Raw genomic sequence first — 72,089 nt, 5'->3', positions numbered from 1 at the left:
TGCTCCACCTTCCCAACTCTGGGACAATCAGCTGAGGTTGCAGGGAAGGCTAATGTCCACGCCCAGTTTTGTGGTGTGTGCCTGTTATTTGAAGCACTTCCGTCACACTGGGTTGTCTGGGGCAGCTCTGGGCTATGGGGCTGGCGATGGGCAGGAGTGTTTCGTGTCCACCAGGATGATGGCTATGAGCGCACACCCCCCTTTTCTTGGGAAGTTGTGGTGTTTAGTGAATTTTCTCAGCCACTGGATTATTGCCTTTTGTCTCAGAGCTCTCTTAGTTCTGCTCTTGTCTTGACCTGCCCAAATTTCAAGTCTTTGAAGCTTTCTGTATTGGGCTTCTTAGAGTAATTGTTTTAGAAAAAGAAAAAAGGATTAAAAAAAAAAAAAAAGGGCCCTCCTCACAGATCTAATGGGTTATTGAAATGCTAAGAGACAAAGCAATTAGGGCCTTTAAGGAGAGGTCCACAGGGCAGAGAGATCAGCTTTTCTTCGGGATTTGCATATGAGCCTCAGGGCCTGAGCTCGGCCCTTCCCCTTTCTATGTTCACCAGAATTCCAAAAATCCTCCGCTTTTATTTTGGAGTTTTTCGTGCTGTTTCTTTTCTATGCCTGTCTCCTCTCTGCTGGGCTGGCTGCTCTCAGATTCTCTGGTTTCTGGTCTCAGTCTATCTGGAGTTTGTATCAGTAGAATGAGTTTCTGATAAGAGCTGCCACTGCAGTTCTCCCTTCTCCTTCCCGGAGCTGACAGCCCCTCCTCCCACGGGACTGAGCCTGGCAGGGAGGGGTGCGGGTCCCCTGGCCACAAAAACTTACAGATTTCGCTGATCTCAGCAGTTCCACATTTTCATGAGTGTTGTATGAAGTATGCCCAAAGTCAGATTGCTCTGTGGTGTCCAGTCCACACAGTTCCTGGCTTTCTACCTACTTTCCTGGAGGAGTAACTAAAACATACAGCTCACCAGTCCGCCATCTTGCCCCGCCTCCCTATTACATGTATTTTAATCATACTTTATCCAGTAAAAAAACATTGTTGATCCATATACATAAACAACACAAATCCACATGCAAACACATAGAAGTAAATCAAGGTAAACAATGTCAATAGCTTAAGAACTTTATACGAACACTTGAGATAATAAAGTTTCAAATCCAAATTTAGAACTCACCAATGTGGAAGCTGACCAAGGACATCATTATTGGTCAGAAGATAGAGAAGACATGTCATCAAAAAATTATTGGGATATTAATTGTTCAAAATTATATAATAGCTAGGAGAAAGCAAATTCCTAAATGGTCTGTGAGATCTAAGAATATGAACTTCAGAATCAAATTGTTTTTGCCATTGATACCCATAAAACTTCTTATTCCTGGGCCAATGGATCCATCACAGGTTAAGAGGCTGCTCTGCTAAGGATTCTTCCCAAAGCCCCCTTCATATCCTTGTTCCTCAGGCTGTATATGAAGGGGTTCAGCATGGGAGTAACCACGGAGTACATTACTGAGGCTATTGAGACTTTCTTGGGGGAATGAGTCACTGCAGAAGTGAAATAGACTCCAACACCTGTCCCATAAAATAAAGAAACAACTGAGAGATGAGACCCACAGGTAGAAAATGCCTTTTGCTTTCCACTAGATGAGGACATCTTCCTTATGGACAAAACAATCTGTGAGTAAGAGAAAAGGATACCAGTGAGGGGAAAAACACCCAGCACAGCTGTCATAAAATATATCAGTGTGCTATTCAGGAAGGTATCAGAGCAGGCCAACTTGAGAATCTGTGTCAGTTCACAGAAGAAATATGGAATTACAAGAGCTTTACAGAAGATCAGCTCTATCATCAGAGAAATATGGAGGAGGGATATCATGACACCAATAAACCAGGTAATAAAAACCAAGAGGCCACAGAGGTGGGGGTTCATGATGACCATGTAGTGTAAGGGGTGACAGATGGCCACAAACCGGTCAAAGGCCATCACAGTGAGAAGTAGAGTATCCAGGATAGGAAAACACATAGAGAAATATACCTGAGTGAGGCAGTCCATGTAAGGGATGACTTTGTTCCCTGTCTGGATGTTATTTAGCATCTGGGGGACTATAGTGGTACTGAAACAGATGTCAACCAAGGACAGGTTGGAGAGAAAGAAATACATGGGGGTATGGAGGTGGGTGTCAGAGCTGATGGCCATGATGATGAGCAGATTTCCCAGAATGGTGACCAGGTACATAGATAGAAACAGTCCAAATATGAGTGGCTGAAATTCTGTATCATCAGAGAGCCCAAGGAGGATAAACTCTAAAACTCTTGTTTGGTTTCCTGTTTCCATGTAGCTGATATATCTATGAAGAAAGAAACAAGAAAAATATCAATTAACAGCAAAGGGGCATCCTCTATAAATTGAAAGGCCAACCATGATTTCCACTCAAGTTATTTATGGTGTCAGTCATTTTGTCTAAGAGTCAGATCTCCCTTCACTCATAAATTTGGTGAAATACTAGAATATGGAGTCTAATCCAAGCTGCCTATCTTAACCACCCATTTTATAACAGCACTGTCAGAGAGTCATGGAGCTACAATAATGAGGCAGAAAGATGGTGGATTAGGAGAGACAGAGCAAAATTCTCCTCCATGAAAAACACTAGATAAAAGACAGAAAGTTCTCCAGAATAGTAGTTCCAGGGTTCCACAAGCTGGGAAGGAACTTCTATATCCACAGTGACTGTGCACTTAAGAGAAACAGAGAGACTGCATTTGGAGTCATGTTGAGCATTTCATCTGGAGAGTTGCTGGAGAAACAGCAGCTGGAGTCATGCTGTGGTGGGAGAAAGTGAGAGACTGTGTTCAGATGTGGGTTCAAGTAAGACCCAGAAAGTGGCTGGGGAGTCAGCAACAGAAGCCTCAGTTGAACATGGAGGGAAGTGCCTTCTATGAACCAGGCACCTGCCTCAGTTTCTGGTGTGGGTAGTAGCCCTTTGCACACTGGCAGCTAAGAGTCTCTGGGCCAAGAACAAGCCACTGCAGCAGGTGGATGATCACATAAGTGGGTAGTTTCTACATCCCATGCAGCCATCTTTGCAGTGTACTGGGAGACATCCCTTCACAGCACTGTGGCAGAGAGCTTCCTCAAGGGAACCTGTGATTCAGCTGGATTGTGACAGCACAACTACTCTGCAGAGGCCTGTGGGGTGCACAGCCTAGAGGCAGGGGTGCCACACAGTAGTGCCAGAGGCCATACATCAACCCTAAGGACTTGTGGGCCCATGGGAGAAAGGAACTGTAGGGAATCTGAGCTGAAGGGTTAGATGCATGCTGCAGCCCCAAGGCATTCAAGTGGCAGCACCAGGAATGGCTAGGAGTACTGGGTCTTAAAGCCATCTTCCCTACCAAACTGCACCGTGCACAACCCCCACCCACAGGGCTGGCAGTCCCCACTGTACATGGAAGATTGCTGTACTGATTGGACATCCAAATGGTTTAGACACCCACTCACTGCATAAATGAATTTGGGGAGAACTGGATCATGGGTAAGAGGTGGCCTGTGAGCACCATCTGCTGGTAGGTCAGGGAAATTACACTGCATAAAGCTGTAGTTCTGCCAAATTATACATAATTGTTTAAATAAGCCTGCATATCCTAAAAGAACCCTATCAAGATAAGCAAATACCAAGAGGCCAAAAACAACGGAAATTATAAAGCATATTAAGAAACCAGAAGATATGGATAACCCAAATGCCCAAATTTAAAAAAGAGAGGAGGCACAGAACTTGGAGCAATTAATCAAAGAAGTAATCACAAACAACAATACCATGGCTCAGGATATAAAGGACATCAACAAGACCCTAGAAGGGCATAAAGAATAATTTAAAAGAGGAAATTAAAAAATAGAGGATCTTATGGAAATGAAAGAAATTTTGATCAAATTAAAAAGATTCTTGAAACACATAGCAGCAGATTATATGAAGTAGAGGAATGAAAAAGCAAACTTGAAGAAAGTGTTTTGGAAAGTGAAAGCACAAAAGAACAAATGGTGAAAAAAATAAAAAAAATTGAAATGGATCTCAGGGATATGATCAACAACATGAAGTGCACAAATATAAATATCATTGGTGCCCGGAAGGGGAAGAGAAGAGTAAAGGACTAGGAAGAGTATACAAAGACATTGTTGGAGAAAACTTCCCAACCCTTCTAAATGACATAAATATGCAAATCATAGATGCCCAACAAACTCCAAACTGAAAAAATCCAAATAAACCAACTCTGAGACATATTCTGATCAGATTGTCAAATGCTGAAGAGAAGGGGCAAGTTTTGAAAGCAGTAAGAGAGAAGAAATACATACAAGGGAAATAAGACTAAGCAGTGACTACTCAGCTGCCATGATGGAGGTAAGAAGGCAGTGGCATGACATATTTAAAATTCTGAAAGAGAATAATTGACAACCAAGAATTCTTTATCCAGAAAAGCTCTCCTTCAAATTTGAAGGAGAGCTTAAAATTTTCACAGACAAACAGAGGCTGAGAGAATTTGCTATAAAATAGTCCTGCCATACAGGAAACACTAAAGGGAGGCCTACTGGCTGAGAAAAAAAAGAAATGAGAGAGAGGTCTGGAGAAGGGCACAGAACTGAAGAATTTTAGTAAGCGTACATTAAAGGAAATAGAGAGAGAGAAAAAAAATATATCTGACAAATAAAAAGCAAAGGATATGATGGCTGATTCAAGAACTGCTGTTACACTAATAACATTGAATGTGAATAGATTAAACTCCCCAATAAAAGACATAGATTGACAGAATGGATTAAAAATATGAACCATCAATATGTTGCCTACAAGAGACCCATCTTAGATCCAGAGATACAAAGAAATTGAAAGTGAAACGATGGAGAAAAATATTCCATGCCAGCTCCAGCCAAAAAAAGCAGGAGTAGCAATATTAATCTCAGATAAAATAGACTTTAAATGCAATCATGTCATAAGAGAGAAAGGACACTATATCCTAATAAAAGGGACAATTCAACAAGAAGAAATAACAATCATAAATGTCTATGCACCCAATCAAGGCGCCACAAAGAACATGAGACAAGCATGGGCAAAACTGAAGGAAGCAATAGATGTTTCCACAGTAATTGTGGGAGACTTCCATGCATCACTCTCTCCTATAGATAGAACAGCCAGACAGAAGACCAATAAAGAAACTGAAAACCTAAACAATGTGATAAATGAATTTGACTTAACAGACATATACAGAACATTACATACCAAATCACCAGGATACACCTTTTTCTCTAGTGTCCACAGAAATTTCTCCAGAATAGATCATATGCTGGGCCATAAAACAAGCCTTGATAAATTTAAAAAGATCAAAATTATTCAAAGCATATTCTCTGATCACAATGGAATACAACTAGAAGTCAATAACCACCAATAATTTAGAACATTCACAAATATCAGGAGATTAAACAACACACTCTTAAACTATCAGTGGGTTAAAGAAATAATAGCAAGAGAAATAGCTAAATATCTAGAGATAAATGAAAATGAGAGCACAACATATGGGCTATAGTGAAGGCAGTATTGGGGAAATTTATAGCTCTAAACGCATACATTAAAAAGGAAGAAAGAGCTAAAACCAAAGAATTAATGGAACAACTGAAGAGGCTAGAATATGAACAGTGAACTAATCCTAAACCAAGTAGAGGAAAAGAAGTAACAAGGATTGAAGCAGAAATAAGTGACATAGAGAAAAAAAAAGAGTAGAGAGAATAAATAAAACCAAAAGTTGGCTCTTTGAGAAGATCAACAAGATTGATAAGACCTTAGGTTGACTGACAAAGTAAAAAAGAGAAGACCACAAATAAACAAAATAATAAATAAATAAGAGAGGGAACATTACTGTGGATCCCAAAGAAACTTAAAAAATCATAAGAGGATACTATGGACAACTGTATGCCAACAAACTAGAAAATGAAGAGGAAATAGACAAATCCTTAGAAACACATGAACAATATAGACTGTCCAGAGAATAAATACAAGACCTCAACAAACAAATAACAAGCAAAGAGATCCAATCAGTCATCAAAAATATTCCCACAAATATATGCCCAGGACCATGTGGTTTCACAGGGGAATTCTACCAAAATTTCCAGAAAGAACTGACACAAATCTTACTTGAACTTGTTAAAAAATTGAAGAAAATGGAACATAACCTTACTCATTTTATGACGCTAACATCACTCTAATACCAAAACCAGGTAAAAAATGCTACATGAAAGGAAAACTACAGGCCAATCTCCCTCATGAATACAGATGCAAAAATTCTCAACAAAATACATACAAATTGAATCCAGAGACATATTTAAAAAATCACACACCATGACCAAGTGGGGTTCATTCCAGGCATGCAAGGAGGGTTCAACATAAGAAAGTCAGTCAGTGTAATACAACACATAAACAACTCAAAAGGGAAAAATCAAATGATCAACTCAATAGATGCTGAAAAAGCATTCAACAAAATCCAGCATCCTTTTTTGATAAAAACACTTTAAAAGGTCATAATTGAAGGAAACCCTCAATATGATAAAGGGCATATTTGAGAAACCCACAGCCAGCTTAGTACTCAGTGGTGAGAGACTGAAAGCCTTCCCTCTAAGATGAGGAATGTGAAGAGGATGCACTGTCATCACTGTTATTCACCATTGTACTAGAAGTGTTTGCCAGAGCAATCTGGCAAGACAAAGAAATAAAAGGCATCCAAATTGGAAAGGAAGAAGTAAAACTGTCATTATTTGCAGATGATATGATCTTATATTTGGAAAACCCTGAGAAATTGATGACACAGTTACTTGAGGAAACAAATTTAGCAAAGTAGTGGGATACAAGATTAATGCAGATAAGTCAGTAATGTTCCTATATACTAGAAATGACCTAACTGAAGAGACACTCAAGAAAAGATTCTATTCTTAATAGCAACAAGAAAAATCAAGCACTTAGGAATAAACTTATCCAAGGATGTAAAAGACATATACATAGAAAATTACATAACTTTACTAAAAGAAAGAGAAGGGGACCTAAAAAGTTGGAAAAATATTCCATGTTCATTGACAGGAAGGCTAAATGTCATTAAGATGCCAATTCTTACTCAAGCTGATCTACAGATTGAATGCAATTCCAATCAAAATTCCAACAACCTACTTTGCAAACTTGGAAAAGCTAGTTATCAAATTTATATGGAAAGGAAAGATGATTTGAATTGCTAAAAACATCCTAAAAAAGAAAATGAAGTGGGAGGATTTACACTTCCTGAATTTGAAGCTTACTATAAAGCCACATTAGTCAAAACAGCATGGTACTGGCACAAAGATAGACATACTGATCAATGGAATCAAATTGAGAATTCAGAGATAGACCCCAAGATCTCTGGCTGACAGATTTTTGATAAGGCCCCCAAAACAACTGAACTGAGGCATAACAGTCTATTCAACAAATGGGGCTGGGAGAGCTGGATACATATCCAAAAGAATAAATGAGAACCCCTACCTCACACCCTACACAAAAATTAACTCAAAATGGATCAAAGACCTCAATATAAGAGACAGCACCATAAAAATCCTAGAAGACAATATAGGGAAATAACTTCAAGACCTTGTATTAGGAAGTCACTCCTCAGGCCTTACATTCAAAGCACAAGCAATGAAAGAAAAATGGATAAATGGGACATTCTGAAAATTAAAAGCTTCTGTACCTCAAAGAAGTTTGTCAAAAAGGTGAAGAGGCAGCCAACTCAATGGGAAAAATATTTGGAAACCATGTATCTGACAAAAGACCGATATCTTGCATATATAACAAAATCCTAAAACTCAACAGTAGTACAACAGCCCAGTTATAAAATGAGCAAAAGATATGTAAAAGACATTTCTCTGAAGAGGAAATACATATGACTAAAAAACACATGAAAAAATGTTCATCTTCACTAGCTATTAGGGAGATGTAAATTAAGACCACAATAAGACATCATCTCACACCAATTAGAATGGCTGCCATTAACAAACAGGAAACTACAAATTCTGGAGATCATGTGGAGAAATTAGAACTCTTAATCACTGTTGGTGGGACTGTATAATGGTACAGCCATTCTAGAGGACAGTCTGGCAGTTCTTGAGAAAAGTAGATATAGAGTCACCCTTTGATCCAGTAATTTCAGTTCCCAGTATATACTCAGAAGATCTCAAAGCAGTGACATGAACAGATATTTTCACACCAATGTTCATAGCAGCACTATTAACAATTGCCAAGAAATAGAAACAACCTAAATGTCCTTCAACAGATGAATGGATAAACATGTGGTATATACATACAATGGAATACTACATGGCAGTAAGAAAGAACAAGGTGGTGAAACATGACAACATGGAGGAAACTTGAAGACATAATAATTCTGAGTTAAATAAGCCAGATAGAAAAAGAGAGATATTGTATTTTACCACTAATGTAAACTCTGTGGAAAATGTAAAAAAAAAAAAATGTATAAAAATGTTTTATATTGTAGAATGTAGGGGACCTAGACATAGCAACTAATGAAAGGGAAATGATAATCTAATAATAGCAGATAAGTTATTGAGGGTAATCTTAATGTTCTGGGAATGCTCAGGAATGATTATGGTTTGTGAATTTTCTTGGGTATGGTAGGAACATGTTGGAAGCAATGTAGTTATTAAAGTTATTTGTTATTCTTATTCCTTTGTTTTGTTATGGTTTGTTAATTTTCCTGGGGTTGGGTAGGGACATGTTGGAAGCAGTGCAGTTACATTAGGTCATTTGTTTTATTTATTCCCTATTTTGTTTAAATTTTTAATTTTTTGATAAAGTAAAAAAATAATTTTAAAATAGTATAAAAAATGAGGCAAATCCACATCTTCTCCTACTTATAATATGCACTGAAAAGGACACATCACTTTTGTGGAAGTTCTGCTCAAAATGCATGACCTCAATCTGAAGATTAGGGAACATCAGATGAACCCAAATTGATGGATATTTTACACAATATCTGACCTAAGCCTTTCAAAAAATGTTAATGCCATAAAAGATAAAGAAAGCCAAGGAAATTTTCCAGATCAAAGAAGGCTAAAGAGATTTGTTAATCAAATGTAATGTATAACTGGGATTTGTTCCCCATAAATGACATTATTGGGATAATTGTCGAAATGTGAATGAACTTTGTACATTTGATAACAGCAGTATCAGGGTTAATTTCCTTAATTTGTTAATTATACTATGGTTATATAATACAGTATCCTTTTAAGGAAGTATTTAAAATTTAGAGGTAAAGGGGAACTGTATCTGCAATGCAATGCAGTTTCAAATTGTTCAAAAAATTATACACAAAAACACACACATGAATGAGCACATGAGAGTGCATAAGAGAATGGGGGTGGAGAAGAAAAAGAAGGAGGAAGAAGAGGAGAAGGACAGGGAAGAGGAAGGAGAATGGTGGTTAAGGAAAGAAAAGTAAATGTAAAATGTCAGCATTAGGGAATCCCAGTGAAGGATAAACATAGAAATTCTTTGTACTGTTTTTGCAACTTTTCTATCTATCTGAGGTTATGTCAAAATAAAAAGTTAAGAAGCAGCATTTTCACAGAATGCCAAACAGTATAGGATAGAAAAAAAGTGAAGGAGAAAAGAGTCAGACTTCAAAGACTGCAGTGAGGTGACAATTCTCAGATTTGGAAGCTGTGCAGAAGAGTTAAAATAGCAGGCCTGAGACTGCTACCCTCAGAAAATCCTGCTTGCAAGATCGGTCCCTGGGAGGCATCCAGAAATTTGGATTTCAGGAGTGTTCCCACCTCCCTGTGTAAGAGTGGCTCACTGTGTCTAAACTGCAAACAACGTGGTTTATGCTGAATACTTGCTTTCCTTCTGGGAGTCTGGGAGTTTGGTAAATGCAAGGCAGAGAGTGCCTATGTGACCAGCCTGGGCACTGAGCCTCTGATAAGCTTCCATGGACATATTTCATGTGCATTGTCACTGCTCATTACTGGAGAAATTAAGAGCATCCCATGTGACTTCACTGGGAGACAACTCTTTTTGAAGCTTGTGCCTGGTTTCTTCTGGACTTTGCTCCATGCCCCTTTCCTCTTTGCTGATTTTACTTTGTATACCTTCCTGTAATAAATCAGAATGCTGAATACAATGATATACTGACGCTATGAGTTCTCCTAGCAAATCATTGAATCCGGGTGGTCATGGAGACCCTTAACACAAAGTCACACTAACCTACAAACCTCAGACAGGGTAGAAGCAAACACAAATGTGCCCTGGTAGGTGCATAAATGAAGAATTTTTGCCTCCATGTTTATAAGGGAGATTCATCTGTGATTTTTTCTTTTAATACAAGATTTGGTACTGAGGTTAATGCCAGTCTTATAAAATGTGTTGGGAATTTCTATATTATCTGCATGGTGTTGTATATGTTTGGTGTTATTTTTCATTAAATCTTTGGAATCAGTCATAGGGAAGACACTAGACCTGAAGTGCACTTCATAATGTTTTTAATTAGGGATTCAACTTTTAAAATAGATGCAGTTTATACAAATTTTCTATTCACTTGGGCCAGTTTTTTAAACTGTGCTTTTCTAGGCATTTGTTCAAGTAAATTTCCAAAATTATTGGTACAAAGATGTTCATATTCTCATTGATATTTTTAAATGCTTTTGTGATCTTTTCACCAAGAATTTATCAAATTCATTAATCTTTCAAAATAACTATCTTTTTCTTTAATGATCCTCCCCTTTGCATTTTTTTTCTTTTTTTTTTTCTCCCCTTTGCATTTTGTTTTTTATTTCATTAATCTCTGCTATAAGGTGATTATTTTTCTTTTGCTTTCTTCAGGTCTAATATGCTATACTTTTTCTCACTTCTTGAGATGGATGTATAGCTCATTGATTTTCAATCTTTCCTATTTTCTAAAAAATGCATTTAAGGATGTTAAATTTCCTCTTTGCATTTTTACTTTACTAAACAGAGTTTTAAAAATAATTTATTTACTGTAAAAATGTAAATTTGACATAGGAAAATAAATATTTTCAGTCTACTTACAGAGTGTCTTAATTGTAAACAGTGAATACACCAATCAAAAAGAGCAACATAGAAAATGTAGGGAAGCATCTTTAGGATCTCATGTTAGGCAATGATTTCTTAGACTTTACACTCAAAGCACAAGCAATGAAAGAAGTAGCACACATTCATTGCTGGTCAGGATGTAAAAGGTGTTGCTGCTGTAGAAAACAGTTTGGCAGTTCTTCATGAAGAAAAACAGAATTGTCATATGACCTGGCAATCCTGGTAGTAGGTATATACCCAGAATTGAAAGCAGGGACTCAGATTATGCACACTGATGTCATAGCAGCATTATTCACAATTACAAAAAGATAGAAGCAACCCAAATGTCCACCAACCAAAGAAAGGATAAATAAAATGGGATAGATCCCCAATGGAATATTATTCAGCTGTATAAAGGAACGAATTCCTGATGCATATAACATAAATGAATCTGAAGGACATCATACTGACTGAAATAAGCCAGTCACAAAAGGACAAATATTGTGTGATTTCACTGACATGAACTAATTATAATAAGCAAGCTCGCAGAGTTAGAATCTAGGATGTAGGTTACCAGGGGTTAGATTGCAGGTAGAAATTGGAGAGCTGATGCTTAATTTTACAGAAATTCTATTTAGGTTGATTGTAAAGGTTGAAAATGGGTAGTGGTGATGGTAGCTCACTATTGTGAGTGTAATAGTGCTGAATTATGTATATGAATGTGTTTGAAAGGGGAAGTTTTGGGTCATGTATGTTACTAGAATGAAAGGAAGGAGATAAAATATGGGACTATATGACACAGCAGACTATCTACCACAGTGTGGATGATGGAATGGGGTTCATATACAAGTATAAGAATGTTCCTTCATGAATTACAACAAATGTATGACACTAATACAAGGTGTTAATAATAAGGTGGTATGTGGGGAAAAATACACCTAATGTATTTTTCATTAAAAAAAAAGAGCAACATAGGCTTAAAAGAGACATAGAAATGGTCAGATAACTTTGACAAATTGTTAACCCTTACTCATAATCATAGAAATAGAAAGTAAGTCAACACAAATATGTCATTTTCAACTCTTACAAATAGAAATTATACTTAAAAAATTCCTAGTTTTGACAAGGGAAAATTGAAATATTGACCCCATATGCTGTTGAAGACAAGGAGAACTAAAAAAGATAAATTATAAATTAATTAAACATAAAAACAAAGAGAATTGAGCCATAAAGGCAAGAGCATATGTCTGGAATTAAGGCCAATGAAACACACAGACACACACAAACCACAAATATACTCATAGAATATGAGAAAAGAAACTTCATGGCACATAAAGAAATGTCATAAATTAGTGGAGACTGTTATGAATATTAAAATGTGAAAGTAATGGGAAATGGACATTTTTTACAAGGAAACTGTATTTCTAGATCAAGAGGAAGAGAATATACTAATAACAAGGGTAGAAATCATGTTGACAAAGAATTATCACCAACATCAGCAATATCACCCAGCTTAAACCACTAGTTAAAAGGCTTTCTCTCCACTGTCAGGATAAAGAATACTACTTACCCACAAAGGCCTGTACATGCTGGTTCCAGCCAACCTCCCTGGCCTTATCAAGCACCATATCAGCCTCTCACTTTCTGAACTCTAACACTTTTGCCTTATGTAAACAAGAAGACATTGATTCTTCCCCCCAGCTATGCCTGTGCAAGTACTGCCCTCTCTGCTGCAGTATTTCTCAGGTCTTTGTTTTCCCATGGTAATTCTTGTCTTTAGCTCTCAGATCAAGCATCACTTCCTCAGAGAAGACTTCCCTAACCCCTCCTGCCTTCCAATGTGGTCCCCTTTGTCTGTGTTTCCATATAACTCTGTATTTTTTTCTTTATTGCATGAATCATAGTTATTTTTGCATTCACTTACAGAATTATTTGATTAATGTCTGTCTCCTTCACCATTGAATCATAAGCCATGTAAGTTCAAAGATCATATTTAAGATTTTTTACTTATCCTGGTATTCTCAGTGCTTTGTATTCAAAGAGCATGGGAAATTAAATGAAGGTTGAGACTAAAAATTATCTCATATAATACAAAATGAGAAATCTACAGGATAATCTCACATTGACTATGAATGAAAAACCCGAAAAAAAAGAGTTAAAGCAGAAAGGGAACTTTGCCTGCTGTTGTCATAATTATTTAATATTATTTCCAATAATGCAAAAAAAAAAAAATACTAAAAGACAAGAAAAATAAATGAGAAAGAATATTAGAAAATCAAAAACAAAACTGTCACTATCAACTGCTGATATGACTGCCTGCTTAGAACACCAAGGAAATTAAACTTAAAGAAATTAGACCTAATTAGTGTTAACAGATTTATAAATCTGCAAACAGCCATTAGGAAAGAAAAGAGAAATGTCCATTTGCAATTGCAATGATAATACAGGTAACAGTTGGCACAGAGTGAATATGTCATACATATTTGTTGAATAAAAGAATGTACATATGCAATCTAGTAGAAACTAATTCTTGATGGAGGGGGATGGAGTACCAGGTACCTTGCTGGATCAGAGATTCTTAAACTAGTGTGCATCAGAACCACCGAAAGGGCTTGTTAAAACAGGTTGCTGGGCTCCATGCCCAACGTCTGTCGGCAGGTGGAGCCTTATAACAAGTTCCCAGGTGATACTGGTGCTGCAGCTCTGAGGACCCCACTTTAAGGACTTCTATACTAGAAAGGAAAGGAAGGCTTTAGAATCTTAAGAAAAGACAGCACTTGAGGGAATGCCAATTTCTACTGACACTGAGAAGAACACTAGCTTCCAGAATGAGGGACCATGAGAGCTGGAGGAGACAAATGACTAGAGAAATAAAATCCAGAAAATTTTTTACAAAATTGTTGGGGACATTACCATGTTACCTCTTTCTCTGCTCCTTCCCTCACCACTTTTTAAAATTCTCTTTTTCATACAGCACTGACTAGGACATTGTGGCTTGCTCAGCTCTTATCACTTAAGGAAATGTTTGTACAACCTCTTTTTCCTCTGGATGTTGGATGCAGAACACAGCCTATGCCACCAGGATGACAGGGAGATAGAGCCTATCATGAAGTCAACCCCAACTTATGTCTCTGAGAGTCACAAGTACATTCTCCTCATCAGACATCAGTAAACTATAGGTGCTAGGGATATATATGTGGTGTCTCAAGTCTCAGGAAATTTTTTCATCACTCCTCATTAAATAAATTGTTCTTATGTTCTACTCTCCAAGTGATTCAGCTCCCTTGGGATAAAGAGCAAGTGACAGAATGGAAACATGTTTGCTAATTCTGTTTCCAGGAAGGTGTCTTTGGAGCCAGGTTCTCTTTGCCTCCATAGGGCCTCTTCCTTCCTGGAGGAGCTTGCAACACTCTTGATGTGTGTCCTAGTTTGCTAATGCTGTGTAATGCAAAACAGCAGAGATGGATTGGCTTTTATAAAAAGGGGGTTTATTTGGCTAAACAGTTACAGTCTTAAGGCTATGAAGTGTCCAAGGTAACACATCAGTAATCAGGTACCTTCACTGGAGGATGGCAAATGGCGTCCAGAAAACCTCTGTTAGCTGGGAAGGCATGTGGCTGGCGGCTGCTCCAAAGGTCTGGTTTCAAAACGGCTTTCTCCCAGGATGCTCCTCTCTAGCAAGCTTGCTCCTCTTCAAAACGTCACTCACAGCTGCACTGAGTTCCATCTCTGAGTCAGCATATTTATATGGCTCCACTGATCAAGGCCCACCCTGAATGTGTGGGGCCACACCTCCATGGGAGTATCCCACCAGAGTCACCACCCACAGCTGGGTGGGGCACATTCCAAGCAAATCTAACCAGCACCAAAACATCTGTCCCACAAGACCACAAAGATAATGGCATCTGGGGGACACAATACATTCAAACTGGCACAATGTGGCTTTGAGGTGAAGACAAATGTGCTTCTGTGACAAAGACTCATCTCACTGTAGCTACAGTATTTAGTGTCTCAAAGTAACACAGAATAAATCTGCTATGCCTCTAGTGCAACTTGGTGCTGAAGTTGCTATGAGCTAGAAAAATATCCTGTTTCAAGAGAGGGAGAGCCAACCACATAAAATGATGCTACAAATCAAGTAAAATAAAGGCTGAATAAATGCTGAACAAGATTCCTTAGATTTAGTGACATGGAACATAAGCAATTTTGGTAGAGTGTTGGGGAGGAGTCAATTTGTAGTGGGTTTGGGAGTGATTTGGCAGTGAGGAAATTCAACTTCTGTGTATAGAACACTGTTTAAAAGTTTGGTTGTAAAGAGGACAGAAAGGGTATGGTACTATAAGACTTTTTTTAAGACATGAGAAAATATTTAGATGTCAAAGGAAATTCTCCAGTTGATTGTAAGAAAGTGCACAGTTGCAGAATTATAGAATTTGAGGTTCTAAAAGATGTTTTAAAATTGAGTCTCATTATTTAAATACTTCAGTTAAAGTCATAATCCAATAGAATGTACCATCTTTGTATTCACTGATTAAATTAGAAGTAGAGCAGTGGAATGAAAATCAGATATATTTTTGAGTGAGTAAAAGCAATTTCCAATGATCAAGTATAACTGTTAAATGAATGGTTTTCTACCATATGTATCCAATGACAAACATTTGCAATCTCTATTGTATAATTCAGTAGTCATTGAACCTATGGATACAAGTTTTTAAATGCTATACAGGAATTTTTTTTGATTCCTTTTAGTAGATAGTCTTAGAAAGCAACAACTCCATTGTTGCAAGATTCAAAAATATCTACAGTGTAAGGTTAAGTTTTAGACTGTGAATTTACCAAGTTTCTTTGTAAATTTGGAAATAATTTTGTGATACAATGTATCAAAAATACTGAGTCTTTTATAATGCAAGTCTCAACTAAAGAAAAGTACTTGCATTTTTTTCAAATTTTGTATCAATTGGTCTTTCATATTATAAAGGTCTTTATTCTATTCATAATTCTTCAGCAGATTAACTGAAGCTCTTTTATATATATATTTAAACATATATAATTTTCTTTTCCTCATAATTTTCCAACAAAATTTCCATAACTGAAATAATTTATCAACTTCCACTGAAAATTCCATTTTATAATCAAAGACACTTAACAGATGGACTATGGTGTTTTATATTCCAGAAAATAATCTTCTTAAAGCTAACCTATTCTTGTGGGTGTAAACCTACCGTAAGTAGGATCTTTTCATTAGGTTACTTCTGTTAAGGCATTGCCCAAGGTGGGTTTTAGTTCTCTTACTTGAGACCTTTGTAGATGGATTTATATATGTATATATGAATATATAATACATACACACACACACACACACACACACACACACACACACACATACATACATGGGGGGGGAGAGAGAGAGAGAGAGAGAGAGAGAGAGAGAAAACAGCAAGGAAACCCAGAAGAGGAGAGACCAGTAGATGCTGCCATGTGCCTTGCCGTGTGACAAAGGAGTCCAAGATCACTGTCAGCTGGTTTTCAAGAAGAAAGTATTGTCTTGATGATGCCTTGATTTAGACATTTTCAGGGCCTCAAAACTGTAAGCTTGTAATATAATAAATTCCCATTGTTAAAATCCAACCCATTTCTGGTATACTGCTTTCAGCAGCCTAGCAGACTAAAACACTGACTAAAGTTACAAGCTCATATACTGTTAAAAATGGTTTAATTTTTTGTTTGACATTTCATTCTGATTCCAGGTGATTAAGTTAATCAGTTCTGTTCTTTCTTTAATGCAATTTTATTGAGATATACTCACACACTATATAATCCATCCAAAGCACACAGTGGCTTACAGTATCATCACATAGTTGTTCATTCATCACCATGATCAATTTTCAAACATTTTCATTACTCCAAAATAAAGAAAATAATAAAATAAGATAAACAAATAAATAAAAAATAACACCCAAACCATCCCATACCCTTTATCCCACTTGTATTATTCATATATTTCTATCATTATTTTATTACTCAGCTGCCCATACACTGGTTAAAGGGAGTGTCAGTCACCAGGCTTTCACTATCACACAGTCACATGATAAAAGCAATATAGTTATACAATTACCACCAAAAATCAAGTATTCTGGATTACCATTCAACAAATTCAGGTATTTACTTTTATCCATTCTAATACACTAGAAACTAAAAAGGAATCTCTATATAATGCATAAGAATAACTCCAGATTGACCTCTCAACTATATCTGAGATATCTCAGCCACTGAAAATTTATTTCATTTCATTTCTTTTCCTCTTTTTAGTCAAGACAGCATTCTCTATCCTATGATGCCAGGGCCAGGCTCATCACTGAGATGTCTATGAAGACAGGGAGACTTACACCCCTGGCAGTCATGTACCACATACAGGAGAAGGCAGTGATTTTATTTGCAGAGTTGGCTGAGAGAAAGAGGTCACATCTGAGAAACAAAAGAGGTTCTCTAGGGGTGACTCTCAGGCATAATTATCAGTAGGCTTAGTTTCTCCTTTGCAGGAATAAGTTTCATAAGCACAAGCCCCCAAATCAAGGGCTTGACTTATTAAATTGGGATTTCCTAATGCATGCATGGATACCAGGAATTCCCCAGGTGATGAAGTTTAACATTTCCACATTTTCCCCCAGTTCCTCAAGGGGACTTTGCAAATAATTCATTATTTTCTGTCCAGAGTACTCTGGGGTGCATTGGATAATCATGTTAACCTGTACAGAATAACAAGGTCTCATTCCCCATTCTTTGTTCCATGTAACCAGTTTGTTTAAATACACTGACCATATAGGATATATTCAGAATTTACTGAATTCTGTACCAAATAAAAATCTCTTAATTAACAGTCAAAACTCAGGAATAGATGTGACTACAGTTAAGTGCTTACAATCTATGAACCTTTACCACAAGCCCCATTGAACACTCAGCACTCCTGCATCATTGATTTCCCAATCTCTGTCCTCATTGTATCCCCTGGTACATATGCATTTGAATTTAATTCTCATCATTGCTCATTATAGTAATTCTATATTAGTAAGGCCTTATGATATTTGTCATTTCATTTCTGGCTTATTTCACTCAACATAACGTGCTTAAGGCTCATTCACCTAGTTGCATGCCTTGTGACTTCATTCCCTCTTGCAGCTATTCAATATTCCATTGTATGCATAAACCACTGTTCATCCTGCAATTCACCCATCGATGCAAACAGTGAATCCTGCCACCATAAGCACCAGTGTTTAAATGTCTATTTGTGTCTCTGCTTTCAGTCCTTCCAAGCATATACCAAATAAAAGGGTTGCAGGATCATATGGCAACCCTATATTTAGCCTCTTGTGGAACCACCATACTGCCCACCACATTCTACTTACCTAACAACAGTGAATAGGTATATCTCTCTCTCCACATCTTTTCCAGCACTAGTATCTTTGTTTATTTCTAAACAGTTTTTTCACACATCATGCAATCCATCCTGAGTGACCAAAAATAGCTCCAAGTATAATCACATAATTATGCCTTCACCACCACAATCTACATGAGAATAATTCCATTTCTTCCACAGGAAAAGAAAAAGAAAAATAAAGAAAAAAGAATAAAATAAATTTAAATTAAAAAGGAGAAACAACAACAACAGGAATCCTATACCCCTCCCTTATATCCCCCTCTGTTGATATTAGCTTTGGTGTATTGCCTTTGTTACAATTAATGGAAGAATATTACAACATTACTGTTAACTATGTACCCTAGTTTTCATTGATTGTATTTTTTCCCATATACCATCTGTTCCAGTTTTCTAAAGCTGTTATTATGCAAAATACCAGAAATGGATTGACTTTTATAGAGGACATTTATTAGTTTACAAATTTACAGATTTATGGCCATAAAAGTGTGTAAAATAAGGCAATAACAAGAGGATACCTTTACTGAAGAAAGGCCAATTGTGTCCAGAACACCTCTGTCAGCTGGGAAGGCATGTGGCTGGCATCTGTTGGTCCTTTGCTCTTGGGTTGCGTTTCAAAATGCCTTTCTCCAAAATGTCTCTGGGCTTTTGTCTCTCTTAGCTTCTGTCTCTCAGCTCTCTCTTGGTTCTCCTGGGGCATCTCTCCAAGCATCTTGGAGTCCTCTCAGCTTCTCTGAGGCAAACTCTGGGCTTCATCTTACCTTCTCTCCAAAATGTCTCTCTCAGCTTCTCTGAGCTCCTTCTCTTCATGACCTCTCTTAAAGGAGTCCAGTGACCCAATTAAGACCCCTCCTGAATGGGTGGGTTCACACCTCCATAGAGATAATATAATCAGAGTCCCCACCCACAGTTGGGCAGGTCACATCTCCATGGAAACAACCTAATCAAAAGGTTTCATGAAACAAGTTTGGATTAAAAGATCATGGCTCTTCCATGGTCCATAACAGCTTCAAACCAGCACACCATCCCATTTTCAACATCTTGCAATGTTGACATTCACTTGTTCTCCATCATGTAGACTTTCTTCTATTTCTACACATAATCACCACCATTGTCCACTCTAGTTTTTCCTAAGTTATACAGTCCCTGTTTTATCCTCTATCTTTCCTTCTGATGTCATATATGCCCCTCACCTTCCTCTTTCAACAATACTCACACTCAACTTTGTTCATTACACTTACAATATTGTGCTATCATCATATAGTATTGTGGTATCCATTTCTGGATCTTTACAATCAATCCTGTTGAACATGCTGTACTCCTTTCAGCATCAGATGTCCAATCTCTACCGTCATTCTACCTCCTGATAACTTGTGTTCTTAATTTGAACTTTCAGAATTTGCTCATTATAGTTAGTTCATATTAGTGAGATGATACAGTATTTGTCCTTTTGTTTCTGGTTAATTTCACTCAACATAATGTCCTCAAGGTTCACCCATGTTGACATTGTGTATCAGGACTTTATTTTACTTACTACTGGCATAATATTCCATGTTATGTATATACCATAATTTGTTTATCCACTTTGTCAGGAGAGGAATAAGGAGCAGCCTATGGACATTTGGATTGTTTCTATCTCTTGGAAGTTATGAATAATGCTGCCATAAATATCAGTTTCTTTGTAGTCAAAGAAATAAATGTTCTTTTCAATGGATTAGTATTTGCAAATATTTATGAAGTAAAAGCTGTGGCTGAAAATTCTATAATGTTGGCAGTCTTTTATCTTTTCATACAACTCTAAATACAATTATGATGATTAGGTTAAACCAGAAAATGACTTTGAATGTTAACTGAAAAATGTACAACCCAAGATGATAAGTCATAATTCTTACAGACTGTTAACATCTATGTTCACAACAATAATGAACAGAAAATAGATAAACAAACAGAAAACTTGGAAGTCTAAGAAAGAGATCTGTAATTTTCCTTTCTTGTCTGGCTTTGGTATTAGGGTCATGGCTTCATAAAATGAGTTAGGTAGCTTTCCCTCCTCTTCAATTTTTTGAAGAGTTTGAACAGGATTGTTACTAATTCTTCCTTCAGTGTTTGGAAGAATTTACATGTGAAGCCATCTGGTCCTGTACTTTTCCTTTTTTGGGAGTTCTTTGATGACTGCTTCAATCTCTTTACTTGTGATTGATTGTTTGAGATCTATTTTTTCTCAAATCAATATTGGTTGTTCATGCTTTTCTAGGAAGGTGTCCATTTTGTCTAAGTTGTCTTGCTTGTTCATACTATCTTCTCATTATCTCCTTTATTTCTATAGTCTCAGGGGTTATGTCTCTCCATCCCATATCTGATTTTATTTATTTGCATCCTCTCTCTTTTTATCTTTGTCAGACTGGCTAATGTTCCATCTATTTTACTGATTTTCTCAAAGTCCCAACTCCTGTTTTTGTTGATTCTCTCTATTGTTTTCAAGTTCTCAATTTCATTAATTTCTGCTCAATTTTTTAAAATTTCCTTCCTTCTGTTTGCCTTGGGGTTAGTTTGCTGTTCTTTCTCAAGTTCCTCTAGTTTTTTTGTTTTTTTTTTTAACTATGTCCTCAGTTTTTGCTCTTTCTTCTTTTTGAATATAGGCATTTAGGGTGATAAATTTCCATCTCAGAACTGCCCTTGCTGCATCTCATAAGTTTTGATATGTTGTGTTCTCATTTTCATTTGCCTTGAGATATTTACTGATTTCTCATAATTCCTTCCTTGAACCAAGGGTTGTTGAAAAGTATATGGTTTAACCTCCATATATTTGTGAATTTTCTGCTTTTGCACCTGTTATTGATTTATAATGTCATTCCATTATGATTTGAGAGAGTGTTTTCTATAATTTCAATCTTTTTAATTTATTGAGCCTTGCTTTGTGAAGCAATATGTTGTCTATCCTGGAGAGTGATTCATGAGCACTTGAGAAAAAATTTATCTCCTGCTGTTGTTGAGTGAAATATTCTGTAAATGTCTGTCTAGTTCTTTTATCACTTTATTCAATATCTCTGTTTCCTTACTGATTTTCTGTCTAGATGTTCTATACACTGATGAGAGTGATGTATTAAAGTATCCAACTACTACTGTAGAAGCATCTTCTCCATTCAGTTTTGACAGTGTTTGCCCCATGTATTTTGGGGCACTCTGGCTCAGTGCACAGATATTTATGATTGTTATGTCTTGATGGATTGTCCCTTTTATTAACACATCATGTCCTTCTTGGTCTCTTTTAATTGTTTTACATCTGAAGCCTACTGTGTCTGATATAACTACCACTACTCTTTTCTGGTTGTTGGCTTGAAACATCATTTTCCAACCTTTCCCTTTCAACCTGTTTTTGTCCTTGGGTCTTAAGCGTGTCTCTCATGAAAAGCATATAGATGGATCCTTTATTTAATCCAGTCTGCCAATCTATGTCTTTTGGAGTGTTTAATCCATTAATATTTAATGTGATTATTGTAAAAGCATTACTTTCTTCAACCATTTTTTTCCTTTTGGATTTATATATCATAGATACTTTTTTCTTTTTATCCTTTTTTTACCCTTACAGTTAATCTTCATTTCTACACTCTTCTCCAAATCTATTTCTCCTGTCTTTTCCTATCTATCTGTAGCACTCCCTTTAGTGTTTCCTGTACAGATCTCCTGTTTATGAACTCTTTGTCTGTTTTCTGAAAATATTATAAACTCTCCCTCATTTTTGAAAGACAGTTTTGCTGGATATAAGATTCCTGGTTGGCATTTTTTTGCTGTCAGTATCTTGAATATATCATACCACATGTTTCTCACCTCCATGGTTTTGCTAAGAGATCTGCACTTGGTCTTATCAAGTTTCCCTTCTATGTGATGGGTCACTTTTCTCTTGATGCTTTCCAAATTCTCTTTGTCTTTGACATTTGATGATAGGATTAGTAACTGTCTTGGAATAGGTATATTTGGATCAATTCTGTTTGGAGTATGCTGTGCTTCTTGGACCTGTAATTTTATGTCTTTCATAAGAGTTGGGAAATTTTCATTGGTTATGATTCTTTTTGTCCCCTTTGCTTCTCTTCTCCTTTTGGGACACCTATAACATGCATATTTGTGTGCTTCATGTTGTTATTTAGTTCCCTGAGACCCTGCTCATATTTTTCCATTCTTTTCTCTGTTCTTTTGTGTGTAGGATTTCAGATGTGCTGTCCTCTAGTTCACTAATCCTCTTTTGTCTCTTCAAGCCTGCTGTTGTATGTCTCCATTTATTTAATCTCTCCTATTGTGCATCCCATTCCCATAAGTTCTGTCATGATTTTTCAAGCTTTCAAGTTCTTGTATGGACATCCTGTGTCTTCCTTAAATCCTTCATCTTTTTTATACTTTTTCTTTTAACTCATTAATTTGATTTAGAATATTTGTTTGAACATCTTTAATTACTTGTTTAAAATCCTGAATCTCAGTCAGTTGTTAGTTTGTTTCTTTGACTGTGCCATATCTTCATGTTTCCTGTCTTTGCTGTCTTTGCATCTAATTTTCTTGATTTGTTGATTCTGGAGTTCATTTTCTCAATTTTGCCTATGATTTTCTTGTTGGTTATCTTTGATCTCTATGTGTTCTTTGTTTCTCTCACCAGTCATTTGTCAGGTCATCTCTGCCCCAAAGTCTTCCCCCAAAATCAGGTGCCCACTGTGGACTGTCACAGGGATTGGAGTAGGGACTCTGCACCCCAGCAAGTTCACTGTGTGTAGTAAAACATACATTTTGGTTTCAAGTGGTGCTCTGCTTTTCACAATCCAGCAAAACCTGGGTTTGTTTTAGAGCCCTGCTTTAACAGTTGGGTCATCCATGTATCTTCACCACAACAGGGCCAAGTTTCTTTGTGGGTTGTATAGACCAGCTCCTGCGGTCCTAACAGTCTGGAAGTGTTTCAATTCCCTCACACCTTCCAGACTGTCCAGCAGTTGGCAGTTGTCAATAACTTAATTATTCTCAAAAGATGCTTTGCCTCTGAGCACAGTCTGCATCTGCATAAGTTAGCTGTAAATATGGGATTCCTATGCCCCCATTTGTTGGCCAACATCTGGTTTAATGTGGGGCTTCATGTGTAGCAGAGGACTCCCCTAGCTGACCCAGTCCACCTGCCATCCCCCAGGCAAGGAAATAGCTATCTGCTCTGCCTCCTTCAAAGGTGGGGGAAGGGCTTTCAGACCCTGGGCTGGAAATACAATCTCTGTCCATGTTTTCTTAGACTCTTTGTTCCTCATAACCTTCACCTTGAAATGTTTTCCTTTGTCCCCTGGGCCTTCAAATGATTGGGGTATGTTTCACTGTTGTGAGAGACTTTATGGTCTCTGTCACTGGTGGGAGAGGACCCATCTGCTGTTTCTCTACCTTTCCTACACTGATACTAAGGAGGAGGGGAGAGGACTGGCTGATCCAGGACTGAAGATTCTTACATGATATTTCTTTCAACTCAGAATTTGCAGGTTCCTTCTCCAGTCTATATCCTCCTCCAGAGTTTTGCACAATTCAAAATTGTCCTTTTTTATTGATCTCTGGAGGGAAGATTTCAGCAGCTGTTTACATCATTATGTTGATGACATCACCTACATCATTTCTGTTTTGATTGAGAGGAAACATATCAAATTCACTATGTATTTGCTGAAAATATCTATTTCTCTCCAGTTTGTTTTCTTTGAGAAAAATTTACACAACAAATAGATTTCTGTTTTGCTTTGTCACAGCAAATTGGAATTGAAATGCAAGTGACATTTTCTTCCAGATTATTTTTTTTTCTTTACTATTCCAAGTGTAATACTAGTTCCTGAATCTCCACTCAATTACGCATCAGCAGTATGTCTTTGATATTTAAATACCTGTCCAAACTTATTTTTAAATAGAAAAATGACCATTTCATAATTTAAATCCATATTGCAATATGATTACCAGTACAATATACATAGTAACTTGTGCTTTATAGTCATATAGGGACATTATAATGTTACATCAATGCATAGAAAAAATAATTTGAACTGAATGAATCTGTTGTACTAGTTAGATCCTGTGCAACATGCCCAATAAAATAAACACATAATGAAATGGTGAAAGTGAAAATGATAAAGTTGTATTTGACAGAAAATTGTTTTACACTGCTTAGGTTTTAAATTTAAATTTAAATTATTAAAGGTAAATAAAATTAATTTTTTTTCCTCATGCACACTAGTCACATTGAAATGTGGCCAGTGGCTCTGGTATTGTACAGCTCAACTTTGAACAAAGATGTTTTGCAAACACAAATTTTAACTTCCACAGATACTAATATTTTCTGGGTTCCTTCTTTAAAAAATAAATAAATAAAATAAAATGAAACTGTGGCCTATTGTTTCAACTTAAATTTCAATCAAGTGTGAATCAAATTTTTATATATATAGTTCTAAAATTCCTAAGAAGTCAGGAAGGAGTTGGATCTGAAGCATAAAAGGAGAGATAGTAGAGATTGAAATCAATGAAGAATGCACAAAAATTATTTAGTTGCAATTGTGATAGGCACTGTTATGAGAAGAGACCATGTCTAAGGAGAGTGTTACAACAGGATTACAACAGGGTTCTTCTGGGTGAGGTAATATGGAGGGCCAAAGAGCACTTCCCAGAAGGATGACAATTAAATCAAGATCTGAAAGAAGAGTAGGTGCTAACACCTATATTATCCTGCCTCCATTAATCCCTCTTCCATAAGAAGGAACTTCTCCATGAGCAGCCCATGAACAACTCTCACTCATTTAAATATCTACTAAACATAATTGCTTCGGTGTATAGAAGACACATTGATTCAAACTATCCAAATCCAAGTCCTAACAATAGTTTTCTTCTAACAATGATTTTCCTTTCTTGGTTTCCCCAATCTCAATGAAAGGGACCTTGGCATTATTGATATCTCCTGGGAGCTTTCTTGTTAGAAATGCAGAATCTGGGCCCCACCACAGAACTGCTGAATCATAATCTTCATTTTAAGATCACCAGATGGTATATATGCACAAATGAGCTTGAGATGCATTAATCTAGTCCATTGGTTCTCAAACTTGACTGCACATTTGTGGCAGCCAAGGGGTTGGCACCCACACCCTCCTAATGGAAGAAGGTGGAGCCTTGAGTATGCAGTGGCCCACATGACCAGAGCACAGTTATTGAAGGTTATTAAGCCTAAATTACTGTTGGCAATGAACTTTCACGAGACTCGCTGAGGTTTCTATGTAACCAACTCTCAAGAGGCTGTTGAAACTAACTTTCACAAGACTTGGCTAAGGTTTCTTTGTAACCAAATCTCATGAGTCTCTGCTGCAATTAACTTTCAAGAGACTCAGCTGAGGTTTATTTGTGACCAAATCTAGTAAGGCTCTGCTGAACTACATAAGGCACTCCTCTTCCTCTTGTTTGCATGGATCATTGATTTCCATTTTCCAACTCACTGCCATGGTGAAAGATCCCCCTGTAAGTCCCTAATTAAAAGTCATGGGGAACTTTTTGCCTGGCAAGTTGTTTGTTCTTGAGGTTGAGTTAGACTGGAGCATTTGGATGGCCAGCCAAGAAGCCAGAGAACCACGGGATGCAGAAGGCATGAATACTGGGAAGGGAGGATTTCTGAGGGAAATCCTGGGATTGCCTGCAATGTCCATGTGGGGAGAGGTGGCTATTCTCCTAGACAAATGGGAACTGAGGGAGTATGGAGATGCTTTTAACTCCCCAACTTGACTAATGGCCCTCCTGCTTTAGACCATAGGACAAGTGGGATTTCATAAGAAAGGAAAGCCAATGGGCTGCAACAGATGTAGCCTGACCACTTTTGGAGGCCCTTCAATTAGTTGTGGAAGAGACCTTGATGGCCAAAGCAGCAGTTTGCTGCCTAAAAGAGGAATTTAAGTTAGAGAGGGATATAAGGATAGTTCAAGTAGAGTTTAAAGATGCTTTAAATGAGAGACTAAGCCAAGTAGATGAAAATTTTGAATTATTAGCATGTCATTATGCTAGGAGTAGGGGTAGGAAGTTACCTAAGTTACAAGTATACTTCTGATTGGGGTCCCAAAGTTTTGTACCCAGTGGATTTTCCATCAGGTGATGAGGATTCCAGTCTGACTGGGAGAAAGAGGATGAAGGGTGTAAATTTGTTCACCTTCTGGTCCAACATAAGATTAAATCAGAGCATACCCCAATCCAAATGGGCCCCCAGGTGGATGGGGATGGATGCTGCTAATGCAGCTGCAGCCCCATCCACACCCATTGAGTAAAAATGTTACAATGCAAGATTTTACTGCTTCTGAATTATGAGAAACTGGGACTCAGTATAGGCAAAAACCTGAAGAACTTTTATCTAATTGGCTACTGTGATTGTTGGATACCAGTGCAGATGGTGTACTCTTGGGGCATGAGATGAATAAATTGTCCTCTCTCATCCTATCCTTCTCTGTGTCAACACTTATATTTGTTAGCCCCTAAAATGGAAACAAATTCACTACTTAACTGGGTTATACTCCAGTGTAAGGAGGTGTGGTCCCATGAGGGAGATTTGCCTCATCAAAACCCTTATTGGATTACCACTGACAAACTACAAAATGTATTGAGTGGGCTAGGGATGGAGCATGAGGTTTATACATCAGGTGCCATTGGACCAGTGTAATATACCACAGAAATTAATGAGATAATTCTACATCATGCTCCAAATCAGTGGTATTGGACTTTGGTGCCCATTCTCAGCCCACTTTTAGGACAGCCCATCTCATAGGCTGCCCAAATGATTGCAAACCTGGGAGAGACAAACTACCTATGGTGAAAGGGAGCTAGAATCAGAGCTATGGGTCACATCCTGAGGGGACGTTATGGTCCAAACTGGGTGTTGCATAGACAAATGTGGAGAAATAGAATAGATGCTGGACTAAAATTGAGGATATTGATGGGCAGCCAAATGCAGTATTAGTTAAACTGTGGAGTAAGCTGCCCAGGGACCAGAGGTTTATTAAGTTTGAAACCAGGTCTCTAGAAGAGGCTGTGGTTTCTGACCAAAAGACACAGCTGATAGCATGTAAAAAGCCCCCTTCCCCCCAACCCCCACCAGCCAAGGAGGTCTAGGAGGCTTCCTTCCCCTCCAGCATATGAGGTAGGTCAAGATCCCCAAATAAGAACAATATATGCAGACAGTCGGGATCAGAGGCCACATATGGGAAATGGCTGTTAACTAGAAGTCCTACACCAACCATTGCCAGATATGGGGGCAAAAGTATTAAAGCAATGCAACAATACCTACTAATGCAGATCGGCTGGTTACCACCTGAAAAGTATCCAGTGTACAAATCTACTATTCCAGAATATATATTGGAGATTGATAATTTGCAGAATATCAATTTGCAAGCTAACTGTGGATGAATTCTGTCTCCAGTGCTAGATTGTGAAAACCATCCAAGGAGGACATGATAAGTGGTCACCAGTAAAGGTACCCTCCCCCAGATGCATGGTGGCAGTTCATCAAAATAAATTACCAAAGGGCCATCAAGAAATTACTACCACCATTAAAGAATTGGAAAAATTTGGCAGTATAACCCCTGCCCACAGCCCATTCAATAACCCAGTCTGGCCAGTAAGAAAACCTGATGGAACCTGGTGAATGACTACTGATTACAGAGAGCTTAATAAAGTAACTCTTCCTTTGTTTGCAGCTGTACCAAATATAGCTACTTTGATATAGGACATAAGTATGCAATTAGGCCAGTTTCACTTTGTGTTAGACCTTACTAATGCTATTTTTATTATTTCCTTAGACCCTCCAGCCAGTACATATTCACCTTCATGTGGGAAGGACAACAATGGACATTTACTGTGCTACCACAAGGATATCTCCATAGTCCCACTATTTGCCATGATCTAGTAGCCAAAGATTTTAAAATGTGGAAACCTCCAGCAGAAGCCACTCTTTTTCATTATATTGAGATGTTATGTTAACAAGTAATTTTCTTGCAGAATTGGAGACTGCTGCGAATGCTATACTGGCCCACCTTGAAAGCTGAGGTTGGACACTGAACCAGGACAAATTGCAAGGGCCACAGTACTGTCAAATTCATGGCTGTTTGGTCAGGAAAGACTACGACTATGCCCTCTGCTGTTGTTGATAAAGTACAAAATTATCCCACTCCACATATTCCTAAACAGCTAATGGCTTCCCTTGGTTTGTTGGGTTATTGGAGAATTTTTATACCCCATTTAGCACAAATCCTAAAACTACCCAAAAATGCCATTGTGCACTGCCATCCCCATACAGGGGTAGATAAAAGACACAACAACTAAACCACATTCATGAGAGCTCATCTGAGTACTCTGACAAAATGGAAAGCCTATTTGCTGCAAATGCAGTGTCTGTAACAACAGCCCCTTAAGCAAAAAATGCATATTCTAGGACCAGTTTCCCATGTGGAAGAACATTTGCCCCTCCCTACTGATGCCCCCAAGGTGGCTGTTTCTGTACCCACTGTCGATAGATGTGCAGTATACCAGAGTCTGCCTTTTATACTGATGGATCAGCACATGGGCAGCCCACCACCAGGATGGCAGTAGCCATGCAACCTAGTATGGACTCTATATGGCAGGAAACTGGGACTATGCAAAGCAGCCAATGGACTGAATTAAGGGCTGTATGGATGGTCATTGTTCATGAACCAGGAGATGCAATATTTGTACTGTTAACTGAGCAGCATACTGGGGCTTAACAGTGTGGCTAGCCACATGGAAGCAAGAGCAATGAACCACTGCTGGCTGCCCCTTATGGGTAAAATAAATATGGGAAGACATCTGGGCTGCCTGCCACAAGTGCAAGTTAACTGTTTGATGTTTCTGCCCATAACACTGACTCTTTATCTCACAGTATTGAAACAAATGTTTTGGCAAAAGTTTGCAGCCTGAAGCCAATATCACACGAGGCTGCTGAGTGGCTAAATAGGAAAACAGGATACCAAGGATACCAGAATCTGTAGAGGCTGGTACAGCAATTCCAGTTGCCCATTATGAAGCAACAGCTGAAAGACATAGTGAATGCCTGCCCTGCCTTCTCACTGCAATGTCTAAGAATTCTACCTCACCAACTTCGTCTCATTGGCCACAAGCAGATTCCAGTCACTAGATGGCAAGTAGACTACATTGGACCTCTTCCCTTATCTGAGGGTGCAAAATATGCCTTTACAGCCACAGACATGGCCACAGGGCTGTTACTGCCTTCCTAGTAGGAAAACCTAATTAGAGGGCTACAATATGTAGCCTAGAGAAATTAAATGCTTTCTTTGGGATCCACACACGTGTGGACAGTGATAGAGGGACACCCTTTACTGGACAATTTGCCCAAGCCTGGGCTATGAAACATGGCATCTTATGGACATTTCATTTGCCATACAGCCCCACAGCAGCAGGGTTAATTGAAAGAATGAAAGGGCTTTTGAAAGAGCAGCTAAAAGATGACAGTGGACCTGTTGGTTATATCCAACACTCACCAGCCTCAAATCATGACTTCCAGCAGCCAACCTTGTCCCCATTGGGTTGGTACCTGCTACAACCACAATGAGGTAATAAAAATAATTTGCTTTTGCCTGTGCCACAGGCATTAGAAAATGGGGAAAGTAAGGTTGATTGGTCATGGTCCTCGCTGATGCAGCCACACTGGTTGGTAATCCTAAGCCTATGGGGTACTGGGGTCACCCAAAATTTAAGCATTAAACCACAGTTTATACAAAAATATGTCACAGATTATTTATATCATTAATCCAGAATTTCCAATACCCCTGGGAGCTATATGCATGACTTTATGGACACCCATTATGCCTAGATTATCAATGGATGTAACCCCAGAAACCTCCCTGCAAATCCAGGGAGAAAAAACTATGGAATTTGAAATCCCCTCATAATACCCCTTTTCCAGGAAGTTCTGTCTACTAATGGAAATTTAGCTTGTATTCCATTAGATCAACAGGAGTTGCTTCTTATAGTTCTCCCAAAACATCTTTCTTTTCACTCTTAATGTCATAGCAAACACCTTTCTGCAATAGGCTTCTGCAGTAATCTACATGCACAATAAATCTCAATGCTAAACTACCATCTTCAAGTGCCACTGGCCTGCCTTGGACTGTGACCCCTGCAAATTGGACTGTGTGGAATATCCTGTTGACACAATTCAACATATCAGAAAACCGGGAAGAGAAAATAGAAACCAGGTCTTATCAATTATCAGTAGAATGGTATAATTCCATTTCTTGGCCATGATGGCAACTCTTTGTGAAGTTGTTATCTCTGTGTGAGGGCTGCTAATTTTCTGTTATCTCTTATACTGTTGATGTGGGATATAGATTCAAAATTTGTCCTATGGTCAATGCAAACTGCATGGGGGTGGACTGTGGCAGCCCAGGGGTGAGCACCCACCCCCTCCCTTAGGGAAAAGGGTGAAGCCTTGAGTATGTAGTGGCCCATGTGACCAGAGCACAGATAATGAAGATCATTAAATGTAAATCACTGTTGGTAATCAACTTTCACAAGACTCAACTGAGGTTTCTTTGTAACCAAATCTTGTAAGGGTCTGCTGAAATCAAGTGTCTTGAGACTCAGCTGAGACTTCTTTGTAACCAAATCTAGCGAGGCTCTGCTGAGCTATATAAGGCACTCCTCTTCCTCTTGTTTGTGCAGACCATTGACTTCCATTTCCCAACCAGCCACCATTGAGAAAGACCCTCCTGTAAGTAAGTCTGTAATTAAAATTCGTGGGGACCTTTTTGCCTAGTGTGTTCTTTGGTCTTGTGGTTGAGTCAGGCTGGAGCACATTGGAGTCACCTGGGGAGTTTGAAAAGCAAATTACTGATGTCCAGGCTCTACCGCAAATCTCAGATATAATTGGTATGGGGTGAGGCTTGGGTATCAGGATTTTTAAATCCTCTCCAGAAAATTTTATTGTTCAGCAAAGTTGCTATAGTCATGGACAATCATGGACCATCATCAATATCTAAAATAGCTGTCCATATTTGGTCTCTAGTCCCTCACCTGCTTTATTTATCCATAAAACTTACCCATCCTGAAAATATGTTATTTAGATGCTCATTATTTTCTCCCCTACTATACCATAATCTCCATGAGATCAGAGACTGTGGTATTCCCAGTGTCTAGAACTTTAACTGGCATTTAACAGGTGTTCAAATATTCTGACAGACTTCTATTTTCTGGACTTCATGTTATGAAAATTAGGGAAATTGAAAAGAACTCACAATTAAAAGTCAATATTTCTCAGAATATAAGGATTGGTATTTAGTAGAGAAAATCTAAAACAGTCTTTGAGGGAAAGTAAGAGGGAGAATTAATCTAAGAGACACCAATATTGCTGTTTTTGACAAAAGCCAGCTGAATTTAAAAACTGCATATTTTTAATGGCACCAAATTATGTGGTTGTGGAATGTTTCACCATGAGTCTTCTCACTCTTGTGGAGTCCACACACCCACCCAGAGCCCCAAATATACTAGGCTATTTTCTAATTACTTAATTGAATAAATTGTTTGCCTCATATTCTAGCTGCAGGGGGTACAATGGTAAACAAAAGGGACAAGATTATACTGAGGTGCAGAGTAAACAACTAATAAAAAAGTAAGCAAACAACAAAAAGTAAAAGGAGTGAGAAGTGCTACAAGGAAAACAAAATATAGTGATGTGATGAAGTGACTAAAGGCACAGGTGTAGAATCAATGGATATTAAACTTAATCCACACTGGTACAAAATGTGGAAAATAAGTGATAATAGCATTACATCCTGCCATCAGAAAAATTCATTTTCCCACCATTTCTATTCTCCAGAAAGTTAATAAAGCAATTTATTTAATGAGGAGGGAGACAGCCCCCAAATAATTCCCTCATGACTTTGCCTCTGGATCACCTATCCCAGGCCAGTAGGAGATGCCCTTGGGCCATGCTAGACATCTGTTCCTGTGCTTGGCTCTTTCTCACTATCCCTTTGGGTGCATGGCTTCTGTCCTTATTTGCCCTTCACTGGGAAAAGCAAATATAATAGGTTCCAAACCTTCAGAGATTCCATTGTGATGTTCTAGCCTTGCTTAGAAAGTACTGTGGTAAAGAGGTAAGGTTGTGGGGTGAGGGGTTGTTGGCAGACAAATCTTTTACTTGCATGCTTTCCTGATGCATGGGCTATAGAGGGAGGAAAAGTCTGCCCAAATCAAGTGAAAGTCCCTGGCTCTGGACAAGGATCTCCAAGCCCCACTGCACCTTATATTCTCTTACCTCCAGGTCTGCTCTCCTTTCACTTGCCTCTTAAATCTTGGGCTTCCCCAAATAACCCTTTCTCCACACACTTGACAATTTCTTTTTTATTCTATGATGGGACTTACAGGAGTGAACACTTCTACTATACATAACAATGAATGAGGCCTTGTGTATAAAGATAATTATAATATGTTGCCTTCCTGGGAGAACAAAATACACATGCAACGTGGTAGCTGTTCCCTGTGTACTCCATTTCTATACAAGGTACAGTAGGGACCCAAAAGGGGGTGGTCAGTGCTGCCTGGGAAATGAAGATTCTAGGAAAAAGTACTGAGGGATAGGACCTTTCCAAGTGGCTAAGGGAGAAAGAAAACTCCAGTTGAGGGGAACAGTAAGTGCAAAGGCCCAGAGCTATGAAACTCCCTAGGTTGTTCCTGGAATTGTAAGTAGTTCAGTATCTAATGTCAAAGGATAAATTTCAGAGATTTTATACTAAGCATGTGTCAAAGACTTTATTTAACTTATTAAAGGAAACAGCAGGATAGTAAAACTGGTGCACAGAGCATTTGAGGAACAGGGATTTATATAATCTGGAAAAGAATGCTGAAATGAGTTTTCCAAGTTAGATGCAAAAACACAGGATAATAAAACCATAATCTTTGGAGTTATCTTTTCTACCAGACAGAAATGCCCTACAGGGAAATAAAGTAGAACCTTTGGGGTAACCTTTTTAACCAAACAGAAATAATTTGCATTTCTATTGTAAAAAAAAAAATCCATTTTTAATTTATGAGTTAGCACTAACTTCACAGTCTAGTTTTCAATCAAAAAAGGGACATTCCCCCAGAGAATGAGAGAATTAGGTAGGCCTATCAGACAATTGCTTCAGTATGATATTGAAAGGACATGCAGTCATTCTTTTGCCTCACTTAAAAATCTGGGGGATTTTTTTTCTTAATATAAAGGATAGATTAGAAAACAAGAGGAAGATGGTGGAATAGGAGATGATGCTGGAGCAATAATACAGGGACCAGCTCATGAAGGGTTCTGGAGTTTGGGCTTTCTCCTGAAGAGCTAAGGAGCCACTGAATATTTTAAAAAGAAACATACAATGATAAGATTGTTAATATGCCCTCAGGGTTGGATATGCAGAATAGGTTAGAAAACTGTGTGCCTAGCTGTAGCTCAGATGAAAGGTTATGAGGACCTGAATTAAAACAGTGTTAGGTAGGAGAAAGTGTCCAGGAGCAGTTTATGTGGCCATTTTGATGTCAAGGACAATCAGACTCTTCTTAAATAACCATCTTCCTAGGTTCATTTATTTTATTAAGTATTGTAGCAGTAGCCATCCTTACTAATTTCTGACTCCACACATTATCTTCATGTCCTACTGCATGTCTGAGTGACAGCTGTTCCACTGACAAAGTTATTTCCCTGTCTTACTCTGATCCATGGAATCATAGCAATAAAAATTCTCATTTGTCATCTAGTATGACTCTATTTTTTCAGTATCTGAAAATTCTTCTGTAAGCCAGATCTTTTATTCTGAATGCCTCCACACACACATGCACACTTACAACAAAGTAGTTAAAACTAAAATCAATCCTACAATTCTTGGCTAGAGCCATCAGCAAAGCCTGTATCTCTCCCGTAAGAAAGGGAAGGAGGTACTAGCTGTTTTTCCTAATTCACAGTCAATTCATTACCTTTGCAGCTAGATCTCAAGCCTCCTGAGCATATCAATTATCATGTAGGCATTTCTTTTCCTTGTTTTCATTTCTAAATTTTTGCATCTTTTTTCCAATTTTCCCTTTCCTGTCCTCTTCCAAATACTATTCCCTTTCTTAACCTAGATAAGTTGGCTCATGATATTATCTTTTATTGAGGGCTTACTCTGTACCTGACATGCCTCAGTGAAAATCAGGGGACTGGTGAGAATGAAGGGGACATCCTGAAATTAAACCTAAAATATGAATATTTTATATTTAATATTTTATCTGATCACAAAGTAATATATGTTTATTGTGGAAAATTTTTACATGCAGAAAAAAAAAAAAACAAAAGAAAATACACACCCATAATCTCACTTCTCAGAGATATAAGGAACATGAATATTCTGGTGAATTCTTTCATACTAATAGTTCATCTTCAAATTGGTATTGTTATACATGAATTTCTGTTCTATTCTTTCCACTTAACATTTTAAAATGGGCAAAGTCTCATGCCAATATTCTCTGACTTTATTTATATAAATAAACCATAATTCTCATTCCATTTGGGTAGTTTCAAAGTTTCCACTTCCATAAATATTACACTTAGCAGTACTAAACACTAAACATTATACTCCAACAGCAATAATCTAAACATTATACCCCAACAGTAATACTGTAAACAACATACTGTAGTAGAAATAATCTATAAACATTCTACTCCATCTACAATATTTCAAATAGTAAACTGCATTAGTAGTACTCTACAGTGTACTTTGAAATATTATAAGCAGTAATGTTAACATTTTTATACCAAAATATACTTTACTCAATCTGATTACCTAATTTCCTTGATTTAAAATAGATGAGTCCCAGTGTAAATATACCTTTGGAAGGTTCTCAATACTAACTTGACCTCCAGAATAAACTCAGCCAAATTCAGTCCTTTCATAACCTCTGGGGCCAATTTCACTATTATTTCCAACATTCGATATTAACCATTTTTTTTGCTATTTCTTAATGAAAATGGCATTTAATAGCCCCCCCCCACACACACACACACACAAACATGAAGAAATGTAAGAAAAGCACAAACATGCAAGGCACAGTTTGAATGTATGGTAGGGGGTCATATTTGGTCTTTGGATTCGGGAAACCTCCAATAAAGTAGCCATATTTATGGGACATGGATCAGTATGATGATAGTAGAGTGATAACTTGGTATGACAATGAACCAAGTACCATTGTCAAACATTAAGCAGATGGAGACTTAGGAACAGAAGTTCCAAGTTCTCAAAGGAAAACACCAGAGTACTTTGTTCCTAAAATAATAATATAGGTTTATAAGCAAAAGAAGCATGCATGCAAAACAGCAACATAAAGGCTGTTTAAAGGAAGGGGAAGTGAGGGAAAGAAGGGAATGAGGGAAAAGGGGGAGTGAGGGAATGTGTGGGTTAACCTGAGTAGAGTGTCTTTGGGCAGCAACAGTTGGTTAATTAGCAAGCTGCAGGAAGAGATGTTTCTGCAAGGCCATCTGGCAACTGTCAACCAACTCCTTATGGTTGGCCTTAACTTGATTGCTACAGTTTCTCTTCTTCACAGGGGGAGAGGCCACCATCACTACCACAAAGGAACACTGATATGTCAACTTAGTTCAGTTGGCTTCTTTTTCTTCTTCATACTTACCTGGATAAAGTGGAAGCTCAAGCAAATCAAGGTGATTAGTGTAGTTATTGTTCATCCCATTACAATAATGGAAGAATCAACTACCAAATCTTCACAAAAGAAGGGGTGCAAGATGATGGCATAGAGAGGTGTGGAATTTAGTTAGTCCTCTAGAGCAACTAGTAAATAGTCTGGAACAACTGTTGGGGGACTTCCATGACTGTTCACACATCATACACCAGCCTGGAATGGGTGGAATGGCTGAGATCACAGCATAAAAACTGTAAGTAAAAACTGCAGAGCTGGTTCCCTCTCTCCCACCACCAGCACAGCAGGCTGAGCTGCAAAATTTCACTGTGGGAGAAATAAGCAGTCCCTGCCAGGAACAGAGGATATAGCTCAACCAAGCTCCAACTGTGGTTTGAATTAACAAATGTGGACTGCTGAATACAAGCTACAAGCACAGATAAACCCCTAACAAGCAGAAAAGTACCCAGACGTCACTCCCAGTGGATAGGAAGTGGAGCTGACAGAAAAAAATACAGAGGCTTTTGGAGATGCTGAGCTTAGAATACTGGAAAATGGCTGTGTCTCAAGAAAAGGATTACAGAGGACCAGGTACTATTTCTGGCTGACAGGCAAAACTGTGGAGCCAGGGACAGGCACTGAAAAGGGGCTCTCTTTCTCCCTTTTTTTCCCTCAATCTGAGTAGCTCAGTGGAGAAAGCCTCAGGTATTTTCAGTTCTCAGTGTCAACCCAGGCAAGGGTGGAGTTAACAGAGTCAGAGAGACAAAGGAGGAATTCAAGTGTAGAAGGTAACTCCCTAGGTGGTGTATCTTCCTTAAGAGGAGGGGGGCAGGGCCCAGCTCAAGTGCCTGCCCTCTCTTCAGAACTCAGACCCCAGGGCCTGGGGGAAAACAATCAAACCAGAAACAAGTTAAGCTTGGCTTCTGACACCCTGTCTCTGGCCAGGACAGGGTCTGCTGAGAATTAAAGGGACCACACCTCTTTACACCAGTGGGGAGCAATGGGCTGACAGGCATCATCTGCTGGGCACGATAGGAAAAGCATAGCATCTAAAGGCCTCACAGGAAAGTTTGTCAATCTTCTAGGACTCACCCTCAGGGAAACCTGATACTGAACACAGCCTCCTCCAGAGATCTGAGCCCATGCTGATCTGGGAAAATCTGATTGGGGTAATCAAGGAAACCAGATGCCTAGACAGCAGAAAACTACAAATCACACTAGGAAAAATGAAGATATGGTCCAGTCAAAGGAAAAAACTCACACTTCAACTGAGACACAGGAATTAAAACAACTAAAGATCTTCAAACAAATATGCTAAATCAATTAAATTCAATGAGTTCAGGGAAGATATGGCAAAAGAGATGAAGAATATAAAGAAAACAGGCAAACATAAGGAAGAATTCAAAAGTTTGAAAAAACAATTGGCAGAACCTATGGAAATGAAAGGCACAGCACAAGAGATAAAAACACAATGGAGACATACAACAGTAGATCTCAAGAGGCAGAAGAAAAGATTCATGAACCAGAGAACAGGACACCTGAAATCCTACACACAAAAGAACAGATAGGGAAAATAACAGAAAAATATGAGCAACATCTCAGGGAATTGAATGACAACATGAAATGTATGATTGTACATGTCATGCGTGTCCCAGAAGGAGAAGAGAAGGGAAAAGGGGCAGAAGCAATAACAGAGGAAATACTCACTGAAAATTTCCCATCTCTTATGAAAGATATAAAATTACAGCTCCAAGAAGTGCAGCATACCCCAAACAGAATAGATCAAAATAGACCTACACCAAGACACTTAATAATTGAATTATCAAATGTCAAACACAAAGAGAGAATCCTGAGAGCAGCAAGAGAAAAGCAATCCATCACATACAAGGGAAGCTTGATAATTCTATGAAGGATTTCTCAGTAGAAACCATGGAGGCAGGAAAGAAGTGGTATGATATGTTTAAGATACTGAAAGACAAAAAATCAAGAATTTTATATCTGGCAAAACTGTCCTTCAAACCTGAGGGAGAGTTGAAAATATTCTCAAATAAACAGACAATGAGAGAGTTTGTGAACAAGATATCTTCTCTACAGGAAATACTAAAGGGAGTGCTACAGACAGTTAGGAAAAGACAGAAGTGAGGTTTGGAGCACAATTTGGGGTTATGGTAGCACAACAATGTAAGTACACTGAACAAAGATGACTGTGAGCGTAGTTGAAAGAGGTTTAGGGGCATGTGGAACACCAGAGGGAAAGAGGGAAGATAAAGATTGGGACTTTATAACTTAGTTAAACCTACAGCAATCAATGATTGTGATAAAATGTACAAATACATTTTTACATGAGGGAGAACAAATGAATGTCAACTTTGCAAGCTGTTAAAAATTTGCTGGTATTAGGGAAAAGTACAATTAATGCAAACTAGAGTCTATAGTTAACAGTAACATTGTATTATGCTTCCTTTAGTGTTACAAAGGCAATATACCAAAGCTAAATGCCTATAAAAGGGGGATATAAGAAAGGGGTATGGGATTCTTGGCATTGGTGGTGTTGTCTCACTTTACTGTATTTTATCTTTTCTTTTGTTGCTTTTTAGCATCTTTTTTTTTCTTTTTCTTTTGTCTTTTTTTTTCTCTTCCTCTTTCTTTGTGGAAGAAATGGAAATTTCCTTACATAGATGGTGAATGTAAATGATTGTACAGGGAACCATTGATTGTTTACTTAGGATGGAGGGTATGGTGCATGAATAAAACATTCTAAAAAAACAGGCTGATGGATGAACCTTGAGCACATAATTTGAATGAATGAAATGTATGGTGTATCCATTTTGTCAGTGTTATTCTTACCTCTTTCCAGGCAATTTCCATAAGATATATGGAACCAGAAAACCAAAAAGCTATTTAAAAATTTATCCTCCTGAGACTTGCAGAAAATATGTACCTGCAGTCCCTACTATTTGGGCTGTTCATCTACATGTACCTGGTGTGTGTTATAGGTAATGTGCTCATCACCCTGGCCATCAGTTCTGACTCCCACCTCCACACAACCATGTATTTCTTCCTCTCCAGTTTGTCCTTTACTGATATTTGTTTCATCTCCACCATGGTCCCCAAGATGTTAGTGAATATTCAGACAAATAGCAAACTTATCACCTATAAAGGCTGTGTTTTTTCATGACTGCCAGTTTGGATAACTTGCTACTGATGGTAATGGCCTATGACAGATTTGTAGCCATCTGTCACCCCCTGCACTACACTGTCATCATGAACCCCCATCTCTGTGTTCTTTTGCTTCTGTTTGCTTGGTTAATCTGCTGGATATACTCTTTGCTGCAAATTTTGATAGTTTGAGGGTATCCTTTTTGCAAAATGACAGAAATCCCCCACTTCTTTTGTGAACTTGCTCAGATCCTCAAGCTCACCTGCTCTAACAATTTCATCAATGACATCTTGCTATATTTTGTAACTGGTCTGTTGGGTGTTATTCCCCTTACAGAGATCCTTTTTTCTTATGCTAGAATTATTTCCTCCATAATGAGTATTTCATCTGCAAAAGGCAAATATAAAGCCTTTTCCGCCTGTGGGTCTCACCTCTCTGTTGTCTTCTTATTCTATGGGGCAGGCCTTGGCATGTACCTCACTTCTGGGACAGCCCATCCCTCCAGAAAAGGCTCAATAGCCTCAGTGATGTACACTGTGATCACCCTCATGCTGGATTCCTTCATCTACACTCTGAGGAACAAGGACATAAAGGAAGTTCTGAGGAAACTTCAGCAGAGGAGCTTACTCTCAATGAGATAATGGAAGTTAAGGGAGACAACAGAGCACAAAATGCTGATAAATTGGGTTCCTGAATATGTAATATGAAGACAGAAAATAAATACTATTTATGACACATTAGAAGAAAATATTCCTGAACTGAAGACAACCTTGAAGCAACACATCAAAAGTTCACCATCTACCAAGGAAAATGGAGGATACCCAACTGATACCTAGATTTTCCATGATAATATACTATTTCAAGGATGTGAGCTCCTACAAGCATCAGGAGAGGAAAAAGCAGTCAGGGAATGCAGCAAGAGAAAAGAGGACAATAGCAACAACAAATGTTTACACATTAATGGCTCATCCATATCCCTCTCTGTTAAGTTATAGTTTCTAGCACCTTGTCTGCTGAACCATGCTTTTCCCTGGTGTCAGTCTGCAAACTGTGTTAACTGGACTGTTTCATAGTGATCCCCCTCTTCCCATAAAATTCTACTTGTTGAATATTACTTTGGTGGTTTTCATTGACCTAAACTGAGGACTTTCATAAACTTCCTTAGAAACTCATTGCAGTGTCTACTTTAAAGGAAAGACAATTCTGGTCTTTGTCAATTCATATGAGTCAACAGACCTGACATGAAAGTACAAAGGAATCTTTTGCTAACTTCCCTACCTGATCCATGTTTCCTCCAAATTTTTACAAGCCTGATTCCTCTCACAATTTCAGCTTCAAATCAAACTGTCAGCTCTTCAGAGAAGCCTACCCTGACTGACATCCTCCTACCCACTTCAGTTTTCAATTCCTTCATACCACTTATATTTTGAGGATAGCAGAACATAGTGGTTAGGGAGGCTTTAAGTTCAAATCCCTCTTCATCATTCACTAACAGTACAATTTTGGACAACTGACATAACTTCTCTATGCTTCCATACCGTCATTTGTAATAATGATGGCAATATCTTTCCTGAAGTGTTCTGATGGGGATTAAATGTCACACATAAGTAAGCTCAGAACAGCATATGACATAATCAGTACTCAATAAGCTCTGTCAGAGTCTATGTTGATCACATGAAGATGAAGATTGCAAGGTGCCAGTCAGGGACTCTTCTCTCCCTTTAAGCATAATTACTGTAATGGCTTGCACTGTCTTAGTGGGTAGGACAGGGATTCTTTTCCAGAACAGATTTGGAAAAACTGACTAGTGAGGGTTCACAGGACAATAGGTTGGATGGAGCTGAGTGCATCCCAACAGGCCTGACTCAGGGCACAAAGAAAGCCATATAGGACAAATGGCCCTGTTCAATGTACAGTTCCCTGAACAGCTTTAGAAACATTGGAAGCTGGAAGTCAGATTTATGGAGTCCAGTATAGAAATTTCCTAGAGCTAGAGACTAAAGATTGGATGAGGGGATGTTCACAAACCAGGACTCCCTACAACAGGGTACTGGGAAGACAAAGCACCCTTCATATTGGTTCAGCTTCATGGGAAGATTCCTTGAACTAAAAGAAAAAAAAAAGTTTTTGGTTTACTTGAGGACCACTTTTCCCTCCTGATAAGCACTGGATCTGGAAACAGGTAGATCTGTGTTAAAGTTCCAATTTTCTATTTAGCAGAACATTTACTGTTTCTCTAGGCAGCCTCAGATTTTTCACTTATAAATGAGTTAGGGGGATTACAGAAAATTGATATTAAGTGCATATGTCCTATCAAAACTGTGTGCTGCCTCAGCATCCATCTTATTCTGACCAACCCATATGCCTCAACACTGTCCTTTGGTCTAGTTAGTTTTCCAGCCCTGGAACCTAAATTCCCTAAAATTCAAAACTACTTCTGTGACCACCACCTCAAATGCTTCATCCAACTCACATCTGCAACCACTAACCATACCACCCATACCCCTCACTCAGAATTCAATACTGGCCCCAAATGATACACTAACCATCCACACAGCCCTCAGCCCCAGATCCCTCTACCTTTTCATGTGTTTGCTTTAAACCAACCAATCCTTGACTCCTGTGGGAAATCTACTAACCTCAAACCCTGGACTACAATAAAGTCAAAAATCTGTAGGTTACCTTTGTTCTGCTTGTGTGCTCCCCACCTGCTGGCTGAGCCACCTGAGTTGACTGCAATTTCCATCCATCCCTAATAGCAGCACTCTCTCCCTGGGAGTTGTAATAACTATCTTTTCTCATGCATCACTGTCTTGGTTTCCTATTTTGTCACTGCTGACCTCCTATTGACCCAAATTTAAAACCCAACTTAAGTAATTCTAAACAATCTAATAGAAGATTCTCAAGTGGTGGCAGCATTACTTACTCGTTCCTATATCCAGCCCAAAAGAGGTAGATATATTGGCAAGACTCTGCACCTCTGAAAGTTCTGACCAGCTGTGTTTTTCTCCAGTAGGTGTCTGAGGATGGGATACAAATTGATTTCACCTGGGAAAAAATTCCTTTATTCACTGTAATAAGGTCTTAACTGCCAATCAACCTGAAATTCCTGGCCACAGTGATCTGGGCAGAATTGGGTGGGTCCAAGGGGAAAAGAGAATTGTAATGAGCCTGGAGCAGTAATTGATTGATTTCCTTGGTGTCTTTCACTTAGTTCCTGGTCTTGGAATTATTACTAAACCATAGGGTTTCTCAACCTGGATGCTACTAACATTTGAGGCTGGATCATTATTTGCTGTTGGATACTGTCCTGTGCATTACAGGATGTTTAGCAGTCTCCCTGACCTGTACTCACTGGATGCCAGTAGTACCACCCCAGTCATGACACTCAAAAATGCTTCCAGACACTGCCAAATGTTCCCTTGTGGCAAAACCACCCCTAGTTGAGAACCACTGATTTATCATGACCAGAAAAGGAAAGGTGAATCCAGGAAAAATTAAGGGAGAAGAAGACCCTGTTTGTCCTATAGCCCAGAGCAATGGTGGTCCTTGTAAGAAGAAGGAGGCTTTTGGCCTGGAATGCAAGTATGCTGAAAGAATGAACAGATGAACATTTTCAGTGATCTCAAAACTCCAGAGAGCAGGAATCTTCTCTGTTCTTGATACCTGCTTTTATTTCCAATGCCTACTGTGTGTGAGGTCATAAATAAATATTTGATAATGTGTTTTGTGCTCACAGTGTACTGGGCATTTATTCTAAACACTTTCCTTTTTTTTAGCTTGGTTATTCCTCAGCATCAACACAGTGAGGTAGACACAATTATTATCCCCTTTTGCAAAAAAGGAAGAAGTGGCAAAGAAAGTCACAGAAATCATTAAACTATTTTAAATTCACTCTATTATGTCAAAATTTCCACTCCATTTCCCAAGGTGAGCCTTTCCTACTAATTCTCTCTCCAAGTGAGATGGTTTGGGGAAAGATATTTATTTATTTTTTATTTACTCACTCATTCATTCCTGCTGCTCTCCCTTCTTGGCAGTCTCTTCAACTTCAGTCTAATCTCCAGGGTGCAACTTCCACCAGATAAAGGACTATGTATGTACAACATATTCTCCATAGCCTCGGCTCATGGATATGGAGTCCCCACCCATGATCCCATCTATTGGCCCAACCTAACTCCAAACAGGCCCATCCTTATAATTTCACCATGAATCCCATTCCAACTGAAATCCAGGAAGAGAAATGCATTGGATCAAAAGCCATTGCCAATCAACTATGGGTCATACTTTTCCACTGAAGAGAGGCTTCTACCAATTAACCAGGTAGGATCCCATCCACAGACAACTCATAACCTGTACTATTTCCAATGCCCATAAAAGAGCTAAAAATATAATAGGGACTCTAAAGTCTCTAAATAAATGGTGGCCCTCAAGTAGAACCAGGCTGAAAAGAGTCATGCTTTCACTTGCCCCCCTTGAGAACTCAAGGTGCAAAAGCATGGAGATGATTGACGCTTGCAGAGTTTACTCTAGGACAGTAGCAAAGAGGAACTAAGGTGTTCTGGTTTGCTAATGCTGCCTTTTTGCAAAATACCAGAAATGGGTTGGCTTTTATAAAGGGGGTTTATTTGGCTACAAAGTTATTGTCCCAACGCTATAAGACTGTCCAAATTGAGGCATCAACACACATATACCTTTACTGAAGAAAGGCCATTGGTATCCAGAAAACCTCTGTTAGCTGGGAAGGCACATGGCTGGTGTCTGCTTGCTCCTGGGTTGCATTTCAAAATGACATTCTCCCAAATGTCTAAGCACCAGCCAATGTCAGGGGTCCACAACTCCAAGGATCTCTGAGCTAAGCCAGCAAGTGTCTGGGTCTGTGCCAGCATGTTTAAAGGACTGCAGTAAACTAAACAAGACCCATGCTGAATGGGTGGGGCCATGCCTCCTTGGAAATAATCTAATCAAAAATTCACCTACAGTTGGGTGAGTCACATCTCCATGTAAACAACCTAATCTCAATATCCCACATGACTGGATTAAAGATCATGGCTTTTTGTGAGGGACACAATATATCCAAACTGGCATATTCCACCCCCTGGACCCCCTAAAAGACATGACTTTTCCATATATAAAATACATTTATCCTATCACAATATCACAAAATCTTAAATCATTTCAGTAAAACAACAGGTAACTACAAGATCTTAAAATCAGTTACAGGTGTGGTCTGCCTAAGGCATAATTCTCCTCTAGCTGTGGATCTGTGAAACTTAGAACAAGTTATCTGCTGCCATTATACGAAGGAGGGACAGTCATAGGAAAAACTTTCCCATTACCATAGGGAGAAACTGAAAGGAAAATAGGGTTCAAGGGACCAAAACATTACCCAAAACCTGCAGGGCAAACTCCATTTGACTTCAAAGCCTGAGAGTCATTGACAGAATGATGTTTTATCCTTGGGGCTTCAGAGAGCAGGAGTCCAACCCTTTCTAAGGGTCTTTACAGAAGCCCTTTTCTCTCCAATTGCTGGGGTGAGTGCTCCAACATATTCACGCATTGGCCCCATCTTTCTCAAACATCAGGGTGCCACCTGGTCTCTGCCTCTCTGGGGCAAAAGCTCTCTCCTCTCCAAACAGTGGGGTGGTGGCCAAGGTTTCCCCAATACTCAGGGAATGTACTATACCTCTCTGAGGCCTGGGGTGGCAGCATTCTTCCTGAGCACTGAGGTAGAAAGCCTGCCCTTGACCTCTGGGGCAAACTCAGTCTTTCAATATGCATGGGTTGCTCTGCTCTTGTTGTCCGAGATTTCTTGACTCCAAACCTCAATTTCCATGGTTCTGTCTTAGAAGAAATTTTTCCTTCAATATGTCCCTTCTCTGTCCCCTCCAGTCCAGATCAGCAGTGGTTATGTCTATACAGGTCTCACAAAAATTTTGTTGGCTTGGTGTGCTGGTTTGGATGTATTATGTCCCCCAAAGTGCCATGTTCTTTAATGCACCCTTGTGAGGGCAGATGTATTAGTGTTAATTAGGTTGGAATCTTTTGATTGTTTCCATGGAGATGAGACTCAATCAACGGTGGGTGAAACATTTGATTGAATTATTTCCATGGAGATGTGGACCCAGCCCATTCAGGGTGCATCTTGATTTAATCACTGGAGTCCTATAAAAGAGCTCACAAACAGAAGGAACTCAGTGCAGCTGAGAGTGACATTTTGGAGAGCAGCTTAGAGAGACATTGTGGAAATGGCCACAGAAAATAGACTTTTGCTGAAACTTTGGAGATGCTAGCCCAAAGTTTGCTCCAAAGAATGAAAGAAGACAAAATGCACAAGAGCAACATTTTGAATAAAGCACAGGAGCTGAGAGAGGAGCTGAAACAAAACCAGGGATCAACAGATGCAAGCCACATGACTTCCCACCTAAAAGAGGTTTTCCAGACACCACTGGCCTTCCTTCAGTGAAGGTATACTCATGTTGATGCCTTAATTTGGACATTTTCATGGCCTTCAGACTGTAAATTTGTAATCAAATAAATCCCCATTATAAAGGCCAATCCATTTCTGGTATTTTTCATAATGGCAGCATTAGCAAACCAGAACATTTGGCATGAAGCATACAAGGGTCAAAACCATCAGACAATAGGACTTTCCACAAATCCTTTCTAGATAACTCCATCTCCAATCCTGGCTTGTACTGAAATGGCAGTCAGTTTCCATGTTTGGTTAAATTCTCATGTGGTGCACTATCCTCTGTCGTCTCACTTTCTAGAAACCCACAATTTTTCAAACAATCAATTTCTGGTTTCTTGGTACCCAAGAGTTCTATTCTCAGCTTATCCTCTCCTCTCACATTTTAATACAAGCTGCAAGGAGATGCCAGGCTGAATTTTCCATATTTAGCTTGGAGATCTCTTGAGCTAAGTATTCCAGCTCATTGCTTTCAAATTCTCCCTTCCATCTGACACCAGAACTCAATTTTGCCAAATTCTCTATCACTGTGAAACAAGGATCACCTTCCTTCCAGTTTGTAACAACACATTCATCATTTCTAAGACCTCTTCAGAAGTATCTTTGGAGTTCATATTTCTACCAACAGTCTCTTCAAAGCCATCTAGGCCTTTTCTATCAAGCTCCTCACAATTCTACCAGAATCTTCCTTATCCATTTAATAAGCCATTCCAATATGTTTGGTATTTGCAAACTCAGCAGCACCTCACTTCCCTGGTACCAAAATCTGCTCCAGTTTGCTAATGCTGCCATTATGAAAAATACCAGAAATGGATTAGCTTTCATAAAGAGGGTTTATTTGGTTACAAAGTTACAATCCTAAGGCCATAAGAATGTCAAAATTAAGGCATCAACACAAGTATACCTTCGATGAAGAAAGGCCACTGGTGTCCAGAAACCTGTTAGCTGAGGAGGCACGTGGTTGGCATCTGTTGCTCCCAGGTTGCATTTCAAAATGGCTTTCTCCAAAATGTCTAGGCATCAGCCAACGTCAGGGGTCCAAAACTCCAAGCATCTCTGCATGAAGCCAGCAGGTGTCTAGGTCTGTGCCAGCATTTTTAAAGGACTCCAGTAAAACTAATCAGGAACCATGTTGAATGGGTGGGGCCACACCTCCATGGAAATAACCTAAAGGGTGGGTTCCATATCTCCATGGAAATAATTCAATCAGGGTTATCACCTACAATTAGGTGGGTCACATCTCCATGGAGACAACCTAATCCAAGATTCTAATCCAATCAAGGCTAAATACATCTGCCCCCACAAGATTGCATGGAGTTTTGGAGGACATAATACATGCAAACTGGCATACAACTAAACCTATGATCTCCATTAGAAAAGGCCTGAGCCTAATCAGGTCATGATTCAGTCAGTTTGGGCTTCATCAAGTAATCTCCCATTCAATTAAGAGTATATGAATAGAAAATGGTTTAAAAGTAAAGAGTACTAAAGACAAGAATTCACCTTTAACACATTTTCAGTAAAGGAGCACTTAAGGTAAAAGGAACAAGATTACAATGTACAAAACTAATTGTGGGGGAGGAAGATGGTGGATTAGGAGAGACAGAGCAAAAAAAGTCTCTGTGAAAAATACTAGATAAAAAAGAGAACGTGCTCCAAAACACCAGTTCCAGTGACACTGGCTGGACAAGGTCTGCTAAATCCACAGGGACTATGCACTTGGTGAAACCAAGAGTCTATGTTCTGAAATGAGTAAGCCTGCTGGAGAACTGGCAGCAATGCCACAGGAGAAACAGGAGGTTGGCATTTGGAGATGGATTAGTTTAAAAACCCAAAAGTGACTGCAAATCTGGCAGCAAGAGCTGCACAACCCAGTGTGGTGGGAAGTTCTTCCCTCAAAGCACACACACTACACAGTATCTGGCATGGAAGATAGCCTTTCACACATCCACAGTTAATTGTCCTGGAGCCAGGAAGGCACAGGTTGGTGAAAAGGGGGAAATTACCACATCCCATACAGCCGTCTTCTCAGTGGGCTGGGAACCCCACTGCCTGGTGCTGCGACACAGAGGTACACCACACAACCCAGTGCGGCAAGAAAAAGCACTCACAACTCAGTATCTGGCGCAGCTAACTGTCCTGGAGCTAGGAAGGTGGAGGTCCACGAAAAGGGGTAAAGTACCATGACCCATACAGCCATCTTCTCAGTGAGCTGGGAAAGCCCCTGCCCAGCACTGTGGTCCAGAGCTATGCTGCATAACCCAGCATGGTAGGAAGTCCTTCCTGCCACCCATGCACAAGCCTCAGTGTCTGGCTTGGATGATAGACTTTCACACACCTGCAGCTGATTGTCCTGGAGCTAGGAAGGTGGGAGTCTGTGAAAAGGGGGAAATTCTCATGCCCCATACAGCCATCTTTTCAGTGGGCTAGGAATGCCCCTCCATGGCCCCATGGCCCAGAGCTTCCTTTGGGGACTGCATTCACCTGCCATGTAGCACTCACCTGTGATGTAGCACAGTCTTCCCTCAGCAGAAGCCCTAGAAGGGCATGGCTTGTAAGAGGGACCCACACTAATACCAGGGACTTGGTCTGTGGCAGAGACAAACTATGGTGAGACTGAACTGAAGGTATGGATTCCTGCAACAGGTTTAAGTCTCCAGGAACACCTGAAAGATTTGATTATTAAAGCTGTCCTTCCTTCCTAACCACTCAGACACAACCCCCATATTCAGGGCAGGCAGCACCAACTACACATGGAAATTTGGTGCACCAATTGGACCCCCAAAACATTCAGACCCCCACTCACCACAAAGACAAAGTTGGGGAGAAATGGCTCAAGGGGAATAGGTGGCTTGTGGATGCCACCTGCTGGTTACTCAAAGTGTACTCCACCAAGCTGTAGCCCTGAAAATTAGAGATAATTGTTCAAATAAGTCTACCTATCCTAAAAGAACCCTCTCAAGATAAGCAAATGCCAAGAGGCCAAAATCAACAGAATATTTTAAAGCATATGAAGAAACCATAAGACATGGATAACCCAAATCCAAACACCCAAATCAAAAGATCAGAGGAGACACAGTACTTGGAGCCATTAATCGAAGAACTATTGACAAACAATGAGATCATGGCACAGGATATAAAGGACAGGAAGAAGGCCCTAGTAGAGCATAAAGAAGAATTTGCAAGGGTAAATAAAAAAATAAATGATCTTAGGGAAATAAAAGAAATTGTGGATCAAATTAAAAAGATTCTGGATAGAGTACTAGATTAGAGGAAGCTAAGCAGTGACTCAACGAGCTCAAAGAAAGGAAAGTGAAAGAACAAAAGAGAGAATGGGGAAAAACTGAAAAAATTGAAATGGATCTCAGGGATATGATGGACAACATAAATTGCACAGATATAAGAATCACTGATGTTCCAGAAGGGGAAGAGAAGGGTAAAAGTTTAGGAAGAGTATTCAAAGAAATTTTGGGGGAAAGCTTCCCAAACTTGAAAAACAACATAAATACACAAATCATAGATGCCCAACAAATTCCAAACAGAATAAATCCAAATAAACCCACTCTGAGTCATATTCTGATTGGATTGTCAAATGCTGAAGAGAAGGAGCAAGTTCTAAAAGCAGCAAGAGAGAAGCAATTCACCATGTACAAGGGAAAGAGCATAAGACTAACCAGTAAATACTCAGCAGCTACCATGGAAGTGAGAAGGCAGTAGCATGACATATTTAAAATTATGAAAGAGAAAAATTGCCAACCAAGAATACTTTATCAAGCAAAGCTCTCCCTCAAATTTGAGGGAAACCTTACATTTTTCACAGACAAATGCTGAGAGAATTTGCTTATGAGACCTGCCCTACTTGAGACACTAAGGTGAGCCCTAGTGACAGACAAACAAAGACAGGAGACGGAGGCATTGAGAAAGGTTCAGAACTAAAGAGATTCAGTATGAGTACATTAAAAGACATTAAGAGAGAGAGGGGAAAAATGTATCTGACAAACTTAAACCAAAGGATAGGATGGCTGATTCAAGAAATGCCTTCACAGTAATAACATTGAATGTAAATGGATTAAACTCCCCAATTAAAAGATATAGATTGGCAGAATGGATTAAAAAATATGAACTGTCAATATGTTCCATACAACAGACTCATCTTAGACACAGGGACACAAAGAAATTGAAAGTGAAAGGATGGAAAAAATATTTCATGCAAGCTATAGCCAAAAGAAAGCAGGAGTAGCAATATTAATCTCAGATAAAATAGACTTTAAATGCAAGGATGTTATGAGAGACAAAGAAGGCCACTACATACTAATAAAAGGGACGATTCAACAAGAAGAAATAACAATCATAAATGCCTATGCACCCAATCAAGGGGCCCCAAAATACATGAGACAATTATTGGCAAAACAGAGGAATCAATAGATGTTTCAAAAATAATTGTGGGAGACTTCAATACATAACTCACTCATATAGATACATCAACCAGACAGCAAACAAATAAGGAAATTCAATACCAAAATAATCTGATAAATGAATTTGAATTAACAGATATATATGGAACATTTCATCCCAAATCACCAGGATACACATTCTTCTCTAAGGCTCACTGAACTTTGTCCAGAATAGACCATAGGCTGGGCCATAACACAAGCCTCAACAAATTTAAAATAACTGAAATTATTCAAAGCACATTCTCTGATCACAATGGAATACAATTAGAAGTCAATAATCATCAGAGACAGAAAATCCAAAAATAGCTGGAGGTTAAGCAACACACTCCTAACATTCAGTTAGTTAAAGAAGAAATAGCAAGATAGATTGCTAAATATATAGACATGAATGAAAATGAGAAAACAACATATCAGAACTTAAGAGATGCAGCAAAAGTGGTACTCAGGGGGAAATTTATAGCTCTAAATGCATACATTAAAAGGAAGAAAGAGCAAAAATCGAAAAACTAATGGAGCAACTGAGGACACTGGAAAATGAACACCAAACTAATCCAAAACCAAGTAGAAAAAAAAAAAGAAATAAGGATTAAAGCAGAAATAAATGACATAGAGAACAACAACAAAAAAATAGAATAAATAACACCAAACATGGGTTCTTTGAGAAGATCAACAAGATTGACAAGCCCCTAGCTAGACTGACAAAATTAAAAACAGAGAAGACCCAAATAAATGAAATAATGGAGAGAGGTGACATTACTGCAGATCCCAAAGAAATTAAAACAAAAAAAAAAAAAAAAAACTATAAGAGGACAGTATGAACAACTGTATGCCAACAAAGTAGATAAGGTAGAGGAAATGGACAATTTCCTGGAAACAGATGAACAACCCAGAATGACTAGAGTAGAAATAGAAGACCCCAACCAACAAATCACAAGCAAATACTTCTAATTAGTCTTCAAAAAGCTTCCCACAAATAAATGCCCAGGGCCAGATGGCTTCACAGGGGAATTCTACCAAACTTTCCAAAAAGAACTGACACCAACCTTACTTAAACTCTTTCAAAACACTGAAGAAAATGGAACACTACCTAACATTCAATGAAGCTAACAACACTCTAATACCAAAACCAGGCAAAGATGCTACAAGAAAGGAAAACTACAGGCCAATCTCCCTAATGAATACAGATGTGAAAATTCTCAACAAAATACTTGGAAATTGAATCCAAAAACATTTAAAAAAATCATACACCATGACCAAGTCAGATTCATTCAGGGCATGTAAAGATGGTTCAACATAAAAAAATCAATGTATTACAACACATTATCAAATCAAAAGGGAAAAATCAAATGATCATCTTAAGAGACGCTGAAAAAGCATTCAACAAAATCCAACATCCCTTTTTGATAAAAACACTTCAAAAGGTAGGAATTGAAGGAAACTTCTTCAATATGATAAAGAACATATATGAAAAGCCCACAGTCAGCATAGTAGTAAATGGTAAGAGACTGAAAGCCTTCACTCTAAGATCAGGAACAGGAGAAGGATGCCCACTGTCACTGATGTTATTAAACATTGCGCTAAACATTGCGCTAGAAGTGCTAGCCAGGGCAATCTGGCAAGACAAATAAAACACATCCAAAGTGGAAGGGAAGAAGTAAAACTGTTAATATTTGCAGATGATATGATCTTATATCTGGAAAACCATGAGAAATTGATGAAAGCTACTAGAGCTAAAAACAAATTTAGCAAAGTAGTGGGATACAAGATTAATGCACATAAGTCTGTAATGTTCCTATACACTAGAAATGACCTAACTGAAGAGACACTCAAGAAAAAGATACCATTTTCAATAGTAAATAAAAAAAATCAAGAACCTAGGAATAAACTTAAGCAAAGATGTAAAAGACCTATACAAAGAAAACTACATAACTCTAATAAAAGAAATAGAAAGGGCCTGAAAAGATGGAAAAATATTCCATGTTCATGGATTGGAAGGCTAAATGTCATTAAGATGTTAATTCTACCCAAACTCATCTACAGATTCAATGCAATCCCTACCAAAATTTCAGCAACCTACTTTGCAGACTTGGAAAAGCTAGTTATCAAATTTGTTTGGAAAGGGAAGATGCCTCAAATTGCTAAAAACATTCTAAAAAAGAAAAACAAAGTGGGAGGACTTACACTCCCTGACTTTGAAGCTAATTATAAAGCCACAGTAGTCAAAACAGCATAGTACTGGCACAAAGACAGACATATTGATCAATGGAATTGAATTGAGAATTCAGAGATAGACCCCCAGATCTATGGTCGACTGATCTTTGATAAGGTCCGTGAAGCCACTGAACTGGGAAATAGTCTTTTCAACAAATGGGGCTGGGAGACTTGGATATCCATATCCAAGAATGAAAGAGGACCTCTACCTCACACCCTACACAAAAATGAACTCAAAATTGGTTAAAGACCTCAACATAAGAGAGAGTACCATAAAACTCCTAGAATATAGGAAAATATCTTCAAGACCCTGTTTTACATGGTCACTTCCTAGACCTCACACCCAAAGCACAAGCAATAAAAGAAAAAAACAGATAAACGGGAACTCCTCAAACTTAGAAGCTTATGTACCTCAAAGGAATCTGTCAAAAACGTGAAGAGGCAGCCAACTCAATGAGAAAAAATATTTGGAAACCATCTGTCTGACAAAAGGCTGATATCTTGCACACATAAAGAAATCCTACAACTCAACAATAGTAAAGACAGCACAATTATAACATGGGCAAAAGATATGAAGAGACAGTTCTCTGAAGAGGAAATACAAATGGCCAAAAAGCACATGAAAAAATGTTCAGCTTCACTAGCTATTAGGGAGATGCAAATTAGGACCACAATGAGATACCATCTAACACCAGTTAGAATGGCTGCCATTAAACAAACAGGAAACTACAAATGCTGGAGAGGATGTGGAGAAATTGGATCTCTTATTCATTGTTGGTGGGACTGTATAACGGTTCTGTCACTCTGGAAGACAGTCTGGCAGTTCCTTAGAACTGCTTTCTTGAAAATATTCACCATTTTTTTAACTGTTTAGCTTCTCCTTTAGTATAATCTTCTAATATAGTACCCTTCGATCCAGCAATTGCACTTCCTGGTAAAGATCTCAAAGCAGTGACATGAACAGTTATCTGCCCGCCAATGTTCACAGCAGCAACATTCACAATTGCCAAGAGATGGAAACAACCCAAATTTCCTTCATGAGTGGATAAATAAAATGTGGCATATACACATGATGGAATACTACACAGCAATAAGGAACAAGGTCGTGAAACATATGAAAACATGGATGAACCCTGAAGTCATAATGCTGCATGAAATAAACCAGGCAGAATAAGAGAAATATTATATGTTACTACTACTGTGAACACTGAAAAATGTAAAATAAATGGTTTATAATGTGGAATGTAGGGGACCTAGTGAAAGGTAGCAATTAGTGAAGGGGGAATGATAGTTTAATAAGAGAGAAGTTATTGTGGGTAAATTTAATGTTCTGGGAATGCTCAGGAATGACTATGGTTTGTTAATTTCTGGTGGGTATGGTAGGAACAAGTTCACAAGAAATGCAGTTACTTTAGGTTATCTGTTTTTCTTTTTCCTTTCTTGGGTTATACTCTACATATTTTCTTGGGGTAAAATAGGAACATGTTGGAAGTAATGTAGTTATTTTACGTTCTTTTTTTCTTTTTCTGTTGTTTTGGTTTTGTTTCAAATGTTTTTTATTGTCTTTTTTTAAATTTTTTCATAAAGTTAATTAAAAAAAACTAATTGATACATTACAAAACCTGGGAGCCTCATTCCTCTAGTCATAGCTGGACATGAGATCAAAGAGCTCCCTCTTGTTTAAATTACAGAAAATTTATAGCCTCTTGATTTAGAGTAACTTTAATTAAGTCATATGCTATTTTTACATTAAATGATGCTTCATGAACATGAATGTCCCAGGAAGTGAAGCATCTCAATCCATGTGTGGTTCAAGATCAAAGGAAGATATCCACATTATCAGAGACTTAGCTATGAATCCCTGTAAAACTCTACTAATATTTTGACTAATTAATCTACGATTTCTGTAAGAACAATGTAACATACTTTTACTTATATAAAATTAGAAAAGAAATTACTATTACCTGTTAATGTAGTTTTTTTTTCATTTAATCTATCAGTTTAGCCATTATATCATATTGATAAACATACATTTGATTAGGACTGTATTCAACCTTGCTACATTATTTATGACTTCTTTATGATTAAAGTAACAGCTGTAGCCCATCCTGTTTTCACAGAGGACTAGGTGATTACATGTTATCTATATTTAAGAGGGTAGAGAGGGCCTTTCTGCTTTCTTGAAAATATTCACCATTTTTTAACTGTTTAGCTTCTCCTTTAGTATAATCTTCTAATATAGGACTTGAAGGATATCAATCATCTGTCCCAGTTATTATAGTAAGGCCTTTCTACTTTTTATAATTAGGAAATTGTACTTGAGTGCTTTTAGGTAAAAGTTCTGTTAAATATGCTTCTATATCAGAAGGAATAACTGGTTCTTTACTATTAGAAAATATGAGAGCAGCATAGAGAGGAGTCAGCATCCTCATTAGATTCCTCAGTAGAGATATTATCCTATGATGGTATATTTTAATTCTTTTGTGCCTTTGCACTTAATATTGGCTGGATTCTTCTTATTACATCACCTCTTATATTAAGCCTTCCTTGATTTTCTCAATTAAAAGTTTAAAAACTTCCTCCTTCAGGATCCCTGAATGGAAAAAACAGGGTATGATAGCTATCATTTTATAGCCTTATCTTTGACCTTTATTCCTTAAACAACAGTACCATGTCTTATTAATCTCTTCCCTCAACCTAACCAGTGTAAGGGACATAATTTATATTCATTTGTCCCTAGAGGGGAAAGGAAATTGGATTATCAAAATGTTATCCAAATGTTACACAAGCCAGAGCTGGTCCCTGATGGAAAGGCCCCAAGAATTAGCCACAGTGAGACAAGACCAGGCTTGAGTGCAATTAGAAGTTCGCTCCAGGGAGACTATGCAAGAATTGTGCCCATCTGGAGAATTGGCAGTGCAATGAGATTCAAGGGCCCTGGGCCACCTATGTGTTCATGGGAACTCACTGTGTTTCGTTCTGCACTGATAAGAAATTGTGCCCAGAGGGAGTAGTTGCACTGGATTCCCATGGCTCCTAATTACACAACACTGAGAGAAAGCACTCTCCTTCCCTTATGCCTGATCTCTAGGGTGCAGACTTTTTTTCCCAAACTTAGGTAAGAGCCATTCAGTGATTATTTCATCATTAATGAGCCAAGGAAAACTTTCTGACAAGGCCTGCTGAACACTGAGCACCCTAACTCAGGGATGAGCATTGCTCACACACACAAAGATCTGAATGGAAGCACTGCAAACAGAAGGTTGCAGAGATTTTAGGAAGTCAAATAGAGGATAGAATTCCTGTGACCTGACCCCACAATGATGGAGGCATAAAAAGCACTGCAGTCAAGAGGAGGTGAAAGAAGGCTGACTGGCAGAGAATAAGCACTTGTTAAGTGTTCCCGGTTTTCCAGCTGCTAAGTTACCTCATCACCTAGCTCTTCTGCATAAAATGGTGTTGGGAGGACTAGCATTAATCTATATAAAGAAACAAAATCTTTTTTTGGTAAAAGGGAAGAACAACTTTAAAAAAAAAACACAAAAATTAAGTCAAAACAATTTTCAGGGCTTGAGCCTGGAACATTCTGTTTTTAGGAAGCAGACTTATTTACATAATCAAGGAGAAACTGGATTGATTTAAAAATGTTTTTATTTTTAAATGAAAAGCTAGTGGCCCACTTAAAGATGATTAAAGTAATTCATTTTCATTAAGCTGAAGGTTAAGAAGGATTTCCTTAGGCAACTGATTAAGGTTTTGGGGGCCACAAGGCCAAACCTTATAGAAATTAATAGACTTAAAGGAATTGGGGATCTTGGGTCCATGAAACCCATGGCCACCACTTCACACTTGAGAAAACAGTCCAAATGATTAAACATAGTTACCTACTGTCTTAATTTCCTAAGCAAATACCATGAAATGGTTCATCTTAAACAATGGAAATTTATTTGCTTATGGTTTTGAGGTTAGGAAAATGTCCAAATCAAGACATCAAGATGATGAGTTCTTCTTAAAGATCAGCTGCCAACAATCCTTGTCTCCTCTGTCACAAGGCAAGGCACATGGCAACACCTGCTGGTCTTTCCCTTCTCTTCCAGGTTTCATTGATTTTAGGTTTTTGCTTTCATGGCTTTCTTTCCGTTTGCATTTCATTCTCTTATAAAGGACTCCAGTAATGGGATTAGGAATGGTCCAGTTTGCTAATGCTGCCAGAATGCAAAACACTAGAAATGGATTGGCTTTTATAAAGAGGGTTTATTTGGTTACACAGTTACTGTCTTAAGGCCACAAAGTGTCCATCAACAAAGGGTACCCTCACTGGAGAAAGGCCATTGGCATCCAGAAAACCTCTGTTAGCTGGGAATTCATGTGGCTGGTATCTGCTTGCTCCCAGGTTGCATTCCAAAATGGTGTTCTCCAAAATCTCTACATCAGCTTCCAATGGCTGTCTTCAAAATGTCTGTCTCAGCTCCAGCTATGAGCTCCTTCTGTGTGAGCTTTTATACAGCTCCAGTGAACTAATCAAGGCCCACACTGAATGGGCATGGCCACAAATCCACAGAAATACTGAACCAATGGATGCCAACCTAATCCACACTAATACATCTGCCCCCACAAGACTGCATCAAAGAATATGGCTTTTTCTGGGGGACATAATATATACAAGCCAGCACAAGGACTAAGATCCATCCTTTTAGAGATGGGTCACACCTTAATTGAAGTAGCCTCATCAAAAGGTCCTACTTACAACGGGTTTATACCCACAGGAATAGATTAAATTTAAGAACATGTTTTTCTGGGGTACATACAGGTTCAAACCACCACACCTACTACAAGATCCACCAATTCCACTCCTAGGTACATACCTGGAATAGATTAAAACTTATGGCAACACAGAACTGTTTACAGAAGCACTACAATAGCCAAAAAGTGGAAACAACCCATGTACATCAATAGATATATGGAAAAACAAAATGTGATATATACAAAGGAGTATTATTCAGCCATAAAACAGAATGAAGTTCAGATACATGCTTCAACATGAACTCTGAAGACATGTTGAGTGAAATATGCCAGGCAGAAAAGGACAAATACTGTGTAAGTAGATGTATATGAAATATATATATATGTATATATATGTATATATATGTATATATATGGGTCATTCATAGACACAGAAAGTAGATTACAGATTACAAAGGTCTGGAGGGTGGGAGGGAGTAATGGGGAGTTAATGATAAATGGGTACAGAGATTCTGTTTGGATTGAGGATAAAGCTTTGGTAATGGATGATGGTGATGGTAGTACAACATTGCAAATGTAATTTTAATGCCACTGAATTGTACATTAAAGATACTTAAAATGCCAAATTCTGTTATACATTACCAAAATAAAATTGAGTATATACATATACGTACATATGTTACCACAATAAAATTAAGCATATACACATATATCTATACATTATCACAAAAAATTAAATATATTCACATTTATGTACTTACAAGGCTAAAACATAGTTGGGGATGAGGATGGTAGAGTAATGCACAACTGCTATATAATATGATAAAATAGAAATGTTGTAACTAGAAACTAGAAGGGTGATTCTAGGTTCAGCCATTGTTTACAAGCTATCGTCCTGCTCTGTGGTCTCTGCAGCTGCTGAAGAGGTGGAAGGAAGTCATCAATGCAAGACTGAATAAGAAAAACAATTTCTTCCTCCAAAGCTATAGCATATCAGTTATACAAAAATACCTCTTTGGAAAGTCTTCATTGGAGCCTAGATGAGTTCATACAATCTCAGCAGATCACTGTCCCCAATTTGCCCTTCAAGTTCTACTTCAGTTTGATAAGGCTATAAATTCAGCCACTGGCTCAGAAGGTCAGGAACAGAGTTAATTTCAGGGGCTCTCTAAATATGTTTCTGTGATAACGTATGGATTTTTGTATCAAATGATGTTGAATTCAGAGACATGACAGAGCTTATTAAAGTGGATAATAAAGTGGGTAAAGTGATGGTAAAAATACTGGCTCCAATACTACAGAATGAACAGAATTTTTTTTTCTTTTTTAATGCTGATGTCTATTATTATTCAATACTTTTTGAAGAGAAGCATAGAAAAGATATTTATTTATTTATTCTGGCAATGCAGACATGACTACACTGTGCTCTACTATCAGAGAATTCCAGTAGAAATAAGTTTACAACTCCGTAGTGCCTTAATTACCTTTATTATGCAGCATGAAGAAACAACTTTTAGAAACAAATCAAAACTACAGCCCTCCTAAAAACATTAATTAATAAACCGATTTTAAAATAAAAAAAATACAAGGGAGAGAAAAAGAGAACATAAGAAAAACTGTTTTAAAAGACAATAGTTGGGAGGCGGGGCAAGATGGCGGACTGGTGAGCTGTATATTTTAGTTACTCCTCCAGGAAAGTAGGTAGAAAGCCAGGAACTGTGTGGACTGGACACCAAACAGCAATCTGACTTTGGGCATACTTCATACAACACTCATGAAAACGTGGAACTGCTGAGATCTGCGAAATCTGTAAGTTTTTGTGGCCAGGGGACCTGCACCCCTCCCTGCCAGGCTCAGTCCCATGCGAGGAGGGGCTGTCAGCTCCGGGAAGGAGAAGGAAGAACTGCAGTGGCAGCCCTTATCGGAAACTCATTCTACTGATCCAAACTCCAACTATAGATAGACTGAGACCAGACACCAGAGAATCTGAGAGCAGCCAGCCCAGCAGAGAGGAGATAGGCATAGAAAAAAACAGCACGAAAAACTCCAAAATAAAAGCAGAGGATTTTTGGAGCTCTGGTAAACATAGAAAGGGGAAGAGCAGAGCTCAGGCCCTGAGGCCCATGTGCAAATCCCGAAGAAAATCTTATCTCTCTGCCCTGTGGACCTTTCCTTAATGGCCCTAATTGCTTTGTCTCTTAGCATTTCAATACCCATTAGATCTATGAGGAGGGCACTTTTTTTTTTTTTTAAATCCTTTTTTCTTTTTCTAAAACAATTACTCTAAGAAGCCCAATACAGAAAGCTTCAAAGACTTGCAATTTGGGCAGATCAAGACAAGAGCAGAACTAAGAGAGCTCTGAGACAAAAGGCAATAATCCAGTGGCTGAGAAAATTCACTAAACACCACAACTTCCCAAGAAAAGGGGGGTGTCCGCTCATAGCCATCATCCTGGTAGACAGGAAACACTTCTGCCCATCGCCAGCCCCATAGCCCAGAGCTGCCCCAGACAACCCAGTGTGAGGGAAGTGCTTCAAATAACAGGCACACACCACAAAACTGGGCATGGACATTAGCCTTCCCTGCAACCTCAGCGGATTGTCCCAGAGTTGGGAAGGTGGAGCAGTGTGAATTAACAAAGCCCATTCAGCCATCATTTCAGCAGACTGGGAGCCTCCCTACACAGCCCAGCAGCCCAGAACTGCCCTGGGGGGACGGCACTCACCTGTGACATAGCACAGTCATCCCTCAAGAGAGGACCAGGGGGTGCACGGCCTGGAAGAGGGACCCACTCGCAAGTCTCAGGAGCCATACGCCAATACCAAGGACTTGTGGGTCAGTGGCAGAGAAAAACTGCGGCAGGACTGAACTGAAGGATTAGACTACTGGAGCAGCTTTAAAACTCCAGGATCACCAGGAAGATTTGATTGTTAGAGCCACCCCCCTCCCTGACTGCCCAGAAACACGCCCCATATACAGGGCGGGCAACGCCAACTACACATGCAAGTTTGGTACACCAACTGGACCCCACAAGACTCACTCCCCCACTCACCACAATGGCAAAGCAGGGGAGAACTGGCTTGTGGAAAACAGGTGGCTCATGGACACCACCTGCTGGTTAGAGAAAGTGTAATCCACGAAGCTGTAGATCTGAAAAATTAGAGATAAGGACTTCAATTGGTCTACAAATCCTAAAAGAACCCTATCAAGTTCAGCAAATGCCAAGAGGCCAAAACAACAGAAAATTATAAAGCATATGAAAAAAATAGATGACATGGATAACCCAAGCCCAAGCACCCAAATCAAAAGATCAGCAGAGACACAGCACCCAGAGCAGCTACTCAAAGAACTAAAAATGAACAATGAGACAATAGTACAGGATACAAAGGATATCAAGAAGACCCTAGAAGAGCATAAAGAAGACATTGCAAGACTAAATAAAAAAATAGATGATCTTATGGAAATTAAAGAAACTGTTGACCAAATTAAAAAGATTCTGGACACTTACAGTACAAGACTAGAGGAAGTTGAACAACGAATCAGTGACCTGGAAGATGAGAGAATGGAAAATGAAAGTATAAAAGAAAGAATGGGGAAAAAAAATTGAAAAAATTGAAACGGACCTCAGGGATATGATAGATAATATAAAACATCCTAATATAAGACTCATTGGTGTACAGGAAGGGGAAGAAAAGGGTAAAGGTCTAGGAAGAGTATTCAAAGAAATTGTTGGGGAAAATTTCCCAAATCTTCTAAACAACATAAATACACAAATCATAAATGCTCAGCGAACTCCAAATAGAATAAATCCAAAAAAACGCACTGCAAGACATATTCTGATCACACTGTCAAACACGGAAGAGAAGGAGCGAGTTCTGAAAGGAGCAAGAGAAAAGCAATTCACCACATACAAAGGAAACAGCATAAGACTAAGTAGTGACTACTCAGCAGCCACCATGGAGGCAAGAAGGCAGTGGCACGATATATTTAAAATTCTGAGTGAGAAAAATTTCCAACCAAGAATACTTTATCCAGCAAAGCTCTCCTTCAAATTTGAGGGAGAGCTTAAATTTTTCACAGACAAACAAATGCTGAGAGAATTTGCTAACAAGAGACCTGCCCTACTGGAGATACTAAAGAGAGCCCTACAGACAGAGAAACAAAGAAAGGACAGAGAGACTTGGAGAAAGGTTCAGAACTAAAGAGATTCGGTATGGGTACAATAAAGGATATTAAAAGAGAGAGGGGAAAAATATATATGACAAACATAAACCAAAGGATAAGACGGCTGATTCAAGAAATGCCTTCACGGTTATAACGTTGAATGTAACTGGATTAAAATCCCCAATTAAAAGACATAGATTCGCAGAATGGGTAAAAAAAAATGAACCCTCAATATGCTGCATACAAGAGACTCATCTTAGACACAGGGACACAAAGAAATTGAAAGTGAAAGGACGGAAAAAAATATTTCATGCAAGCTACAGCCAAAAGAAAGCAGGTGTAGCAATATTAATCTCAGATAAAATAGACTTTAAATGCAGGGATGTTTTGAGAGACAAAGAAGGCTACCACATACTAATAAAAGGGGCAATTCAACAAGAAGAAGTAACAATCATAAATGTCTATGCACCCAATCAAGGTGCCACAAATTACATGAGAGAAACACTGGCAAAACTAAAGGAAGCAATGGATGTTTCCACAACAATTGTGGGGGACTTCAACACATCACTCTCTCCTATAGATAGATCAACCAGACAGAAGACCAATAAGGAAATTGAAAACCTAAACAATCTGATAAATGAATTAGATTTAACAGACATATACAGGACATTACATCCCAAATCACCAGGATACACATACTTTTCTAGTGCTCATGGGACTTTCTCCAGAATAGATCATATGCTGGGACATAAAACAAGCCTCAATAAATTTAAAAAGATTGAAATTATTCAAAGCACATTCTCTGACCAAAATGGAATACAATTAGAAGTCAATAACCATCACAGACTTAGAAAATTCACAAATACCTGGAGGTTAAACAACACACTCCTAAACAATCAGTGGGTTAAAGAAGAAATAGCAAAAAAAATAAAAAAAAATTAAAAAAAAAGAAGAAATAGCAAGAGAAATTGCTAAATATACAGAGACGAATGAAAATGAGAACACAACATACCAAAACCTATGGGATGCAGCAAAAGCAGTGCTGAGGGGGAAATTTATAGCACTAAATGCAAAAATAAACAGGAAGAAAGAGCCAAAATCAAAGAACTAAAGGATCAACTGAAGAAGCTAGAAAATGAACAGCAAACCAATCCTAAACCAAGTAGAAGAAAAGAAATAACAAGGATTAAAGCAGAAATAAATGACATAGAGAACAAAAACACAATAGAGAGGATAAATATCACCAAAAGTTGGTTCTTTGAGAAGATCAACAAGATTGACAAGCCCCTAGCTAGACTGACAAAATCAAAAAGAGAAACGACCCACATAAACAAAATAATGAATGAAAAAGGTGACATAACTGCAGATCCTGAAGAAATTAAAAAAATTATAAGAGGATACTATGAACAACTGTATGGCAACAAACTGGATAATGTAGAGGAAATGGACAATTTTCTGGAAAAATATGAACAACCTAGACTGACCAGAGAAGAAATAGAAGACCTCAACCAACCCATCACAAGCAAAGAGATCCAATCAGTCATCAAAAATCTTCCCACAAATAAATGCCCAGAGCCAGATGGCTTCACAGGGGAATTCTACCAAACTTTCCAGAAAGAACTGACACCAATCTTACTCAAACTCTTTCAAAGCACTGAAGAAAATGGAACACTACGTAACTCATTTTATGAAGCTAACATCAATCTAATACCAAAACCAGGCAAAGATGCTACAAAAAAGGAAAACTACCGGCCAATCTCCCTAATGAATATAGACGCAAAAATCCTCAACAAAATACTTGCAAATCGAATCCAAAGACACATTAAAAAAATCATACACCATGACCAAGTGGGGTTCATTCCAGGCATGCAAGGATGGTTCAACATAAGAAAATCAATCAATGTATTACAACACATTAAAAATTCGAAAGGGAAAAATCAAATGATCATCTCAATAGATGCTGAAAAAGCATTTGACAAAATCCAACATCCGTTTTTGATAAAAACACTTCAAAAAGGTAGGAATTGAAGGAAACTTCCTCAATATGATAAAGAGCATATATGAAAAACCCACAGCCAGCATAGTACTCAATGGTGAGAGACTGAAAGCCTTCCCTCTAAGATCAGGAACAAGACAAGGATGCCTGCTATCACCAGTGTTACTCAACATTGTGCTGGAAGTGCTAGCCAGGGCAATCCGGCAAGACAAAGAAATAAAAGGCATCCAAATTGGAAAAGAAGAAGTAAAACTGTCATTGTTTGCAGATGATATGATCTTATATCTGGAAAACCCTGAGAAATCGATGATACAGCTACTAGAGCTAATAAACAAATTTAGCAAAGTAGCAGGATACAAGATTAATGCACATAAGTCAGTAATGTTTCTATATGCTAGAAATGAACAAACTGAAGAGACACTCAAGAAAAAGATACCATTTTCAATAGGAACTAAAAAAATCAAGTACCTAGGAATAAACTTCACCAAAGACGTTAACAGACCTATACAAAGAAAACTACATAACTCTACTAAAAGAAACAGAAGGGGACCTTAAGAGATGGAAAAATATGCCATGTTCATGGATAGGAAGGCTAAATGTCATTAAGATGTCAATTCTACCCAAACTCATCTACAGATTCAATGCAATCCCAATCAAAATTCCAACAACCTACTTTGCAGACTTGGAAAAGCTAGTTATCAAATTTACTTGGAAAGGGAAGATGCCTTGAATTGCTAAAGACACTCTAAAAAAGAAAAACCAAGTGGGACGACTTACACTCCCTGACTTTGAAGCTTACTATAAAGCCACCGTAGTCAAAACAGCATGATACTGGCACAAAGATAGACATATAGATCAATGGAATCAAATTGAGAATTCGGAGATAGACCCCAGATCTATGGCCGACTGATCTTTGATAAGGCCCCCAAAGTCACTGAACTGAGTCATAATGGCCTTTTCAACAAATGGAGCTGGGAGAGTTGGATATCCATATCCAAAAGAATGAAAGAGGACCCCTACCTCACCCCCTACACAAAAATTAACTCAAAATGGACCAAAGATCTCAATATAAAAGAAAGTACCATAAAACTCCTAGAAGATAATGTAGGAAAACATCTTCAAGACCTTGTGTTAGGTGGACACTTCCTAGACTTTACACCCAAAGAACAAGCAACAAAAGAAAAAATAGATAAATGGGAACTCCTCAAGCTTTGAAGTTTCTGCACCTCAAAGGAATTTCTCAAAAAGGTAAAGAGGCAGCCAACTCAATGGGAAAAAATTTTTGGAAACCATGTATCTGACAAAAGACTGATATCTTGCATATATAAAGAAATCCTACAACTCAATGACAATAGTACAGACAGCCCAATTATAAAATGGGCAAAAGATGTGAAAAGACAGTTCTCTGAAGAGGAAATACAAATGGCCAAGAAACACATGAAAAAATGTTCAGCTTCACTAGCTATTAGAGAGATGCAAATTAAGACCACAATGAGATACCATCTAACACCGATTAGAGTGGCTGCCATTAAACAAACAGGAAACTACAAATGCTGGAGGGGATGTGGAGAAATTGGAACTCTTATTCATTGTTGGTGGGACTGTATAATGGTTCAGCCACTCTGGAAGTCAGTCTGGCAGTTCCTTAGAAAACTAGATATAGAGTTACCATTCGATCCAGCGATTGCACTTCTCGGTATATACCTGGAAGATCAGAAAGCAGTGACACGAACAGATATCTGCACGCCAATGTTCATAGCAGCATTATTCACAATTGCCAAGAGATGGAAACAACCCAAATGTCCTTCAACAGATGAGTGGATAAATAAAATGTGGTATATACACACGATGGAATACTACACAGCAGTAAGAAGGAATGATCTCGTGAAACATATGACAACATGGATGAACCTTGAAGACATAATGCTGAGCGAAATTAGCCAGGCACAAAAAGAGAAATATTATATGCTACCACTAATGTGAACTTTGAAAAATGTAAAACAAATGGTTTATAATGTAGAATGTAGGGGAACTAGCAATAGAGAGCTATTAAGGAAGGGGGAGCAATAATCCAAGAAGAACAGATAAGCTATTTAACGTTCTGGGGATGTCCAGGAATGACTATGGTCTGTTAATTTCCGATGGATATAGTAGGAACAAGTTCACAGAAATGTTGCTATGTTAGGTAACCTTCTTGAGGCAAAGTAGGAACAGGTTGGAAGTAAAGCAGTTATCTTAGGTTAGTTGTGTTTTTTTTACTTCCTTGTTATGGTCTCTTTGAAATGTTCTTTTATTGTATGCTTTTTTTTTTTATTTTTTTTCCATACAGTTGATTTAAAAAAGAGACGACGGCGGCGAAGGCGACGGCGACTGGCTCTCTTTCTCCCTCACGCTCTTGCTTTTCTTCTTCCCCCTCCTTTCCTTTTCGGCTTGGTCTCATCCGCTTTCCCTAGTGGCCACCCCGATCCTATGTAAAGGCATGACTTTCCGGCACCACAGGGAGAATAGGGTGCAAGCCTAGAAACTATTTCCCCACCACCACTTGTTGAAAAACTGATTTGGAGGGATCTCCGAGTTTGAACAATCAGAAAGTGCCAGAATTTGAGGCGTCTCTACTTCACTAAGTATCAAGACGAAAAAACTGGAAATTAATCAGAACTTTATACAAAGTCAGAATGGAACGATTTGTAGTAACAGCACCACCTGCTCGAAACCGTTCTAAAACTGCTTTGTATGTGACTCCTCTGGATCGAGTCAGTGAGTTTGGAGGTGAGCTGCATGAAGATGGAGGAAAACTCTTCTGCACTTCTTGCAATGTGGTTCTGAATCATGTTCGGAAGTCTGCCATTAGTGACCACCTTAAGTCCAAGACTCATACTAAGAGGAAGGCAGAATTCGAAGAGCAGAACGTGAGAAAGAAGCAGAGGCCCCTAACTGCATCTCTTCAGTGCAACAGTACTGCACAAACAGAGAAAGTCAGTGTTATCCAGGAGTTTGTGAAAATGTGCCTGGAAGCCAACATCCCACTTGAGAAAGCTGATCACCCAGCAGTCCGTGCTGTCCTGTCTCGCCATGTGAAGAATGGAGGCTCCATACCTAAGTCAGACCAGCTGAGAAGAGCATATCTGCCTGATGGATATGAGAATGAGAATCAACTCCTCAATTCACAAGATCGTTGACAAGGAGGTTACCACCATTGTGATCAAGATAAATAATGTGGAGTATTAAAGTTATGTGTTGATTGTGTGGTTCATTTTTATATTTATTTCATTAAAATCATGTGATACAGAACAGTTTTGCGGAGTGTATATAGCCGGAAAAAAAAAAAAAACTCTCACTGCTAAACTTACTGTTAATTTTAGTCACCAATGGTATAAAGCAAAACGTAGGTTTAGAGTGTGCTGGGATACCTGAAACTTGATGGTTATCTTTAAAATTGGTGGTTTTTATCCTGAAATGTTTGTGCATGGAAGAACTGCCCTGCTTTTTTACCTGTTACCGTTTATGACTATTCTTTGTGAGAGTACTTAATTATTTGGATTGAAGGAAATTGAAGCTGCTGCTAGACAATACCACTCAACAGTAACTTAGAGGAAATATTTCTGATTAGAGGATCCCCTTTAAAAAGCAAGGGGTGGGGGGGAAATTGTTCTTACATTTTCAGATTCCTAACGGAAATGACTGTTTATTGTAAATTATGCTGTGTTTGTATATGATGTAGTTATCTTAACTATCCTTCAGTTCCTCACCGTCTCTTTCCCCCTTTTTAAAGGCTTGTTGTATTTAGTAGCAGCTTCAAGTGACCAAAAGACTAAAATCTTTCTTTTAATGTCAGTGCCAAAAACCATGGGGAATTTTGCAGTGACAAGATTTTAGTCTTAATATAAACAAATTTTTGAACCATAGCTTTTATTTCAGACATCTTGGATTTGCAAACTTTTTTATATCTTGATGTTAAAAGAATCCAAGATTTGCATTTTAATTTAAATGGGTGAACATTCAATGTTTGCGTTTCCTATTTTTACAGAGAATTAGTAATTGCTTTTTGGCTGACAGAGCAGAAAATACAGAAATTGTTTTCAATACATTAATTTTTCCATGTGATTTTATAAGAAGTTATTTGGGTAACTAGACTAGAAACAAGTTTACTTAATTTTACTTTTATCTGCTTTGCTTCTGGTGGTATAAGGTTTTTTAAACATGGATGGTAAACTGTCTAGAAATCCTGGCAAGATTTTTGTAGTGGAAATCTGGCAGTATTCTGCATAACTTGGGAGAGGTGGGGCAGGGAAGGGCAGAGAGGAGAGTAATTATCAGTTCTGTTAAGGATCAACCATGTTCAGGCATCGATCTCTCTGAACTTCACTATCCTGTAAGATTATCAAAGTAGCTTAGGCCAGTTAAGTCCTCTCCATCAGAGACCCAAATTATATTTTTTAAAAAGTAAACAGCTAAAAACATGGAACAGAGCATTTAACAAATCTTAAATTCTTTGAAAATACCCAAATTTAAAAATATTTATAAAGTGTATTTCTATACAAAGCACTGACAAATGATGCCCTTTGTGACTTGTAGTTATATTTGAGGTCATATTACCATAAATCATTTTAAAAAGCCAAAGTGAATAGGAAAAAGGCTTGATTTTATATTTTTCAGAAACAACATTCAATGTGTAGGTTTCCTTACTGACTTAAGTTCTTAGTTCAGGTTGTCAAACTGGCTCTTTTAGATTCTATGGGGTTTCTTTTTCCTTTAAAAAAAAAAAATTGCACTTGTCAAAATTTGGACTTCTAGTTTTTTTCTCATTCTAAGTTATGTTAAGGTAGCACAATAAATGCCTAGAATATTGTTATCATTGATAAAGCATATATGTGAGGAGACCAGCAACAAAACATAACCAAAATGTACTTTGCTTTTACTTTCTCTAAATAACCTGCAGGCGACCATATTTAATTAGAATTGTCAGGTATTCTGAGGAGCTAGGAAAATAGTTGAGTTTTATAGCATTATTTTTAGAATACAAAATAAGATCAGATGTACAATCATTCTAATTTTTTAAAATTACATGTGATTCAGACCACCCCATACTGATTGGGTATTAATTTACACTAACAGCAAACAGGTAGTGACAGAACAGCTTTGAGTAGTCTGTAAGTAATAAGCTGACGGTGTTGCCATAGAAAAACATCATCAATAGTTCATCTTTGAGTTTCTGGTAGTTATTACTGATTTGATGATCATTTAGGTCCCTGTCTTAATGTATTTCTCCTAGTATTACCACATACGCTGTATCTAGGGACATAGTCCACCCTCTTAGGATTATATCACGTCCTTAAAAGTCTTATTGTTGTGGGGGGTTAATATTAATGTTTCTTTACTGATTATGAAACTTTCGTTCCCTAAGACTGGTTAACTTTGCCTCATAGTTTAAAAATGTATACAGCAGAATGATTGTTTTAGCCTTTTCAAATTAGTGCAGATTTGTGAAACCATGGTAGGCATATGTTAGATAACAAATGGAAATGTCAAAGGCATATGTTGCTTTGGAGGTGTAGTGAACATTGTGTACAGAAGCTTTCAACCTTAACTATGTAGTGTTAGTGTGATGCTATACTATTGGAAAAAATAGCATTTTTTTCTATTTTATAAGTTGTATGCATAAATATAAGATTTGTAATGTTTCCTTTATAAACTACCTTCAACACATACCTGTTAATAGCGTTTTCTCAAAGTATGATAGTATGTCTTCCAGAACTTCACTATATGCTTATGGTTCCTAGGTTGTTGAAATGTTGAATTTCTTGATTTCTTTTTGATTCTATGGGGCATAAAACAAGCTGAAAGGACACTGTAATCATTTCTTAATAGGGTGAGATTTTAGAAAGATTGTGTATAAGAGCCTGTATTGTTATTTTACCCATTATCATCTTTGAGTAAGACTTAAAAAAAAAAAAAAAATGCTACTTACAGGTGATGCATTTGGCCCTGCTGAATTTTCAGGGACCAAAAAATTTTAATGAAAATTCCTGCATCTTAACGATTGTAACAGTTAAGCTTGGGATTGTTCTGAAGTATTAATTGCTTAAAAACAATTCTTGTAACAGTGGCAAGATCTCCACACTGAAAGTTCCATGTTGAAAATTTTACCTGAGAGAATTTGTACATTAATGTTAGTGGAAAACACCTACAAACAAAATAAAATTTAAGGTGACCCAAAACAAAAGCCACAAACATATCTGTCATTTGGTGCGTAGTCTTTGTAAGGGCTCTTCATGGTTTGACTTGCCCCACCTGCCATTAAATGAGGACAGATCACCTTAAAACATGTTAATCTGATTAGTTCTACAATTTCATTTTAAAATCTTATTAGCCTAAATTACTTTAGCTTCTGGTCAGCACTGATTAAAATGTGACTAGTGAAGTGGCTCTCCTAAGCCTTGGTTTTTCTCATCCCATACTATCAGGGTTTCTAAGGTAAATACAATTGATATCTAAGTGATATTCTACTTCTATCCAGAATACTGTACTAATTAGTAATTTACTATGTTCATTTTGTATTCCCGTGCTTATTTTCTTTGCTCACGCATGTATCCTTAGTATAAATATGTTGCTTTTAAAGTTTTGTCTGTGACTTTTAGAAATAAATTAAAAAAAAAAAAAAAAAAAAAAAGGAAAAAAATGTGTAGTGCCCCCTTGAGGAGCCTGTGGAGAATGCAGGGGTATTGGCCTACCCCACCTCAATGGTTGCCAACATGACCACCGACATAGGGGACTGGTGGTTTGATGGGTTGAGCCCTCTACCATAGGTTTTACCCTTGGGAAGACGGTTGCTGTAAAGGAGAGGCTAGGCCTCCCTATAATTGTGCCTAAGAGCCTCCTCCCGAATGTCTCTTTGTTGCTCAGATGTGGCCCTCTCTTTCTAGCTAAGCCAACTTGAAAGGTGAAATCACCCTCCCCGCTACGTGGGATCAGACACCCAGGGGATTGAATCTCCCTGGCAACGTGGACTATGACTCCCGGGGAGGAATGTAGACCTGGCATCGTGGGACGGAGAACATCTTGACCAAAAGGGGGATGTGAAAGGAAATGAAATAAGCTTCAGTGGCAGAGAGATTCCAAAAGGAGCCGAGAGGTCACTCTGGTGGGCACTCTTACGCACAATTTAGACAACCCTTTTTAGGTTCTAAGGAATTGGGGTAGCTGGTGGTGGATACCTGAAACTATCAAACTACAACCCAGAACCCATGAATCTTGAAGACAATTGTATAAAAATGTAGCTTATGAGGGGTGACAATGGGATTGGGAAAGCCATAAGGACCACACTCCACTTTGTCTAGTTTTGGATGGATGAGTAGAAAAATAGGGGAAGGAAACACAACAAACAAACAGACAAAGGTACCAGTGTTCTTTTTTACTTCAATTGCTCTTTTTCACTCTAATTATTATTATTGTTATTTTTGTCTGTGTGCTAATGAAGGTGTCAGGGATTGATTTAGGTGATGAATGTACAACTATGTAATGGTACTGTGAACAATCGAATGTACGATTTGTTTTGTATGACTGCGTGGTATGTGAATATATCTCAATAAAATGAAGATTAAAAAAAAAAAAAAAAACCACAATGACAGGGCCCTCCTGAGGAACTGGGGAAAAATGTGGGAATGTTGGACTTCCCCACCTGGGTTATTACTGATATTCTCACAAACATTGAGACTAACAATTTAGTAGGCCGAGCCCTCGATCTTGGGGCTTGCCGTTATGAAGCATGTTACTGTAAATGAAAGGCTAAGCCTACTTATAATTGAGCCTAAGAGTCTCCCCAAGAGAATCTATTTGTTGCTCAGATGTGGCCTCTCTCTCTCTCTCTAAGCTTCCTTGGCAGGTGAACTCACTGCTCCCCCCCCTGCATGGGACATGATTCCCAGGGGTATAAATCTCCCTGGCAACATGGAACATGACTCCCAGGGATGAGCCCGGACCCGGCATCGTGGGATTGAGAAAATCTCCTGACCAAAAGGGGGAAGTGAAACGAAACATAATAAAGTTTCAGTGGCTGAGAGATTGCAAATGGAGTCAAGAGGTCAACCTGGAGGGCATTTTTATGTGCTATATAGATATCCCTTTTTAGTTTTAGCTAGAAGGAAATACCTGAAACTGTTGAACTGCAACTCAATAGCCTTGATTCTTGAAGAGGTTTGCATAACTATGTAGCTTACATTGTGTGTCTGTGCAATTGTGAAAACCTTGTGGCTCATACTCCCTTTATCCAGTGTATGGACAGATGAGTAGAAAAATGGAGACAAAACCCAAATGAAAAATGGAGTGGGATGGGGGGGATGGAAAGCGTTGAATGTTCTTTTTTACTCTTATTTTTATTCTTATTGTCATTCGTTTTGGAGTAAGGAAAATGTTCAAAAATTGGGGTGATGAATGCACAACTATATGATGGTAGTGTGAACAGCTGATTGTGCACCATGGATGGTATGTGAATATATTTCAATAAAACTGCAGTTAAAAAAGTGAAAAAAAAGAAAAGACAATAGTTGGACTTTTGAAGATGGTGGCATAGAGAGGAGTGGAATCCAACCAGGAAAACTAATAAACAACCAGGAACAACTAGTAAATAATCTGACATAACTGTTGGAGGAAAAAGGTGACTGTCCACTCA

General features: G+C 38.4%; 2 protein-coding genes and 2 pseudogenes across 2 annotated transcripts; 3 read left to right on the top strand and 1 right to left on the bottom strand.

Annotated features, from left to right (window-relative positions):
• Positions 1 to 1,323: 1,323 nt before the first annotated feature.
• LOC119525579 (olfactory receptor 7D2-like) lies at positions 1,324 to 2,324 on the bottom strand. The gene has a single exon (XM_037824342.1). The coding sequence runs from the start codon at positions 2,322 to 2,324 to the stop codon at positions 1,392 to 1,394; it is 933 nt and encodes a 310-aa protein (XP_037680270.1). The 3' UTR covers positions 1,324 to 1,391.
• A 36,804-nt stretch (positions 2,325 to 39,128) lies between these two features.
• LOC119525537 lies at positions 39,129 to 40,021 on the top strand (annotated as a pseudogene).
• Positions 40,022 to 42,843: 2,822 nt separating this feature from the next.
• Positions 42,844 to 58,566, top strand: LOC119525536 (annotated as a pseudogene).
• Positions 58,567 to 65,921: 7,355 nt separating this feature from the next.
• On the top strand, positions 65,922 to 66,600 carry LOC119525535 (CGG triplet repeat-binding protein 1-like). The gene has a single exon (XM_037824313.1). It carries the CDS (start codon positions 66,097 to 66,099, stop codon positions 66,598 to 66,600), a length of 504 nt encoding a protein of 167 aa, XP_037680241.1. The 5' UTR covers positions 65,922 to 66,096.
• Positions 66,601 to 72,089: the final 5,489 nt, after the last annotated feature.

Source organism: Choloepus didactylus (genome assembly GCF_015220235.1).
Source record: "Choloepus didactylus isolate mChoDid1 chromosome 25 unlocalized genomic scaffold, mChoDid1.pri SUPER_25_unloc2, whole genome shotgun sequence".
Lineage (NCBI taxonomy): Eukaryota > Metazoa > Chordata > Mammalia > Pilosa > Megalonychidae > Choloepus > Choloepus didactylus.
The sequence above is the reverse complement of the archived record's forward strand: the minus strand, read 5'-3'. Positions and strand labels throughout refer to the sequence as shown.

What these genes read in the sequence shown, in the direction of transcription:
- LOC119525579 (XM_037824342.1), bottom strand. Translation starts at nt 2,324, where the DNA reads ATGGAAACAGGAAACCAAACAAGAGTTTTAGAGTTTATCCTCCTTGGG.
- LOC119525535 (XM_037824313.1), top strand. Translation starts at nt 66,097, where the DNA reads ATGGAACGATTTGTAGTAACAGCACCACCTGCTCGAAACCGTTCTAAA.